The sequence below is a fragment of the Phaethon aethereus genome, assembly GCF_964289735.1.
Source record: "Phaethon aethereus genome assembly, chromosome: 26".
NCBI classification, from domain to species: Eukaryota; Metazoa; Chordata; class Aves; order Phaethontiformes; family Phaethontidae; genus Phaethon; species Phaethon aethereus.
Window position 1 is genome coordinate 568652 of NC_138602.1, and position 67626 is coordinate 636277.

At 57.2% G+C, this 67626-nt stretch overlaps 8 protein-coding genes across 8 annotated transcripts in view; 5 read left to right on the forward strand and 3 right to left on the reverse strand.

The window, feature by feature from the left end:
• Positions 1 to 15501: 15501 nt before the first annotated feature.
• On the forward strand, positions 15502 to 20918 carry KANK3 (KN motif and ankyrin repeat domains 3; the record flags this gene model as incomplete). The annotated part of the gene is made up of 10 exons (XM_082011052.1): positions 15502 to 15538; positions 15825 to 17540; positions 17776 to 17875; positions 18021 to 18230; positions 18752 to 18839; positions 19211 to 19430; positions 19770 to 19912; positions 20229 to 20429; positions 20516 to 20614; positions 20871 to 20918. 10 exons carry the CDS (start codon positions 15502 to 15504, stop codon positions 20916 to 20918), a joined length of 2862 nt encoding a protein of 953 aa, XP_081867178.1.
• A 3251-nt stretch (positions 20919 to 24169) lies between these two features.
• RPS28 (ribosomal protein S28) lies at positions 24170 to 24744 on the reverse strand. The gene is made up of 4 exons (XM_082011108.1): positions 24703 to 24744; positions 24573 to 24620; positions 24379 to 24505; positions 24170 to 24289 (listed from the first exon to the last, which is right to left on the reverse strand). The coding sequence occupies exons 1-3, from the start codon at positions 24739 to 24741 to the stop codon at positions 24383 to 24385; spliced, it is 210 nt and encodes a 69-aa protein (XP_081867234.1). The 5' UTR covers positions 24742 to 24744; the 3' UTR covers positions 24170 to 24289; positions 24379 to 24382.
• A 131-nt stretch (positions 24745 to 24875) lies between these two features.
• NDUFA7 (NADH:ubiquinone oxidoreductase subunit A7) lies at positions 24876 to 25769 on the forward strand (the record flags this gene model as incomplete). The annotated part of the gene is made up of 4 exons (XM_082011124.1): positions 24876 to 24926; positions 25094 to 25143; positions 25235 to 25384; positions 25673 to 25769. The coding sequence occupies 4 exons, from the start codon at positions 24876 to 24878 to the stop codon at positions 25767 to 25769; spliced, it is 348 nt and encodes a 115-aa protein (XP_081867250.1).
• A 1093-nt stretch (positions 25770 to 26862) lies between these two features.
• Positions 26863 to 28959, forward strand: CD320 (CD320 molecule; the record flags this gene model as incomplete). The annotated part of the gene is made up of 4 exons (XM_082010875.1): positions 26863 to 26932; positions 27168 to 27377; positions 28390 to 28467; positions 28814 to 28959. 4 exons carry the CDS (start codon positions 26863 to 26865, stop codon positions 28957 to 28959), a joined length of 504 nt encoding a protein of 167 aa, XP_081867001.1.
• A 4427-nt stretch (positions 28960 to 33386) lies between these two features.
• Positions 33387 to 36430, forward strand: LOC309413662 (potassium voltage-gated channel subfamily V member 2-like; the record flags this gene model as incomplete). The annotated part of the gene is made up of 2 exons (XM_082010854.1): positions 33387 to 34637; positions 36034 to 36430. 2 exons carry the CDS (start codon positions 33387 to 33389, stop codon positions 36304 to 36306), a joined length of 1524 nt encoding a protein of 507 aa, XP_081866980.1. The 3' UTR covers positions 36307 to 36430.
• A 3275-nt stretch (positions 36431 to 39705) lies between these two features.
• On the reverse strand, positions 39706 to 42294 carry LOC309413757 (bone morphogenetic protein 2-like; the record flags this gene model as incomplete). The annotated part of the gene is made up of 5 exons (XM_082010957.1): positions 41935 to 42294; positions 41681 to 41817; positions 41194 to 41316; positions 40495 to 40693; positions 39706 to 40100 (listed from the first exon to the last, which is right to left on the reverse strand). The coding sequence occupies exons 1-5, from the start codon at positions 42194 to 42196 to the stop codon at positions 39706 to 39708; spliced, it is 1116 nt and encodes a 371-aa protein (XP_081867083.1). The 5' UTR covers positions 42197 to 42294.
• Positions 42295 to 54129: 11835 nt separating this feature from the next.
• Positions 54130 to 56875, reverse strand: LOC309413682 (DNA polymerase epsilon subunit 4-like; the record flags this gene model as incomplete). The annotated part of the gene is made up of 3 exons (XM_082010877.1): positions 54130 to 54952; positions 55253 to 55337; positions 56654 to 56875. The coding sequence occupies 3 exons, from the start codon at positions 56873 to 56875 to the stop codon at positions 54867 to 54869; spliced, it is 393 nt and encodes a 130-aa protein (XP_081867003.1). The 3' UTR covers positions 54130 to 54866.
• A 10342-nt stretch (positions 56876 to 67217) lies between these two features.
• The window catches only part of LOC309413802 (excitatory amino acid transporter 5-like), a gene marked incomplete at its 3' end in the record, with an annotated part of 15697 nt that continues 15288 nt past the window's right edge, over positions 67218 to 67626 (forward strand). Inside the window, exon 1 of the mRNA XM_082011012.1 lies at positions 67218 to 67626. This exon is cut by the window's right edge and continues 50 nt beyond it. Within this exon, the coding sequence (XP_081867138.1) occupies positions 67494 to 67626 (133 nt within the window). The 5' untranslated portion in view covers positions 67218 to 67493.

Consider the following 67626-nt stretch of genomic DNA (forward strand, 5'->3'; position numbering starts at 1 on the left):
CAGCTCACACCAGGACTCCAGGGATGCACCAGAGGTGGAAAATGCACCTGGTTCTTGGCAACACGTTAATGTAAAGTCCAAGGAGGACAATGTGAAAATGAAGTGTGATCTCCCGAGAAACAGTCCCGACTGCCCAGAAGCTGCATCTGCCCATGCAGGGTCCTGGGGCTCGGGGGCTGCGCAGGGGGACGGTGCTCCCTGCACAGCGCAGCCACCTCTGGCCCAGGGGAAGAGCAGGACGCTGCCGAGGTTTTGCAAGCACAAGGCACCAGAGCGTTGTTGTACGTACCTGGCAAACCAAAGGCAAGTACCACCATCAACACCAGTACCAGCTCCCCATACCCAGTACAAGGACCAACACCAAATGCTTATCCCCAGTACCAAGATCAAGACTTTGGATCAATCCTCAGTACCAACCCTCAGTACCAGTACCGATACCCAATGCTGACCCCCAGCATCAAAGCACTGATGCCCAACACCATCCCCAGCACAAATACCCCATACCAGTACCAGTGCATGAGGCACCAGTGTTCCAGCTGTCAGTCCACAAAAAAAGTTTAGGGTTTGACCCATTCCCATGCAGAGTCTCCCAGGTCCTCATCCCTGATGAAGGAAAAGGAATAAATAAAATCCATAATGCAGGGAAAGGGGCTGGGGGTGGGCACAAGCCCCCTGATCACCTGGGGCTGGGCTGGACTGAGGCGTCCTCCCACATGGGTACTGTTAGCAAAGAGCCATGAGAACTGCTACCCCCGAAACACCCTGAGCACCCCGGGACCAGCCGTGTCCTCCCACGCCTGTGCTGGCCGCCTGGCCAGGGTCTCCGGAGGAGACAAGCTCACGCGATAACCCTTCTTCCAGGCACTTGTGCGGTTGCCTTCAGAGCTTTATGAATATTGCACCAAGGCCATTCCTTTCATCTTCGCTCCCTTCCAGGGAGCCCCAAACCTTCTGCACATTCGTTTCCACCTCACTATTCCTCTTAATTATTTAAACTCGCCTTCCCGAAAGTGGAGCCCTTCCATTATCACTCCTTCCTCTGCAGCACATGTGGAATTTGGTGACTTGCAAATCCACTTCATTTCTGTGTGTTTGCACGGAGCGGCAGGTTTCCATGTGCTCCCCTCCCCACTCCCCTCCTGCCTGACCATGGGCCACGTTTGCAGAGGCCTTGGCCACAAAAACCTCAAAGCCAAAGCAGAGCATCGGTGTTTTTTACTGGGGTCCTGGATGCTGCGGTGTTTCCCAACATGACTTTGGTTATTGCCATCACTCTTCTTGCCCGCCGCTCCTCCCCCAAAGCCACGCACGGGCCTGGCTGCCCCTGCGCCATGGCTGTACCGACGCAGTTCACAAGCAGCACGTAAGACTGAAAAAATCCCTTGCTGCTCCATTGCCAGCACTCATCAAAGCTAAAAATACCTGCAAGGGCTCCCTGCGGGGTAGATCCCATCCATGCCCCTCAAATGAGACATCCCCAATTAATTGCCTTTTAACTAGAAGGTAGGAGTGCTGAGCCCAGCTCCCCAGAAGTTAAGGCCTGGAGGCTTGAAAAGCTGTTGGAGAAACGCAGTTTTCAGTAGCATAGATACATAATAATACCCTCTCCGTCTGCTTCTGAAAGGCAGCAGCTGCGTTTGAGCATCCCCAGGCATGCCCTTCCACCGGCACAGCTCCCCAGGACACCCCTGTGCTGCCGGGATCCAGCCACAGCTGAAAAGGGAGGGATTTGGTGGAGCTCTCAGAGATGCTGGTGGGACGTGGGAGCTGTGGGAGGGAGTGACTCAACTGAGTTTGATGCACTTCGATCTTCTCCTGGCATGCCTGAACCTGCCAGATGCTCGACAGCCGGGGCTTTGCAGCTGGGTGCATTGGCCCTGCCCTTGCACTGTGCCGTGGCTGGGCGAGTGGCCTGGCCGGGCCGTTTGCTGGAGCAAGACACCCTCAGTCAATGCTATTTCTTCCCATCCTCCTGCTATTCATGGGTTATTCTCTGGTTATCTCATACCCCGCTAATGGTCTCTTCATTTGGCTCATCTTCTCTGAGGCTACTGTGGGAGGGTTGGGGTCTCCTCAGCCCACTGTAGGGGATGGGGGGGTTGAGGAGGTGCAGTGTGTGCGGTGAGACCAGCCACCTCCACTAGCAGTGCATTATTCCTGATGCTATTATTCATTCATGCATTTACTGGCACACAGCTGCAGGCTGGAAATGGGGTGGGAACTCTGAGGGGAGGCCAGCATGGAGGGGCTGCCAGAGGCCTCAGCCTCCGACACCAACAGCGTTATCACCGGAGCAGAGAGACCACGCTCTGAGCAGCTCCTGGCTTCACACCCCCCAAAATACTCCAACAAGGGCACACGCGACACCTCCAGGGTTGCGGCAGGAATATCCACCAGTCCCGGGGTGGACACCACTAAGTGCCCCTGCAGCACCGCTGATCTGTGGCCCAGTGACACCAGCCCCGCAGGAGGTCCGTCCCTTCCCAGCCTCCTCGCTCTCTTGGAAGCTGGTCCACAGCAGCAGAACCCCCCGCACGTTGCATCCGGGCCTGGCTCTCACCTCCATGCGTCACTCCCTGAATTAATCATCAGCCTTGCTCTGCACCAGGCTCCTTACTTAAAGAGATTTTTATGCATTAAAAATTAACAGCACTAAATGATTGATGTCCAGGCATGCCCGCACCCCGTGCTCTGCAGCAGAGCTCAGACAGCTCCAGCTTTGCCTTCCCTGAGGGCTGCCACGTGTCCTTGTCCCCAGGCATCCGCTCCACTGCTTTGGGCATTACCTGGGGGAGAAAACCAGCATGGCAGTAGCCCCCCCCAAAAGTGACCCTTAGCCTATGTAGAGCTGCCGTTCATCTGCTGGAGATGTTTTAGGTGGTGGAGCATCCCTAGGGCCCTGGGATGAGCCCGTCATGGCAGTCACCCCCGGGGAAGGGATGCTCTGCCCCTGCGCAGACATGGGGGGCTCTTCACCGGCCCCACACATGCACAGCAAAAGGCGTGGTGCAGAGCAGCGTTGCAGGCTCTGGAGTGGGAGATGCAATCTGGGACCTTCTGCTTCCCTCTCCCTCATGTCTCCATCTCTCCGTGTCACTCCGTGCTGTGGCCAGGCATTTGGGAGCAGCCATTGAGGGACTGCGTAGGTCAGGGTGGGAGACAAAAAGCTTCTTTGCGCTGACCTAGGCTGCGTGGCCTCTTGTCCCTCCTGTCACCGTCCCACCAGCCGCGAAGAGGTCTTGCCGTCACCTCCTGGCACGGCCTGGCTGCCTCCTGCCCCCGCTCACCCGCTGCCAGCACCCACCCCACGCACCCAGCACACACCTCCAGCACCCACCCCACGCACCCCCTTCAGCCCCCTCGCCCCCCGCCGCCCCCGGCTCCCGCAGACCGGCGCGGCGGTTCCCGGGGAGGCATCGCCCCCTCCCGGCCGCCCCGGCCCGGTGCTGCGGGCAGCAGCCGCCCCCCCGCAGCCGAGAAGGAGCGAGGGGGACGCGGGGGGCGGAAGGGGGCGGCTGGGGACGCGGCTTCGGGATTGCACCGCCCGAGCTGCGAGCGCGGGGTCACCGCTACCTGGTCACCCCGTTACCCGGTCACCCCGTCACCTCATCACCCGGTCACCCCGTCACCCTGTCACCGCATCACGGCCGCTCCCGCTGGCTTCTGCAACCTTCTCCCAAAGGTCCCTCAGCCCCAGCCCCAGGGGTTCATGCTGGGCAGGACCCCGATGCGCTGCCCACCTCCCCAGCAAGCCTGACAGCTCCTCCCACAGACCCCCAACCCCAGCTCCACCGCGGTGCCTGCTCCCTCCCCCAGCTCCCCCCGCCACCACCTCCGCTCCCCTCTGATCTGGGCCCAGGCGCAGTGAAACGTGGGGCTCAGGGCCCTCCAGGGCTCAGAGCGGGGCTGGACAGTCTGTGCCAGCCGCAGCTCCAGCGCTCAGCAAGGCTTTTGCTCCCCATCTCCTGGAAGCCACGGCAATTCGCGGGACCCGTTCTCAGCTTCGTGCTCCCTACCCAACTTGTTTGGCTTTGACGCGGGTCCGCACCCAAAGGCTGTGTTGCAGCCCCCAAACACACATTAATCGTTAACAAATGTCCCTAATTTCAGGTGTTTACCCTTGCTGGCTGACAGCAACACTGGCTGTCCCATGCTCAGGGGGAGACGTGTCTGGAGGGCACCCATGGGTGCTTCTCCACCCTAGAGCTGTGACGGGAGGGCCAGAGCAGCACCCCTGCCACCCGCAGTGCTCAGCCCGACACCCAATAGCACTGCGGGTGCTCCCCTGCCCCACGTGCTGTGGCTGCAGGACCGGGCCACACTGTCCCTCTTGTCCTGCTCCTTGAGGGAGGAGGGACGCAGGTTCTGCATGCCCGGCTGCTCCCTGTTTTCCCTTGGAGCTGTCCCTGTCCACATGGTACAGGTAGGCTTGGGCCAGCAAGTTAGGAGGCTCTGACTTTACCATGCATCATCTGCAGAAAAACCTCCTGTAGACTGGGCACCTTCTAGCTCCTCTCCACTCGCCAGCAAAGAAAAAAACATCTGGGTGAGAGCAGCGGGGCCATCTCCTTTGCCACCGTAGCCAGGATGCCCGGGGCTCCCCTGATGGACTTGGCCAGGAGGGAGCTCTTGGAGCTACTGGCAATGGTGCAATACTTGGGGAGCCTGTTTCTGTCCAGCGAGTGGGGTGGGAAGTTCCCAGTGGACATTCAAAAGCAGAAAGTAACAGCCAGGAGCAGGGTTCAGGCTCCAAACCAGCCCATGGAGGGGAAGGAGTGGGAAAGCTCATCTCCTTGGCCCTGCTCCACTGTCGACGACTCAATAGCTCGATTGTATGCTGGGACCAGATGCGCTGCTTCGGGCGGTGGCACAGAAAGGCTTTTCTGCTGCCTTTCAATGGCAGATCTATGCCGTTCCTGCCAGGAAGGTCCCATGGCACCACCCTGGCCCTTGCCAGATCCCCGGCGGCTGGGAACCTGCCGGCTGCGGGGCGCCGGGTGGAGAAGGGCGCTCTGTGTGCCGAGACACACGCTGTCTTTCTCGGCTTTGCTGGAAATGTCAAAACAGAGTTGGATGCTGCCAGCTGGAGGGCTCTGCAGCAGGGGTCGGGGCAGAAGGTGGCTGGAAATAACTCCCCATGGAGAGACTGAGAGGGTGGTTTGCTGGCGGCTGTGGTGGGGAAGAAGGGCATCTGCTGGGCAAGGCATTCCCCCTTTGCCCTAAGGACTCAGCTGGCATCTTTGCTGGGTGCTAGAGGCCAGAGAGTCCAGAAGAAGGTGGTATTTTGGGGCTGGTTTGTCCCCCTGGTGCACACCCATCCCAGTCCTGCTCTGCAGGGTGAAGGGACAAGCTGGAAATGGGTGGGTGAAGCTGAGCCCATATCACCCACCAGCTGCTGGGGACATCCATGTCCCCGCACAGGCCAGCGTCCTCCCCTCTTACCGAGAGCCAGGGATCTCAGAGCTGTGCCGGGGCTGCTGCTCCCGTGCAAGAACATTTCCTACAGGGACGGGTTGGCAGCCTGGAGTCCATCCCACCGGTGGAACAACCCTGAGGTTGCATGAATTCATGGGAGCAGATGTCCCTCCTAACTGTCTCCTTGCCAGAGTGCCCCTATTTGGAGAGAATCAGTGTGGGCACTTGTTTTCAAAACACATTTTGCAGCCCGAGGGCTACAGATGGACATAGGGATACAGCTCAGAGGTCCCAAAAGAAAAATGCCCATTTTTAAGCAGTGCTGACTTTAAGCCAAGGTCACAACTTTTCAAGGCACCCGAGGCTGCAAACGCTCTGTGCGCAGCATCACCCAGGTACCTGGAAAGTCCCAGACCCAGGAGCATCCCACCGGCAGCTCCCACCGACCGTTGGGGAGTGTTTATGGCCATGTAACGGCAGGAAGCTGCCGGCCGGTGGGGCAGGTCCCCCCCCGGCTGCTGGCAGGGCTGGCCTCTGGCCAAAGCAAAACCCAGCTGCGGAAAGCCCACACGGCATTTTCCTCAGCCCTGATAAGGCTGACCTGCAAATGCAGCCACAAAAAAAAACCCCGTCCCAGCCTTCCCTGGGCTGGTTGGGTGCTGCGCCAAGCGCGCGAAATATTGCCTGAGATAAAAGCCTGCACCTGCCGTGCCGCACGGGCACAAAATGTCACTGCGGCCGGCTAGATCAGAGGGGACACGGGAGAGGGGATGGGGGTAAAGGGCACCTTGCACCTGAGCGAGGGCTGGTCTTGCAGGGCCATGCTGGGGATGAGAGGGCACCCAGGGTCACACACATCAGGGGGATGTAGGACAGGGTGGCGTGGAGCAGGAGATCCCCAGGGAGCGGGTGACATTGCAGGTGTTCTGTATTTCATGCAGCTGCCACAGCACAGCCCTAAATCAAGTCCAAGGGAGTCCCCAGGAGGTGATGGGGTGGTGGGAGATGGCAAGGGGGGAGGCTGTTTGCAAGGGGTCTGTGGGGTGGCTGTCCTGCTGTTGGGGTATGGCTTCCCCCCAATGGCTTCAACCTCTGGCATCAGCCCCTTCTCCGCCAGCCCTGCCAGGTCTGAGCCCAGCGCGGGCATCTGGTAGCCCCTCAAGGACCCTTGCCTAGGTCCTGCAGGCCCACGCACAGCTGGAGAGCTGGTGAAGCTGCTCCTGCTCTGCTCTTGGGTCTTTTGTTTTGCTGCAGCATCCCAGGGAGGAAGGATCTGAGCAGAGAGGCAACGAGAGGAAACGAGCTTCCTGCCTGCTCCCAAACCTGCAGGCAGAAAACAAGGACATCCTGCCTCCGCCGGGCTGGGCAGGGACAGCCGAGCCTGCCGGGAGGGAAGCGCACTTGGCTGGTTTATTTGTGCAGCGCGGAGGCATTCACACCGCTTTCCTGTGGGGACTGCGCCAGGCAAAGCCCTGGCCAGTCCTTGACCGTGGGTCTCACACCGTGCCTGGCCTGGCCAGCCCCTTCGCAAGGCCACGGAGGGGGCGATGGAGCCGGGAGCTGGGCTCGAGCGGGGATGGTGGAGCTGGAGTAAGCGGAGATGAACTCAGGCAGGCAGGAAACGGCTGGAACACACCCCACCGGCTGCTTTTCCAGGTGTACCCTGAGCACGCACAGCGTCTCCCAGCCATGGGCCACCACCAGCCAGCCCTGGACACCCAGGGCTTTGGGAGCCCGCTGCTCTGGAGAGGACCGAGATGCTCAGGGCTTTGGAAGCCTGTTGCCCATGGAGGGAACCAGGGTGCCCGAGGGTTTGGGATCCCACTGCCCTGGGGAGCAAACGGAGTCATCCAGAGCTGTAGCGAGTGGGACGGCTCATGCTGCAGCACACAGGGCTGCAGCCATTCTCCGCTGGCATCTCCAGCAGCGTTTCTCAGACTCTCCGCGTCCAAGGGCCACCTGAATGAGGCAGGATGACACCAAAAGCTTGCTTGCAGCCAGCTGAAAGCCTGGCCAAGCTTTGTGTGTTTTCTCATGTGCCGACACCACTTGATTTCTGTGCTGAGTGTGGAGGGACATGGACGCAGCCTGTTCTGTCAGTCTGCAGCCACTTCCAGCTCCGGGGGCTCTGTTCCCTGGCACACTGCAGAGAAGCACCCTGCCACGCTGCCTCATGTCACAACGCATGCACACACGTACTCCCTTTCCAACTGCCCTGATGGGGAAACTGAGGCACAATCACATGCACAGTCCCCGTTGGAGCTGGCAGAGAACAAAGGGTTGGGATTCACAGGGAAAGCCATTTTCTGAGACCATCTTCTGGACAAAAAAAAAAGCTTTTTAATGTTTCTGATGGATTGAAAACTCATCAGGTCCCGGAGCTTTTTCTGCAGTCGGATGCTCTTGGGAGGGTCAGTGCTAGTTTCCCTGGCCAGCGTGAAGTCCAGGACCGGGGACAGCTGTGCCCTGCCACGATGCCATGAAAGTCCACAGAGTCCCAGACAGATGAACGACGATATTCCAGCACCAGAAAACCATTGTTTTTTGGCAAAAGTGCCTCTACAACAGAAACAAAAGCCTGGCTAGCCCTCCTCACCACTCCATGCAGGATGATGAGAGAGATGCTGAATACAAGAGCTCAGTCCCAGGCTGTAGCAATCACCAATCCTTACCTGTACCCTTACTGGGACTAAGTATCCGGGAGTCCTTCACCCACGCAGGCACCTTACCTGAATATCTGCAACCTCACGGCGGCACCTTTACTAACTCGAAGCTCGGCACACGCGCAGGTGCAGCAGGAAAGCCAGCAGGCGCTGCCATTTGCCTCCAAGCCAGGGTTCGGCTGCGGCTGCCGGGCGCTGCCGGCCCAGGCAGGCGGGTGCCGCAGCTCGGACCGGTCCTGAGTTGGCGTCCCTGGCCCGAGGTGAAGCCACCGCACCCGCCGACAGCCGAGACTTGGGAAGCACTTTTCTCCATGCCGCCTCCCACATGCAGCTGTGACTTACATGGGGTTAAAACACCGACTGGCTCTTGTGACTTCTCTGGCCACACCTTCGTATTTGAGCTTTGCAGAGGTTCTGCAGAAAACCATGAATGTTAGAAATAAGGGCTGTCCCTTGGGTTTAATTCTTCTCAGTCACCAGAGCTTAAAGCCAGAGGAGTCTGATCAGCGCGTGGAACAGCTCAACACCTCTTGTTCAAAGGCTGCTGTTGAGTTTTCAGCCTGGAAATATCTCTGAGCTGCCACAGTTCTGTGCTCCAACACCAAATTTAGGCAGCCCCGGGACTGTATTTCCTCAGCGGCACTGGGTGGTTTGAGGCCCCCCCACCGTTCCACAGCTCTGTCCCGGTGCCGGGGTGGCAGCAGTTGCGTGGACAAGGTCTGGCACCTGCAGAGCTAGGGTGACATCACTTTCCCAAGCTCATTTTTCTTCAAATCCTCCATTACAGGGTTTTTTTCCTACCTTTGCAAGGAGGAAACAAGAATTGCTGTTTGACGATGGGTGACATTTTTGTCAGATGTCCAAGAGTGGGAGCGAGGGGCCTGGATGTGGGCTCTTTCTGGAGCTCTGAGCCGGGACGCAGGGCACAAGTTCTGCGGTGCAGTCAGCGAGTGGACACCAGTGGGACTTCACTCATCGCACCAGACTTTACCTTTCCAGATCTGGATGGAGAAGGCAAGCCACACGGCTACAGAAGACCCAGCCAATTTCTTTGCCAAGCAGCCAGTGAATTGACAAGAGCGGTGCTATTCTAGACCTGCTTTGGAGGCAGAACGAGGGCATGAAATCAGCAAGTTCATTACCACAGGATGCCAGAGAGGCCAAGTATGTAAATGGGTTGGAGAGTGATGAGGTCTGTCGGTGGAGGTAGATCCATTAGGGCTGTCAAGGTACTTCCATCCAAATGCAAACCCTTTCTCATGAAGTCCCCAAACCGCCAGCCTGCAGCTGGGAGGGATGCTGGGAAGCACATCTTGTTTCTCCTTCTCTTCTCGTGAGTAGCATTCAAGGAAAAATAACTGTGGGGTTCAGCAGCTGAAAAGGAAAGAAAAAGAAGCAAAAATCCTTTCTGAAGGTTTCGGTGTTGAAAGGGGTTGGAGCAGTTAGTGAGGGCAAGCTTTAAAGTGTGAAACTGCCTGGGGTCCCTGCAGGATGGAGGACGGCCCAGACCTTGGCGGCTGAGTGACCGGCGCGCGAAGCAGGCAGGCGGGGAAGAAAGCTGGCAAGAAAAGGAGACAAACAGCCTGCTGCTGGGACAAGGGAGGGCTGCCAAAAACGCAGCGGGGCCAGGCCCAGGGAGCCCAGCCAGGCGAGCGGCACAGGGCTCCTGGCCATGGGTGGGACGAGGGCAGGCGGCGTGCGAGCCTGCGGGGGCCAGGCAGGTGGGGGCTGGCTGTGCTGGGGGGAGGTCAGTGGGGCAGGGAGCTGCACCCCAGCCACCCGCAGGCCCCTGGTCAGCAGGAGTGTTGAGCTCGGGGCAGGGGATACCCCAACGCGGGGGTGACATGGGCAGGTGATCCCCCTTTCTCCAGGGTGACCATCCCTGAGGTGAGCAGCGTAGGGACGTCGCCATCCCCAGGGTGATGGGCGTTGGGGCGCACCATCGCCAGGGGTAACCAGGACAGGGGATCCCCCATTCCTAGGGTTAACCAGGGCGGGGGACACCTCCCTTCCTGGGCTCGCTGGGACAAGGGACACCCCTTCCCCAAGGTAACCAGGACAGGGGACCCCCGGAGTGTCCAGGGCAGGGGACACCCTCCTTCCTGGGCTCACCAGGACACACCTTCCCCCCAGGTGACCGGGACAGGGCGATACTCCACCCCGGGGGGCCACAGGGGCAGGGACCCCCCGTGCTCCGAGGAGAGGTGGAGGTAGGACGTCCGTGCCAGGGGTGAGCGGGGATCCCGCCGGGGACGAGCGGCCCGGGGGCGGTGCCCGGCCCGGCCGGGGCCCGGGGGCGATCCCCGCCCGCCCCCGCCCCGCCCCGGCCCGCTCCCGCCCGGCCGCGCTGCCGGCCCGCCCTCGGCCCGGGGCTGCGGCGGGCAGCGCTGCCCGGCGCCGCGGAGCAGCCCAGAGCCGCCGGGCCCGGGACGGCGGCCCCGCGCTGGGGCCCGGCTGCAGCCCAGACGCCCGGCGGGCAAGGTGAGGGGCGGCGGGGACCGGACGGGACGGCGGGGTCCGGCCGGCAGCGGCGGCTCCGGCGGCTCCGGCTCCGGGAGCGGCTCGGCGGCGGCGGGGCGGGGGCTCGTGCCGCCGGCGGCGCCCCGCAGGGCCCCTGGAACCGCCGCCGCCCGGGGCCCGTCGAGGGGCCGCTCCGGAGCCCCTGCGGCCGCGCCGGGACCGTGGGGCGGCTCCGGCATCCCCCGCCTCGGGGGCTCCGCCCGGTCGGCGCCGGGAGCGGGAGTGGGGCTTCTGCCCGCACCCAAGACGTGCCGGTACCGGTGTCTCCTGGGCTGGGGGCGGGCGCCCCGACGTGCGGGGGCGTGCAGGGTGCTGAGGGCACCTTGGGGTGCTGGGAGTGCTGTGGGGTTCCCCGAGGTTCTGGGGACCCGCAAAGTTTTGAGTGCTGCAGGCTCCCCGGGGTACTGGGGACCTATACAGGGTTGGGGGTGCTGGGGACCCTGCAGGGCTGGGGGTGTGGCAGGGCACCCTAGGCTGCTGCAGGCCCCTCTGGGGGGGGGCCTCTACAGGCGGAGTGCTCCCTGCATGCACATGGGGAACCCGCCATGGGGCTGGGCCCAGTGCTGTGTGTGTAGCCTGACTGTGCCTGTGCACCCTGGGTGTAAATTTAACCATTTCATCCCCAAGCACCTCCTCGCCGCAGGGCGATGCCAGGCCATCGGGGCTTACTGCTGACCCTCTGTGTTGTCACCAGCCCCAAGAGGGTCGGGGAGGTGTTGGTGGAGAGTGCCGGTGGGCAGCTGTGGCGAGGGTGCAGGACAAGTGGTAGATGTTTCCTAGTAGAGATATAGGAGCCCTGTAGAGCTGTAGGTGTGACGGGGCACGTAGAGCTGATCCCCATGTGAGTACATCTACACATGGACCATGCGCCTGTTGTCCAGGTGTGGTGTGAGCTCAAGGAGGTCCCTGAGGTGCTGGAGCGGGTGCACAGCCCGAGCAGCCTCCGCGGCCTCCCGACCAACCAGGCTGACGATGACGACAACTCCAGAAATAACAGCCCAACCCTGAAATTAGGCTGTTGAGAAGATCGAAGCATTTCCCTTTCCCTCCCTGGGTCAGTGCCGGCGCACCCACCCGCACAGGATCTGGCTACTCTGGGAGCAGCCCCAGCCTGGACCGTATGGCCAAGGTGGCCTGGGCGAGTGGGCACAGGGGCAGCGGATGGCACAGAGCATGGGCCATCCCTTATGGCCCTGGGTCGGGGCATGGGGCCAGGATGGATGGCCGGGGAGGTGTGATGAGCCTCAGATACCTCCTGTCCACACCCAGCCTGCAGCACCGGCGGGTGACACTGCAGGTGATGGCCACGCATGATGGCTGGCTCCATGTGTGCCGAATCCCGGCAGGTCACTGGCAGCAGAGGAAGCTGTGTGCTTGCTCAGTGGTTTCCCTTTAACTTTGGAACAGCCTCAGCCCCGAGCTTCGGGGCTTATCGCCTGTGTGCAGCTTTGAGGGAAGCGTGCCTGGCTGAGATAAATCAAAGTCGTGCTGGCCAGGGCTGCTCTGGACTCTGTTCTTCTCACATTCCTCATGACCTCAGTATTTTGGCTCAGGAGGAGAGTCGGGGAGAGCCCCGGCCACGCCGGTGGAGTTGCTCAGGCTGCACAGTGGTGCGTGGCCGAGCTGGGGCGAGGGCTGCCCCATTTGGACCCCTGGCAAGGGAGACAGCCCAAAGGAGTCCAGAGCTTTAAAAACAAATCCCTCAGGATCCCCTGACAGCCCGGGGTCTTGGGGATCCAGAGTGGGGATCAACACATGGACCAGGAGGCTAGGGGTCCCAGGGGGCTGCCTGGGCATGGGGCATGGGTACCGGATGGTACCTGAGCTGTGCTGAGGTGCCCAGGCTGCCCCATCCCTGACGTGACTTTTTATTGTAATTGAGCAGAGTGGCTCCAGTTTTGGCCCCCAGTTTCCTGTGTTATCAGTGGGGCTGCGAGAGCGGGAAACAGAGGTGTGATCCCAGGGCAAAGCGTAGCCCTGCCTCCCTGGGGACGATTGGGTCCCTGCGCATCCTCCTCCTCTTGCTGCCGAGCCTCCCCAGCGGTGCTTTGCTTTGTACCATCTTGCTTTTCTGTGGAAACACTGGGACTAGAAACAATGCTTTCATTTCTTCTGAAGGAAGCTAGGATCGTGTGGGGTCCCCTGCCTCGGGCACCCAGAGGTCCCTGTGCCCAGCAGCACCCAGCCCCGGTGCCCAGGGGAGTGGTCAAAAGTGCTGAAAATCAGCCTTTGGCACCAAAGTGGCCAGCACGGTTTTCCCCTCTGGGACTTCAGCCCAGGTGGAGAGCGACTTCTCTTTGAACCAGTGCTGTGGTGATGGTGGCCGGCTGGGGACAAGGCTGGCTTTGTGTGGCTGGGCCCCAGCAGGTGCCGGCAGTGGCTGGGCCGTGGCCTGGGGACTTAACCCTCCCACCGCTGCTGCGTGCCAGGGCCGTCAGCCTCCATTGCTCATCCCCGCCAGCTCAAATCCTGCCTGCCACTCGCCTCGCTGCCCAGCCCACCGGCAGCCCAGGGGCCGTTCGCACGTCACGGGTAGCCTGGGGCGGGGTTTGCACATGACAGGGTCCCCAGGAGGGTTTGGACATCGTGAGGTCCCCAAGGCAGTTGGCATGTGCTTGGGAGCCTGCAGGTCCCATCACCTGGCCCGGCCCTTTGTTTTGGAGCTGGGTGAAGGAAGAAGCTTCTGCCCTGGGTCCAGGCCATCCTGTTGAACCAAAAGTAATGGGGGCCAAGAGCTGCAGGGGAGCTGCAGGAGGATCTCCCCTGGCTTTGAGGATAGGCAGCGCAGCCACGTGGTTGACAGCAGCTGCCGGCCTCGGCTGGAGGGGCAGGGCGAGGTGGCAGCAGGGACGAGCGGTGCATCCCTGGTCAGCGGAGGGGACAGCGGGGCAGCGCTGGCGGAAAGGGCACCCTTGCCGCAAGCAGGAGGAGCAGTGTGAGAGACCTCCCGGCAGGGTCCTGGCGGAGGCGGCTTTTCCTGGCACAGCCCCAGGCAGGACAATACCCAGCCGGGCGGCCGGCGGAAGGGAGCTGCCGGCCGCTTCCCCCGAGGAAACACACCCGCTGGCTCTGGCTCCTGTTGCTCTCCCTCTTCCTCCCGTTTGATTTACGGCATGTGTGGAGCCCGGCGGTAAGTTCGTCCTGGCCCTGGCGCTGGTTAATTACCTGCAGCGAGGGCCGTACGGAGGAGGAAGTCAGCCGCTTCCCGGGGCGGGAGGGATTAGAGGTGGGGGACGTGTGGGCCCTTTTATGCACGAATCCGGCAGCACAGGAATGGTGGGGTGCCAGCATGGAGCCGGGATGTTCCCAAGGAAGGTGGAAGGGGTGCCTGCACAAAGCTGGGATGATCCCAAGGGAGATGGAAGTTGGGATGTGCATTGGCTGTGGATGGGCTGGGAGATGAGCGGGAAAGCCCTGGGATCCAGCCTGGTGATTGATGGGAAGTGTCTCATCCCTGCCTGGTTGGACTCAACCCCTCGACCCCGTGCGCTGGGGCCGGTGCTGGGAGGCTGCCACGTCGCCGGGGTGCCCAGCCTGAGCCTGGCCTGCCGCTGCCTGTGCCACGGCTGCTCCTCTGGCTTCTGGCAGTCGCGGGGCCAGGGCGAGCTGGCAACCGCAGTGGCACGGCTGGGGCTGGGGAGCAGCAGGCAGCATCACCGCAGGCAGCGGGTGCGAGCCAGGGGCCAGTGCATCGTCCCAGGCTGGGCCGTGTGACGGGGGCGGCCACAGCATCTCTGCTAAAAAAGTCTGGATCCTCTGGCTATCACGAGCAGGGGATTTGGGGATGGATGCGGGTGTTTCTCCACAGCCAAGGCCAGAGCCTGCTCCCTTCTCTGGGCAGTGCTGACCCTGGCGTCCCATAGGGCTGCATCTGAGCTGCCTTTCCTCTGCGGCACACTTTCTCTCCTGCTTTCTTCTGAAAATAGCCCAGTGCCAAATGCTTTGCCACTGACAGCTGCACAGCCCCACGGCCACCCACGCTCTGTGGGCAGGGCCACCGTGTCCCCACCACACGGGGACCCCGCGCGCAGCAGCAGTGGGTGCTCCTGGGGTACTGTTTGCCCCCATCCCACTCCCACCAGGAGCGCTTCCCACCTGGGCCCTGGCACACAGATGCTGCCAGATGTTGCGGCAGGTCCCAGCTGAATGCTCACAGCCGGCGGCCCAGCTTACCTGTGGACCACAGTGGCATCCCGCTGGCTCTCCTCCAGCGCGCCCGTGCCTGGCTCCTGGGAAAACCAGGCTCCCATTTCATTCCCCCGCCGCCTCCTGCCATGCCTTATCCCACATCGTCGACAGGGAAAAGCAGCCAGGTCCTGCCTGGGGGTTGCTGGCCCGTGGGACACCCCCGAGGCAGCACTGGGCAGCACAGGGCACCCCGGTCTTGCTCAGCCTGGGTGGACAGACGTCACACCCGGTGACCGACGCGTGCTGGCAGCTGCCTGCGGTCGCGTGGCGTTGCAAAAGCATCAATTCCCTTTCTCCGAAGCAAACTTCTCCACTGAGAATCGCACCCATAAAAGCTGCAGCCTTTTTTTTTCCAGCCCGCTCCCCCAGTGCAGCCGAGCTCTGACTCATGACTCTGCGCGCTCAGAGCTGGCAGCACGACGGCCGCCGCGGTCCCAGCCCGGGCTGCGAAGCATTCCTTAAATGTACAAACAATCCCCAGCCCTGCAGGCAGCTCCGCGGCCGGCAGCCGGCTCGAGCTTCAGCCCCGTGGCACCAGGGCTGGGGGGGGCCCGGCAGGTGGCAGGGGGTGGCCGAGGGGTGCTCCCCGGGTGGGGGGCAGCAGTGTGTGGCTGCATGGGGCTCACTGGCCCCCGATTTGCAGGGTTTTGCTGGACGTGGCCTGGTTGTTGTTGCAGGTTGATGGTCCCCTGGTCAGCGGCATCCCGGGGAGAAGATGGCTCAGCCTGCACCCCTTAACCAGAACCTGCCAGGTAAAGGGACCAGGGTCGTCACCGGGCAGGGACAGCAGAAGGAGCGTGAGGGGAGTGACAGGGCTGAACTGTCCTGTGCCATCCTGGGGGATTTCTTCACCCCAGCACCCAGCCCTGTGGTACCCGATGGCACTCAGGGTGCCAGGTCAGGCCATCTGCCAGGCCCACTGCCAGCAGCATCACGGCAGGGAGCGGGGCTGCAGGCTGCAAATCCCAGTAAACCCAGTTGGAAAAGCCTTCCTGCCTCCACCAGGTCCCTGCCTAACCATCCCTGCTCCTCTTGCAGATCTCGGGGGCCCGTTCTTGTATCGGGACCAGGACGATGGGGAGAAGAGCTCGTATTCAGTGGAAACCCCCTACGGCTTCCTCCTGGACCTGGATTTCCTGAAATACGTCAATGACATCGAAAGCGGCCAAACACTCAAGAAAGTGCCGCTGCCTCGCAGGGCAAAAGGGGCCCGGCAGCCACCCAGCGCTCTGCGCAGCCCCAGCAGCCATGCCAGCGCCTGGACCTCCACCGAGTCCCTCGCCTCCACAGCCAGCGAGGAGGGCAGGACCGCACTGCTCCTGTCCCCACACGGTCGGGCGCCCCGGGAGCCCCCAAGCAACCCAACCTCCCACCCCACCTCGCCGCCTCCACCCGTGCGCCTGCTCCCACCGCCCACCCGCAAGTGCCTCGTGCGAAACCTGCGGGTGGAGAAGACCTTGCTGGAGACGAGCAGGAGGCTGGAGCAGGAGCAGGGCCACTTGCAGGATATCAGTGGTCCCTCCCGCGGCGGCCCGCTGGGTACCCTGAGTCAGCCACCCCCCTGGGTGCCGGTGGGCACCGAGGGCCCGGCAGGCTGGGGTCGGGCGAGCCCTGGCAGCTCGGGGCGCAGCACGCCGGCAGCAGGGCTCAGCGCTGCTCCGCTGCAGCACGTGCGGGAGCAGATGGCTGCAGCCCTGCGGCAGCTCCGGGACCTGGAGGAGCAGGTGAAAACCATCCCCCTCCTGGAGACGCAGATCTGCGAGCTGAAGCGGGAGAAGGCGAAGCTGATGGAGAAGCTGTCAGCAGAGCCTGGCAAGGCTTTCGGCCACCCCCCTGGCTCCGAGGTGGGGGTGGGGGGCGAGGAGCCACCCCGAGTGGGGATGGAGAGCGAAGCGGAGCTGGCAAAGGGGCGAGCGAGCAAGATCGCAGAGCTGAGGAAGCTGACGGAGAAGCTGGCCGTGCCGGAGCGGGGTGGCAGGGCTTGGCCAGGCAGGAGCCCCAAGGCCACCGAAAGGCCGTGCCGCTCCGTGGCGGTGGGTGAGGACCGGGCCATGACCGATGCTGTCTTCTACTACCGGTCGCAGCAGGAGGGCGGTGGCGTGCCGGACAGCAGGGCGAGGGAGCGCAGGGATGTGGCCGTCTGGGTGCTGGAGTCCTCGCTGGGGCTGGCCAGTGAGGCGGAGCGGGAGCTGGAGCTGCTGCAGCAGACGGTGGCCCACCAGAAGGAGGTGATCGCCCTGATGGAGGGGCACCTGCAGGAGGCCACGCGGGAGCTGGAGGAGCTGCGGCAGGAGGTGTGCGCCCGCCGGCCCTGCAGGCAGGCAGACAAGGAGGTGATGGCCAAGCCGCAGGTGGCCGAGATGCTGGTGGAGGCGGCGGTGGTGACACAGAGCCGGGCAGCTGGCGACCCCCCGGAGACGGCAGAGGCAGGCGTGGAGTGCTGCCCGCCGACCACCTGCATCGGGGTGGGCTGCCACCCTGACAGGCAGGACATGGCGGTTGGCCCCGATTCGGCTGCCGAGTGCAAAGACAAGGGCAGCCAGACTGACGTGGGCAGCCCTGTCCTGGCAGGCGAGGAGACGGAGCCCGGCACGCGCGATGCCCCAGGCAGCCCCTCAGCACAGGGCACAGGAGCAATGCAGGGCATGTGCCAGGGCAGCCCAGCCCCCGCGGCAGCCACGCCAGGGACGACTCACGGCGGCCGGGACCCGTCCCCAGCACTGGATGGCGGAGCTGCTCCGAGCCCTGCGGCCAGTGAGTCAGTGCCAGGGATGACACCAGGTTGGGATGTTCCTGCGGAAAGGGAGAGGCTGGCCCTGTTGGGAACAGTGCCTGCAGGGCCAATGCTACCTGTGTCACAGCAGCTGCCTGTACTCTGCCCACGTCCTTCCCGTGCCCACCCTGGTGTCTGGCGGGTTTGGGGTGCCCGGGCAGCCCCACGGGGAGGTTCCTGCTCACTGACCCCTGACACCCATCTCTCTGCCTGCAGGAGCCCTGAAGTCCATCATGAAGAAGCGGGACGGTCCCCCCCGGAGCGAGGCCGAGGGCAGCAAGAAGAGCCTGCAGTTTGTGGGCGTGCTGAACGGGGAGTATGTGCCGAGGGTCTCCTGCCACACGCCTGGGCCAGCCCCGGCCTCTGGCGTCCCCATCCTGGGCTGGGGGCAGGGGCAGCGGCGATCCTGGAGGGGACCAGCTGGGTGCCATGTTGCCACTGAGCATCTTCCCTCTGTGTAGGTACGAGAGCACATCCAGCGAGGAGGAGGAGGAGGAGGAGGAGGAGGGAGACAGCTCCTCTGAGAAGGCTTCGGCTGACAGCTCTGACAGCGAGGAGCAGGGGGACACTGAAACCTCGGACGAGGACACAGGGGAAGGCGAGCACGAGCCAGGATGGGAGCGTGAGGGGGCTGGCATGACCCTGCCGGAGCCCCCTGAGGTGAAGGAGAAGTAAGTGCCGATGGGGAAGGCTCCCTCGCCCCACACAGCTGGGAGCCACAGGCTGGCACTGGCCTTGCTGACCCGTGGCATCTGCCTGGGTTTTGGTGCAGCCAATGGGAAAAACACATTCAGCTCCTGCAGAAACCATTTGGCAAGAAAAAATCTTTCCAGCTTCTTTAGTCTGCTAAGGAAAGGGTGAGACCGAGGCCCCAGATGCCTCTTTGCTGGAGAAGATAGTTTGGAGAGGGAGAAAAAAACCCCACAGCCCTTAATGGCATATTTCAACAAAAGGAAAAAAATTGGCCTAAAAATGGGTAAATCACGCCTGAGCATGCCTGTATAAGGCTTGGCGCAGCAGGGGTTTGCAGAGGCTGAAGCTGCGACGTTGCGCCATGGGGAGCTCGTGGAGACTCGCAGACATCGGGGAGAGGAGCAAAACCGCAGCGGGGGGACTCGGGGTGCCCCTTGCCAGCATGGTTTTGGTGGAGTGACGCAGCCCTGGACCGCAGACACCCTTGTGCTCTCCCCAGGTTCGAGCTGAGCCCCAGGATGCGGGAGGCCTGCCTCATCGTCAAGACCCACCTGGGCCACCCCAGTGCCACCAAGAGCAAAGAGGTGGTGAGTGGGGTGCTGCGGGTGGGACGGCTCGCCTGGCCCCTGCCGTGGTCCCCCCTGGGTCCGGCCCTCCCAAAGGATGGGCCAGCAAAGCCCAGCTTAGCGCCTTCCCCCAAAACACAGCCCTTTGCTCCAGGCTTTGTCCCATGCACCCCAAAACCTGTGTGGCCTCAGCTCAGGCCGTCCCAGCGTGGTTTTGGGTTTCAGAGTCCTGCCTTCACCCAGTCCCCTCTGGAGCAGGATTTCTGCTCCCCGCTGGGGCCAGCAGCAGCGGGTGGGTGCAGGGGGTGCCGGGGTGGGGGGGCTGTGCGGGGCCATGCAGAGGCTCACGGGGAGCCACAGCCTCCCAGCTCAGCACCACTCGCCGCCCCCAGCTCGCCAGCAGCAGCCTGGTCCTGCAGGAGTGGTTCCGTCTGTCCAGCCAGAAGCTGTCCGTCCCCGACACGGTTGCCAACCACCTCCTGGCCTTTGCCGAGGTCTCACCGGCTCTCTTGGCCCACGTGGTGAACCTGGCAGATGGGAATGGCAACACGGCCCTGCACTATAGCGTCTCCCACTCCAACTTCCACATCGTGCGGCTGCTGCTGGACACAGGTCAGTGTCCCCCACCTCCAGAAACAGCCCCTGGTGCCACCATCCCACTCTGTACCCTGGGTCACATCCTGGCCGTGCCAGGTATGGGGGGAGGGCACTGGCAGCAGAGGAGCAGGGAGAGCTGCCCTGGGCTGTGCCTGTGCATGGGTGTGGGGGTTCGGGCAGCCACCCCAGCCCTTCGGGAGCCCAGATCTGACGGGGGGGATGCGTCAGCAGGTCTGTGCCCGTGGAACAGCTCGCAGCGCCCTGGGCAGGGCAGGAGTCTGGCACGTGGCTCAATCTGTGCCTCCCACCAGCCCCACAGCACCCTGAGCCCCCCCGCTCTGCCCATCCCCACAGGGGTCTGTAATGTGGACCACCAGAACAAAGCTGGCTACACAGCTCTCATGCTGGCTGCGCTGGCAGCCGTCGAGCAGGAAGATGACATGAATGTGGTCAGGAGGCTTTTCAGCATGGGCAATGTCAACGCCAAGGCCAGCCAGGTAGGTGTGGGCTGGGGACCACCACATTCTGACCCTCTCCCCCCACCAGCAGCCAGGGCCACAATTGGCTCCTCCGAGGGCGGAACTGTGGCTCCAAAACCTGGAGGGGCCAGTACATGGGGAGGGCATCACATTAGGAGGTCCTTCTGCCTGGCATCAGGGCTCTCAGGTCTTGCCCACACCTCACCTCAAGCCAGGGAGATGCTCAGAGTCCGTGCGGGCACTGGGGACGGCAGTGGTCCCTCCCCAGGGCAGCGGGAAGAGCGGGCGGCACAGCCAGGACGGGAGCAGCCTGGCAGCATCCCTTGCCTCGCAGGCTGGCCAGACAGCGCTGATGCTGGCCGTCAGCCACGGTCGGCAGGAGATGGTGGAAGCCCTGCTTGCCTGCGGAGCTGACGTGAACCTGCAGGACGAGGAGGGCTCAACCGCACTGATGTGCGCCTGTGAGCACGGCCGCATGGAGACGGTGAAGCTGCTGCTGGCTCAGCCCACCTGCGACATCTCCATCGTGGACAGCGTAAGCCTCTGCCACCGGGGCCTGGGCACACGCGCTTGCCCTGCGTCCCATCCCCATGCCTCTTCACAGCTGCTCTCCCTTTTTAGGATGGTAACAATGCAGTCGCCATTGCATTGGAGGCTGGCCACAGCAACATCGCTGTGCTCCTCTACGCCCACCTCAACGGCACGAAGGCACAGCTGCCTGTGAGTACCGCAGCCCGCCCAGCTCCTGCCACCTGCCCTGTCCCACACAAGGGCCACGGAGGTGGCACTGTGCCACCGGCTCAGCTGCACGGTGGGCAGGTGGCCCCGTGGGAGGGGACAGGGCTGTGACACAGCGGAGCATTGCAGGTGCCACATGCTCAGTGCATCCTCAGTAGCAGGGAACCAGCCTGGCTGGCCCTGACCAGGAGTCACTGGAACAGCCTGGTGACAATTCATGACTGTGCTCTTTCTGCAGCAGGGGCCATCACAACCAGCCACAAAGAGCCCTGGGAGCCCAAATTAGAGTGACCTTCGGATCCAGCCAGCGGCCAGTCGTGCCAGCCAGCCACCAGCAGCACTAGGCTGTAATTTATGTCCCCTCTCCTGCCACTCCTTTGTGTGCTGAATCGCTCTCTGTGGCTGCAGATGTTTTAATTCTCCTGTCACCAGAGCAGGAGCCATCCCTGGGCCTCACTTGCCAGTCTCCACTGCTGGAAGTGGCCCACACATGGCCACCTCGCTCCACCAAGTGATAGAGGAGCCAAGCATCAAGTGACCTTGGGATGGGAAACACAGCAAGCAGAAGCCGGCCCCATCCCATCTGCTCCCCACCGCTGGAGCTGCACCACCTCAGAGCCTTCTGCAAGTCACTAACACACTGGGACAGCAGAAATGGCACCTGGTTTCTGCTCTCAGCAGCTCCAGGAAGGCAGTGGAGCCGGTGACGGGGAGCAGGGCTGCAGGAGGGCAAGCGTTGGCTTCTGGACCCTGCTGCACTGCATGGTGCCAGCGGGGAAGCAGTGCTCAGCAGGGAGGTTCTGCACCGCAAGGGGAGGGGACACAAGCCAGCTGGTTAGCGCTGCCTCAGACACAGGCTGGGAGCACTTCCAGACTGAAATACTTGCCCTTCTTTTGTGGCATTTCCCTTCCTGGCTGAAATCTGAATTTTTTTCTAGCACACACACACAAAGCAAAAAAATTATATTGCTTATTCAAAGGATGGAGTTCAGCATGACTTGGTGATTTAATTTACTCAATGTGAGCAAAACTTCCAGGCCCCTGGGGCTGTGACCAAGCTGACAGAAGGGGGCCACGCCATGAATGCAGTTAGGGACTGAGACTGCCCAGCAGATACCCCAGACAGGGAGCAGGGACCTTCTCCCAAGGAAAAGACAGCAATTACCTCCTAAGCATTTCCCATTTTAAACAGTCTCACAGCCACTGACTGTGAAGGCAACCAGAGCCCACAACCAAGTCCCTCTCTGCCTACTTTCCTGCCCAAAAGGGAGGACAGCAGCTGAGGATAGCTCCAGGAAAGAGATCAGCAAGAAGAGCTCAGAGAGCCTAGGGCCCATGGAGGTAGACACGTATGTCGGAGGATGTGTGTGCATCTGTGCAAGTCTGCGTGCGCCAGGCGGGGTGGGAACAGACAAGGTAAGGACTAAGGACCGGGAGGAAGATGAAAGAGGCTTTTGCACTCAGCTCCGCTCTCTGAAGCCTTTACAAAGGTAACGCGTGTTGCAGCCCCCATTTCTGCTCCTTGGCCCAGCTTCCCCCACCATCACTCTTGCCCCACACAGGCCTGGTCTGAGCCATACTGTAAGCTGGGAAATGCTCCTCAAGAAACTTACTCTGGGCAACATGCTGCTGTCCTCACAGTGGGCCCGTTTCAGCTTTGCACTGAAGTTAACATACGATGCTCACAGCCACTCTCTAGTACCCTGCTCTGTATGTATTCTGTAATCACTGCTTTGGTTTCACAGGTTTGTTTACTGATATTTTAATACTGATGTTTATTTTTAAGATAAATAAAATTTAAAATAAAATAATTATTTTGAAACATTACAGTGACCATCAGCAGTCTCCTGCCTCTTTGCCTGGCTCAAGCTAAAACCCCCAGAACAGCTTCAGCCAAGGGACAGCCTGGCACAGCCTTCGCCCCAAGCAGTTGCCCGCATGTTTCAGTTCACTCCCTGCAAGTTTATGAACTAGCTACATCCATTAGTCTGGTTTTCTTCCAGCTGAACCATCCCAGCCAGGAACTGGGCTTGGGTACTGTGGCATCTTCTGGACTGTTTCATTCGCAGGACCAAGGAGGACCCTTTGCTACCCCTGGTTCACCCTGGTGCTCCGATACCAAGCTGCATGATTAAAGGGTAATCATCAGACTCGAGTGGGAATGCAAAGTCACCTCCCTCCTCACATGGCCAAGGGCTGTGCTGACCCCACAGGGATATTCGGGAAGGGCTGCAGCTGCTCTGAGCCACCCCCGCTACAAGTTTACCTCTGTCTGGCCACCAATTCACAGCTGATGCCTCCTGCCTTGGTCATTTAGCACAGTCAGGGCTGGCAGCCGCCAGACCAAATGCTCTTTGGTCATTGCTAAAGCTGTGCAGGGAACAAACACCAGCCAGAGAGTAAACTCCAAGGTGGACTTCTTGCACTCAAAGCTCCTTCCTAAGAGCTCTGCTGCATCACACAAATCAGGGGAGTGCAGACTCACCCAATACTCTGAAACTGAACCACCACCAAGGAAGAATGAAGAACTAGATCAAGCAACAGCATGAGCACATACTGACAAGGGCTTTCTCTAGAGCACAAAATCCACCTCAGGCTGCCCATGGGCTGACAAATAACATCCACAGGAGGGAAAAAACCCACACACACACCAGCCCTAACAGAAATCCTCACTATCTGCCTAAATTCGGTGATTTGAACACCTATTCCAGAAGTGCTCTCCTCAGCTTTAGGATATTCAAACCCTCAATCCCACCTGCCATGAAAGTGCCTTAATCGAGTGCAGGACATTGAAGGCTGAAGAACGCTCCCACCAGAGACCACAAGGAGCCATCAGGAGCTGCAGACCCGACTTGGTTCAAACACACCACAAACCAGTATCACTCTATTACCAGATGGAAAATACTAGTACTTAAAACCAGCCCTTGAACCGTGACAGTTTTCAGACTCATTCTTAATCTGTTCAGCTTTACTTTTACTTTATATAATGGCCTAAAACAATAAATCTTCTAGCTGATCGTGTGGTGGAAGGGAAAGCTAAGGAAGAAGGTAAGTAAGATTGATTTACTAACTCCTCTAAGGGGATACAAGCAGTCATTCTCTCTGGGTGACTGCCAGGAAAGACAGCAGATAGGTGTATTTATAGCAGCATTTACAGAACAGCTTACTGAGGACAGAAAGACAGAAGCAGCAGGCTGTTGCTTTGCAAGATAGTACAAAGCTTGAATTTCAACTTGTAAAATTCTACAGAAGTCCAGTAGGTTTAGCAGTGCTGCTTTACCAGTTACATATAGAAAAACACTTACTGGAAAGGTCAGGATTAAGGTTGCTGTAATCAAAACATGATTATTTTTGTTGCAACAGGTTAACAAAAATGCAAGCGGACACTAGTATTACAATGAAAGCATTACACAGCCTCAGTAATAAGCAGGGTGTGCTTTCGTCCTCTGCTGAGCCCAGCAACAAAAGGCAGGTGCATAAGTACCCAGAAGAACCAGAGCACACATGTATTCAGTAAGCGAGACCTAGGCAAGGGACTACTGGAAAAACCCTTTATTGTGGTAACGCAAGTGCCACATTCCTCTCCATCCGTGACCCGTGTCCAGCCCAGCAGCTGCCAGCTGGCCGCTCCGAGGGAACTCCATAAGGCCTCATCACCTGAAAGAAAACACCGGAGGCCACACCGGTTTAGATGACGGCGCCGTGGCTCCACAAGCTCCACAAGCGCGGGGAGGCTCCGGGCTCACCGGCTCAGCGCAGCCGCCGGGCCTCGCGCTCCGACTCCAGCAGGGTGAGGACGTCGCCCTCGCGCACCGGCCCCTTCACGTTGCGGATGATGGAGCGGCTCGTGTCGTCCATGAACTCCACACGCACCTGCGCGGCGAGACGGCGTCAGCCCGGCCCGGCGGCACCGCTCCCCGCCCAGGTCCGGCCCACTCACCTGCGTGCACTGCCCCTGGGAACCGGTCCGGCCCAGCACCTTGGTCACCTGTGGGGACAGAACAGGGGGTCAGCGCACGACCCCAGGCCCACCCCCCCCAGTCCGACTCCCCCCGGCCCGGCACCCCCACCCTGGCCAGCTTGATAGGCTGCACGCGGCTCGTGTCCATGGCGGCTCCGCGGCGCGAGAAAGGGGCGGTGCTACTCCCGCGCAGCTTTATATAGCGCCACCTCTCGCGAGACCCGGCATGCACCGCGCGTTCCCGGCAACCCCCGCGCCTCGCTGCCCTTCACAGCGGCCAAGATGGCGACGGCCACCCGCCTCATCCAGCGCTTCCGCAACTTCTTGGCGGGGGTAAGGGCGGCCCTGGCCCACAGTACCACCGACAGTACCGGGCGCTGTGGCCGCTGCGGGCTGCTCCCCTGCACCAGCGGCTTCGCGGAGCCTCCGGCGCAGGGTAGTGGCCCGCGGGGGTGCGTAGCGCCCGGCATCATATGAGACGCTTTCGCCTTGCCTTGCAGCGGGACCTCCAGGCCAAGCTGCCGCTGCGCTACACGGAGATCTCCAAGAGGTGCTGGCGGGACGGGCTGGCCTGTGGGTTTCGGCGCGAGCGCCGAGGCTCGCCGGCTGCGACTGACGTTCTGGAACCGTTCTTTGTCTAGAACCCAGCCGCCGCCTCAGCTCCCTGTGGGTCCCAGTCACAAACTCGCCAACAACTATTACTGCAGCCGGGACGGACGCCGAGAGTCTCTCCCGCCCATCGTGGTCGCGGCAGCACAGAAAACCCTTGCTGCGGGGGCTCAAGCTGGCAGGTAGGTCTGACCTGGTCAGTCCCACAGCTCTGCTGTTGTCGCTATTTGAGCTGAGCAGGTTTAAGCCTCGTTTGACTTATGCCAGAAATGCAGAACTCTTATAATAAGCAGTATTATATTTCCCAGGTTGGTAGGAGAATGCTGAACTAATTCTTTGTGTCAGTATTGTGTCTTGAATAAGTGAGGTGTCTGGAAGTTAACCAAACCTCTAAGCACTAATAAAACCTGTTCTCATTAAATTCAAGTCTGTTTTTCATGGTGTTGGTAAAGCCTCTTCTTCTATCCCAGTTCAGGCTCTGCAGTGACAACAGCTGAGAAAAAACCGGTGACACCAGGACCAGTACTTAAGAAGTGGGAAATTTCAAAAGACCAGCCCTATTTATGAAAAATAAATATGATGAGGGTGGATGTGCAGGTCACAAAGCAATGGGGAAGCCTGCAGTGGATTTTGCTACAGCAGGAACTTGTCCTAGTGCTGCCGATGCGTGACTAATGAGTATGTTTAAAGTTGTGGTTATTGCCCTTCTTCCCATTTCATCTGTTTTATTTGATTTGTCCAAATTACTATTCTTTACTACTGTTTCTTGAGGGAATAGCAACAATGGGATGTACATTTGAGCTTAGGCTCAGTGGATTTGTAAGCTAACTGTAAGCTACTTCAAGGGGAGACCCAAAAATACACCTGAGATACGACTTAAGGACAGAGCCGAATAAAACACACCCTAGCCAAAAAGGACCTGATGTTCTAGTATCTGATTTTGCGGTAAGAGACATGAATGAAGTAGCCTGCGGCGCTCTTCCCACAAGCGCCCGTTACCGTGGTCAGCCCGCCACACGGCAGCTACGTGCTGAGCTGAGCACCATGGTCCAGTCCCTCCCCAATGACAACTGGTCACGCTGCGGTGACCTGGCAATTGCAGTGAGCTGCACTGGTTACTCCTCGGTGAACTGCTAGAGGGCCCGCCTGTTCCCCTGGAGCTGCTGGAGGACGTGGGAGGAGTGCCCGCAGTTCCACGGAACCTCTGCGCGGTCAGCTGCCTGCCGGCCGCGGTGTTACCCCACCGCCTGGAGGGGAAAGCTGGAAAAGTCACAGAGCAATGCAGGCGCGGCTGCGGCGGCCGAGGCCCAAGCGAGCTGGGAGCTCGCTCTCGGCGAACCACGCTACTGGAGCGGGGTCGCGGCTGCCCTCCCGCGAAGCCCGAGTGAGGCGGCGGTGACGTGGCCTGTCGGCTGCGGGGAGCGCGTGCTGCCCGCGGAGCTCCGCACGCGCGAGGCCGCCGCGATGGCTCCCCCGCCCCCAGCAGAGACTCCCTCGGGCGGGCGCGAGGGGAGGGCGGGGCGCAGGCGCGTGCCCTTGAGGAGGCCCCGCCCTAGCGGGCAGGCCATTGGTAGAGGTCATAGCCGTGCGCATGCGCCCTGCCAGCGCGCGGACGGCTTTATAGAGGCGCGGCGCGTGCTGGGGGGTGGGGGGCTGCGGCATGGCGCGGCTGCTCCCGGGGCTGCTGCTCGCGCTGCTGCTCGCGCTCCCGCCGCCTCCGCCAGGGAACGGTGAGTGGGAGGGCGGGGCCGGGGGCGCGCGCGGCCGCACCGTTTCTCGATCGTGCCTATTGGCTCTCCTGCGCACGCCTTTCGCTCTCATTGGCTGGCGCTCTCGTACGCCTTGCGCGCGGGCTCCCCTCAGCCAGGGGCGCGGGGAGGTCCCGGCGGGCAGCGGCCCGGGGCGAGGGGGATCCCGCGCCTCCCCCGCGCCTCCTCACCCCCTGTCCCTCTCTGTCCCCGCCAGCGTCCCTGGCCGGCTGTCCCCTGGGCCAGTTCCAGTGCGAGCCCGGGGCCATCTGCTTCCCCTGGGAGTGGCGCTGCGATGGGCACCCCGACTGTGAGGACGAGGGGGACGAGCGGGACTGCGGGACGGCGACCCCGACGGACCCGGGTCCTGACGGCGCTTGGGTGACCCCGTCGCGGATCTCGGCGGTGCTGCCCACCGGCAGTGCAGGTGTGGGAGCGCGGCCGGCGGCACGGTCCCTTCCACCGGCCGGGAGTGCGGGGAGCGGCGGGCTGAGCCTGCGGGAGGCGGCGCCGGAGCCCCGGCTGGCGGCGGCCGTGCTCAGGGGGTGACAGAGGGGCTCCAGCCTTTCACCTCTGCCGTTTCTAGCCTCTCTGAGCCGTGTTCACCACAACTTGCCTTGGGCACAGGAAGCACTGTAGGGTTAGCCCCACCGTAAGCTTCCTCCTGGGGAGACGGTGTTTAAAGACGGTGTTAGCTCCCTCGGGAAGTGCCTTTGAAGGACCTTCTTCCAGAACTTCCATTCTGGCTGCTTCCTTCCAACACGTCAGTGGCGTTGCAGTCTCTGTCCACCCTTCTGAGCTCCTCTGGTCTCTGAGGAATGGGCAAGCTGAAGGGAAAAGGATGGGGGAAGCACTTCTGGGCTGTGCAAGCAGGATCAGAGCAGCGGATGCCAGTAGCTGTCAAGCTGAAGGGTGTGTCTGCATCCCCAGGACTGTTTGTGTCTGCTGCTCTGCTCTGAGATGCTCTGGAGCTTCCTTTGTCACAGATCTGTTGGCTGGCTGAGGTGCTTGAAAGCGTGGTTCCAGCTTCCCTATCCCAGGGGTTTCTGTGGCATCTGGGAGCTGAAGCACTGTGGATGTGGAGGGGTCGATTACTGCAGGTGTGAGAGACTGTATTTGGATTTGATGCCTGCACCAGTTCAGTTGCTAGGTGGGGAGATGAGCTGTGTTTTGGTTGTTCCATGAACAGAGGTTAGGTTGCTGCAGCTACAGCTGGGAAATTTCCCAGCTTGCTTTATTATGCATTTCCAGTTGGATTTTTTTTCCACTGATGTAGTCTAATCACAGTAATGACAGATAAGGTTTTGCTTAAATTGGAAAAGGCCTGTTGGCACTCTTGAGGTGAACTAGGAACCCAGCCAAGTTTGGACTGGAGATTGCTTTGAATGCTGACCACAAGATGAGTTGGAAGCCTGATGGACTTCTTGCTTTCATTGCAGAGGCTTCAACTACACCTGTGCCTGGAGGCTCTGTGCCATCACGGAGTCAAGGCCACACATGGACCTTGATTATTGCAGGTATGTGAGACTCGGAGTGCTGCAGGTGGTCTTGGTCCTGGCTTGGGCTATAAATTGAGTATCCTGATGGGAGTTAATTCCAGACCTGTATCAGTAGCCGCTTTTGCTGGGCGGGGAGGCCTTACACTACAGCTTCATCTTTCCTCTGGCTTGGGCGTACTATGTCCTTGGAAAGGCCATTCCATGCGTTCTGGCACTAACTCACTTTCTCTGTCTCTGTCCCTTGTCCTTGAGGGAAGCTGCTGACCTCTAGCTGTTGGCTAATGCTGTTGAGAAGCAGAGCCCAGTACTGATGTCCAGACCAGGTGCAGTGAGTGGTTCTCTGCTTGTGCACTCTCCTCTCCAGTGCTCCTGAGCATGCTGGTAGCTGTGGGTTCTGTTGCTGTGTGGGCCCTGTCCAAAGCAAAAAGCAGATCTGACATCTTCAGCCTTGAAAAAGCATCTAGGGAACAGCTGATGCCTGACAAGTGCCAGACGGGCTCATTTCCCTGAAGGGTAAGTTTCTTGCATCCCAAGTGCCCTGTATGCATGAGGGGGAAATGCGTTCTTGCCCTGTGTTTCTAGCCTCTACAGCTTTCCCCTCTGGAAATAGCTTTTCCCAGCTGTTCCTGCTGTTGGTCAGCCACATGCTTGGGGTTTCAGTCTACCCTGGAGCAGCAGAACTCTCCCCTTACCTTACTTTCTCACAGTCTGGCATGAAGGCTCTTGCTTGACTGCAGGGATAGTTGCATAGTCTAACGTGAGAAGATGCTGACTACTTTTGATAGTGAAGTGCTGGTCTCTGTCCCTCCTCTGCTGCCAAGGACACTGAGCACTCATGCTAAGATACTAATCTTCTGGTGTGGATTGTTTTCCTCCACATTGCACAAACTGAAGTCAAATCAGGTTTTTGCCCAAAGGACTGTCAATAACCATATGCTTTTCTGTTCTTGTAACAGGTGATAACATGGGACTAGCCTGGTCTCTTTCCAGCTCACCACAGAGGCTGACTGAATTGGACACAAGCTCTCAAATCTGGGTTATTACACTGGAATAACAAGAGGATGCTCCCCTTGGAAATGGGTCTTAGTTTGTGGGACTACTTTGGCACTGGAAATAGCACAGGACTTTCCCTGGTGCTGTGAAATCACCCCTCACAAAGGTGGTAGAAATTTCTTCATTGTTCTTGCCTCCAGGGGTTATTGATGCTGATTCTCACTGGTGTGGCCTTGGACCCAAAGATTTTATTCTCCATTAAATGACAGGTGCTAGGTGCTATTCAACTGTTTTCTTCCACTTCGAGCCAAGAGACTTTTTTCACCTGCCCCATTCTTCCCCCTGTATTTTGTCACGGAATAGGGACTTTCTCATCTGTTTCAGTAGAAGCTCACTGACTCCACGCAGATCAGACACATACTCCATGTTTGTGCTAGTATTTCGATGCTGCTCAATCCAATGTACAGGAAGCTTTTACTGACAGGTCAGCCACAGGGGTGGAGGTTGAAAAGTTTCCTGTCTGCTCTGGCTTTGTTGCGCTGCCACCCTGAGTTAGCATGGGGCAAGCAGCTTCTTGGCACACTCCCTTCCAGAAAGGATGTCTGCCCTTTGCAGAACTGCACTTTCCACCACAGTGCTGAACTCTGGATGTTGCTTCTCTAACACTGTTTAAAGGTGTACCCATTAAAACTGTTTTGACATGAGTGCTGTCCCTTGGGTCCGTACTAGGACCAACGCTATTAATATCTTCATCAGTGGTGTGTATAGTGGGATCAAGTGCACCCTCAGCAAGTTTGTGGATGGCAACATGCTGAGTGGTGCAGTTGATTCTCTTGAGGGAGGGAATGACATCCAGAGGGACCTTCAGACTAGATGAGTGGGCCCATGTGAACATCACGAAGTTCAATAAGGTCAAGTGCAAGGTCCTGCACCTTGGTCAGGGCAATCCCTGGAGAAGAGAAGGCTCCAGGTAGACCTTATTGTGTCTTTTCAATATATAAAAGAGGCTTGTAAGAAAGATGGAGAGGCTTTTTACCAAGGCCTGTAGTGACAGGACAAGGGGCAATGGCTATAAACTGAAAGAGGGTAGATTTAGATTGGACATAAGGAAGAAATGTTTTATGATAAGAGTGGTGAGGCACAGGACAGGTTGCCCAGAGATGTTGTGGATGTCCCATCCCTGGAAGTATTCAAGGCCAGGTTGGATAGGGCTTTGAGCAACCTGATCCTTGTGAAAGATGTTCCTGCCCAAGGCAGGGGGGTTGGACTAGATCCCTTCCAACCCAAACCATTCTGTGTTTCTATGATGTTTTGAGCATTTGGCCTTTTTTTTTTTTTCTTTCTGCTTGAAATAACTTATGTATTGGATCAAACACTATCTGTGTGTCAAGGCATGTGTAGCTCTTTCCGAACAGCTCAGTGCTGTACACTTTTCAGAAGAACTGGCAGTGGGGGGAGGAGAATACTGACCAATGCCTTTAGTTCAGTGTTGACCATGTACTCCTTGGACAAGTGTTCACTAACTGCACAAAAGATAGAAAACTGCTGCCTTGGCTACTGATCTCTGTGCCTTAAAGCTGAGAACTTGGCTTGCCAAGCGGACAATGGTCATCAGCCCTAGAGCAGGAGCGTGCCACTCCTGGATAGTGTGTGTGCCACTGTACCCCACAGGAGAAACTTCTATATGTGATATAGAGTACTGGGTTATCCAGTGCTGCTATTCTTAGTACCAAGAGGTCATTTGCAAGGGTGCACACAACCTTGCTTCTGTTTCCATAGGGACAAGTGGAGATAGCTGTTGGTGAATGACACAGGAGATTAAAGCACTTGAAACTAATGAGTTCTGTATTTTTTGTTTTTCTTGGATTTGTGCATTTGCTTGAATTCTGTAGTTGGGAGACCAGGGACTGCATCACCTTTGGATTGTCATGTCCTGGGAAAGCGGACTTGTGGTGGGTGGGCTGGCATGGGCAGACAGGGAAAGCAAGTGCTGGGACTGAAGTGCCTGCCCAGGACTGAAGTGACTCCAGCACACATCAGCTGAAATAGAAAAAATGAAATACAGGGAGCAGAGCGAATGGAGCGGGTGGAGACAAGAGAAACAGCTGGCACTGGCACCAGGGGTGCTACTGCAGAATAGATGCCAAGTGAAAAACTTAGCTAAGAATAAGGTGAAAAACTTAAGACCACATGAGTTTGTTCCCTTGTCATTAGAGCAAGTGAAAGGAGTTGGGTGCCCAGCAGAGCGGAAAGGTGCTTCATGAATCCCAGCAGGACACGGCTGAGCTAGGGCTGACAGAAGTGCTTGTGCTGTCAGGGCCACGTGGCAGAGGTCAGCTGCCACCAGCCTGTCCCAGATCATCCTTGATCATTGGATATTAGGAAAAATTTCTTCACCGAGAGGGTGGTCAGTCATTGGAACGGGCTGCCCAGGGAGGTGGTGGAGTCGCCATCTCTGGAAGTGTTCAAAAAATGTGTGGATGTGGCGCTTCAGGACATGGTTTAGGGGACATGATGGCGCTGGATTAATGGTTGGACTTGATGATCTTGAAGGTCCTTTCCAACCTAGTGATTCTGTGATCCTCTTAGCTCGAGCTGCTGCACTGAGATGTGCTGTTGTGTTAGTGGGGCAGAGCTCCTTTCCCTGTGCGATGGGGAGCAAGGATAGTGGGTAAACTCAGCAGTCGCAGCCTCTTTCCACTGCAAGGTCATGCAGGTTTTACTTACTGGTCCCTGAGCTGAGTGCTTCAGTGTTGAAAGAAACACATTTTTATGGATCTTGTGCCAAAGCTTGGGGCTGTGTTTGTGATAGCAATTTCCCTTCCTCTGTCTGGTGCCAGCAGCAATTTTGTTGTCCTATTCCCCAGGCTCGGAGACTTCAATTGTAGTGAAGCCTGAGCTGCTTTTCCGCCTAGGAGCAGCTTTGTGCTCTAGGTGTCTGTATTTGATTAGATCAGTTCATGGAAATTAATGTGATGTTTTACATGCTGAGGTAGGGTTGTGTTCCAGGGTAAGACCTCAAAGATCGTCCCATTTAAATTTTGATTCCCCTTTTACTTGCACATCCAAAGGATTCTTTCCTCCTCTTCAGTTCCTATAGTTGGGGGGAACTTTTCGTGCATACTTGCATTTCCAGCGTCCCATTCCACATTCCTGCCCTTGCTTGTGGGACTAATGGGGCTGGAGGCCAGCATGATGAGCAGGTGGCACAGGGCAGCAGTGCAGGAGCAACCTGACGCACTGGGGATCCGCTCGGGCACCGCGTGGGGGGTGAGATGGTTCCTTAACCTCTTCCCCTGTAAATCTGTGCTGTGGGGCTTTGAGGGATGAGCTGGGAGGTACCAACTGTTTCCCTTCTCTGGGCTATGACAGCTGATGGAGCAGGGGCAGCTGCATTAGCACTCATGTGCTTAACGAACGACTGGTGCCAAGAGCAGCATCTGTCGTGGGGGTACAAAGCCGATACAAATCCTGCATTTCTGCGCCTGGCAAAGGAGGTATTTCAGGGTTAAATCAAGGCAAGTTCATGCTCTCTTTTCAACTTGCTATCCTGGATGCACTTCTTGGAAGCAGGATAGCGTGTGACAAACACAAACTGCTAAAGAACAGAATATGGAAAAAGAGCAGTGCAGAGCTGGAAATAGTTCCTTACATAAAGGGCTAGTGCTGCAATCTCATTATTGTCTTAAGGAGCGGACACTTAGCTGCCTCCAACTCCTATGATGCAAACCGCAATCTGATAAGCAATCGGCTTTGGGAACCTGGCAGGTGCCACGTGGCACCACGACGGGGCCAGTGCCCCTGGGGCAGCAGCTCACCACTGCTCCTCTGAGCCCACGGCACTTGTCCCAGTCAGCGTGTGGTGGGTGGGAGCGTTCCCGTGATGCCGGAGCTGCTGCCCCACGGCCCGTAGTGGGAATCACTGTTTCCGAGGGTCAGGCACAATGAAGCAGCTGGGGACGAGGTGCGCGAGTCTCTCCGCCAGCCTGAAGATAGGGGATCGCCAGGGCTGCTGCCAGACGCCGGAGGAGGAGGACGTCCACATCCCATTTGCACAGGACAGCCTGGTGAAGCAATGGAGCTCCATGCAGAACGTGACGGATGGAAACCATGAGAAAAGCAAGACTCCCAACCAAAGGAACAAATACTTGCTCAACATTAACGTGGGCGGCAAATTGTTCCAGATAGCTTACAAGGCAGTGGCCCGGTATCCCATCACCAGGCTTGGGAAGCTGGCCCTTTACACAGATCCTATGAAGAAGCTGCAGCTCTGCGATGACTACTCAGTGCAGAAGAATGAGTACTTCTTTGACAGAGATCCTTTGATTTTCCATTACATTTTCCACTTCTACTGCAGCGGTGTCCTGTGGATAATGGATGAGATGTGCCCCAGTAACTTTGTGGAGGAAATCGAGTACTGGGGAATCCATCTGAAATACTCCCAGCGCTGCTGCCGGATCCTGTTTGAGGAAAAGCAAGATGAACTCAGCGAGTACCTGAAAATACAGAAGGAGCTGGAGGCAGAATTGGAGCCCCTGGACTCAGCAGAGCAGTTTGAGGGCAAATTTATGGGACGGTTTCGGAAGATGATCTGGAACCTCATTGAGAACCCGTACTCTTCTGTCCCAGCCAAGATCATTGCTGTCATGTCAAGCTTCTTTGTGCTTATCTCCATTGTGGGCATGACACTGAGCACAGTGGAGGAGATGAAACACAAGACAGGGAAGATGTGGATGGAGCAGCTGGAGATGATCTGTGCCATCTTCTTCACCTCCGAATACCTCATGCGGCTCATATCCTCCTCCAGCTTCAGGAACTTTTTGCGGGCAGCGTTTAATGCTATAGACCTGGTGGCCATCCTGCCCTTCTACATCCAGATCCTTTTTGAACATTTGGACGAAGGGGATATGCTTTACCATGAGGAACTGCACAAGGTTGAGAATGTGAGCAAGCTGGGAAAAGTCCTCAAGCTCATCAAGCTCATGAGGATCTTCCGCATTCTCAAGCTGGCGCGCCACTCCACCGGCCTCCGGGCCTTCGGCTTCACCATGCGCCAGTGCTACCAGCAGGTTTGCTGCCTCCTCCTCTTCATTGCCATGGGGGTCTTCACCTTCTCTGCTCTCATGCACTCTGTGGAACATGATGTCCCAGGCACCAACTTCACCAGTATCCCCTATGCATGGTGGTGGGCTGCGGTAAGGTGTGAGCACCTTCTTCCAGAGAGGGGTGCGGTGGGGCTTCCGTGGGTAGGGGCTGCCTTGGTGCTCAAGGGATTCACCACTGCTGCTGGCCAGGAGGCAGAAAAACGTCCAGTCTTCCCACCAGCTCAGTAATGGTGGGAAACCCAGAGCCCTGCACGCTCTGAGAAAAGAAATCAGAGATTTGGACTAACCTCAGAGGCTCAAAAGCCAGTGCTGGGGTGGGATGGTGGGACAGGGCTGGTGGCCTGGGAACCTCCAGGCCTGGGTTAGTGACAAGGGGGGTGTAACTCAGCCCGGGCTTTATTTGTCATGAGACCCAAGTGTTGCGGTTTAGATGTGTGGGCTTGGGGATGTGGTTCAGACCCTGTGGGCATGGGGACAGCTGCCCAGGACAGCCTGAGAGCTTGTGCAGCGTTGCAGCCCGGTTGGGCTCGGGAGGAGTGAGGGGGGTCAGAGCTTGTGGGGCTGAGCCAGGGGACCCAGGGCGGCTTGCGGGAGCCAAGGAAACACGGTCACACCGTGCCTCAGCCCCTGTCCTGAGAGGGGACACAGACTGGGGTGTGCTACAGCCGGGGACAGGATCTTTGTTTGCTGCCTTGCTTGTGCTGGGAGCTGGCAGCTCTGCTGAGCCGAGTGCTATAATAAACCTGGGATTACCTCTGAGATGAGGAGCAGCTAAAGCACTGAGGTTTAGCCAGGGGTTACAAGAGCATTTTGATTTATGGATGAAATGATCCCATAGATCAGTTATTCTCTTATAATCCCCCTTGGCCACCACAGGCTGCCTGCTTCAAATTCACCCCTCCTCGAGGAAGTGCAAAATCACTTAGCAAAATCACCAGATTTGAGTATTTAAACGTCACAGGCTGCTCCCGTCCCTGGTCAGCACGGCTCCACGCAAAGCTCAAACCTCTGTGCCTCAGCTCTCACCCTGTCCCCATAGTCCCGCTCCCCTGTCATCCAAACGCGGTTCCTCCGGGTGCGTTCCTGGGCAGTGCCGCCGTTCCCCTCGGAGGGAGGCTCTGGGAAGCTGCTTTCCTGCGGGACCGGGCCGGTTACCGCCCGGAAGCACCGCGGCCGCCGCTCCGCGGGGGCAGGAAGCGCCAGCAGACAGTCTGGCTGCTGGGGGAGGTTCAGCTCCGTGATGTCCCGCTGCTTCCGACGAGACATGTGAAGGGGAGGAGGGAGGCTTACCGCTGGTCCCTGCTGTCGGGGCCTCATCCAGCCCTTTCTTTGGGCTCTCCGAGCCTGCTGGGCGCCGCCCGGGGCGCTCGGCCCTGGCGCCGCAGGCTGCTGCAGCAGGGGCAGGGGGAGGTGGGTCCCAGCACCAGCAGGCAGGGTCTGCTGGGCTTGTCCACGTAGGATTTCATCCTTTCCCTTCCTCGCCCAGGTCAGCCTCTCTACTGTGGGCTACGGAGACACTGTGCCCGACACGGTGCTTGGCAGGATGGTGGCATTTGCCTGCATCTCCTTTGGCATCATCCTCAACGGCATGCCCATCTCCATCCTCTACAACAAGTTTTCTGACTACTATGCCAAGCTGAAGGCCCACGAGAACGAGACCAGCCACTCGCTCAAGCTCTCCAGGAGGATCCGCTTGAAGGAGCGAGTCCTGCGGAAGCTGTCGGAGTGCTGCAGAGCTGACCCCCACTGTCACCACTGACCACTGACCCCGCCACCGTGAAGTGTCCTGCCCTCCAGCCTGGCTGTCCCTCCAGCAGGTTCTGTCCCCCGGGGGGGCTTCACAACTCAGGCAGCAAGCAGCAAGTCACGGCAGCGTCTGGGGATGGCTGCTGTTGTACCTGTGCCGCTGCTGGCTCGGGCTGTTTGGAGGGATGAAACATGCCCGTGACTGTGTTGTGACCTTCCTCAATATTGTGTGCTGGAGCCTGCTGTCCTGCGGAGCGGTCGGTAAAGGACCAGCTAAAAAGCGTGCTGCCCGGCCAAGGCAGCATGTGTGTGTGTCGCGGTCTGGGGCGTGGGGCAGTGAGAGGTGGGATGCATGGGGCTGAACTCTGTCACCCGCTCTGCTCCTGGGTTGAGTGGGACACATGCAGACTCCCCTCCCCAGTCACGGGACCCCATGACTCCTTCCCTGCCGAGCAGACCTTCAGCCCAGGCTGAGTCCACGCGATGGGGATTTGGGTGAAGGCCCACAGAAAAGACTGCAGCCGCGCGTCCTTCCAGCTAAACCCACTTTCCTTCCCGCTGCCCTGGGAGCCTGGGGGCACAGTCCTGGCTTGTGGTACTGCTGCAACGGGAACTGCGGGCACTCTGGGGTGCAGAGCGGGCAGCCAGAGCATCCCCAGGAACAGGCATTTAATAAACCAGGCCAAAACCATTCATTGACTTAGATTATTGGGCAGCCACTTCATGTAATTCAGTAAACTGCGCACAATTTGGGGGTGGGGATGGAACGTCTCCCCAGGGCTCACAGCCATCTCTCCTGTCCATCAGTGGGAGCTCTTGTGGAACAAGAGGCTGTCTGCATGTTGGTTTTGGGATGAGGTGTCTGGGCCTGGGTGCGTAGGAAGAGGAGCTGGGGCATCTGCGTGTGCTCAGGACGCACGGGTTGGCTCTGCCCTGTCTTCACACCCCGGGGGGGTGGAGGGCACATTTGTGGGGCATGGGGGAAGGATTTACCCTCCAGTGTGTGACTGTATCTGGTCAGTGGGCTCCCGGGGGGATTCACCCTTCCCTTGGGTGGGATTGGGAGAGGGACCCCAAGCTGCAGGGCGGCCGGTGGTGGGGAAGAGCTGACAGCTGTGCATGCTGCTTTTGGGTGAGTGGTGGGAGGAAACTGGTACCTGCCAGGTGTTGCGTTAAGAGGCAGAGCAATTTGGCAGAAACTAATCTCCGTTGCGTTCCAGTCGATCCTCAGATACCAGAGGCACTGGGGGCGGCTGAGCTTAGGTTCTGAGTGATGCCCAAAGTCAGTGTTAGTAGTCCGGTCGCGCCCCTCTGGACTATCACAGGTCCGGATGCACTACTAACATCACACGACCTGCTCAGCCAGTCACCTCCTGAACTCACACGGCCGCACTCAGAGGTACGGTCGCGTTCAGGGACAACACACACACGGCTGAGTCAATCAATAGTGCGATTTATTGAAGCGACAGACGCACAAGTTCTTTGGATCGCTGGTGATAAATTCACTGTCTGCAAAGCATGTGCAATTAATTACGGTGGGTTACACATGTGTGGGATGATGAAACAACTCTATAGAGCTTCCTAAAGTTCCCGGGGATTCACTCGGGATAGCCGAGTGTTCGAATCTTACCAAAAGGCGTCCCACTGCGGGGGGGGAAGAGAGGGTCAGCCCGTCAGCGGATCCTAAAAGTCAGGAGTGATGGTGTCTTCCCTGACATCCAGCTCTTTTCACACTATTTTATAGTGTTTTACTTTGCAGGTGGAGCTTGAGTGACTCTAGTCATACATACCTTTATCAGGATTGGTTCAAAATTCTCTCGCTTCGCGTTTAAAGGTCCAGACTAGGAAAAATTCAGTGCGCATGCTCATTGAGGAGGGGTCGCACCTTGGGAGGTGGGTAACTTTTGAGAGGGGTGTGCGTTTCAGTATTATAATGATATTATAATAAGCAAAGTTCACTCCAAGTACAGCATTTCATCAAAGTTGACAGGTCACTGACCCAGGGCATCGCATGTGCAGCTTATTAATGTACACACTGTGTACCTTTAAATTCCCTTGTTCACGGAGTGTGGCCGTGACGTCTCCACTCCGCTCCACCCTCCATGCAATTTCTCCCAGGGTCAAGCACACCAAGTTCCCCTGATGTTGCCAACATCTGGGGTTGCCCAGGGAATTGCCGCGGTACAGACTCGTTGTACATTAGCTACGTTTCACCCTGTCTCAATGCTGGTTTTAGAGTGTAAATTTCTAAATTGCCCCTCAGCAATTGCTCCACACCAGGCCAGGGTGGGATTTGGTCACCTTGCAAGCTGGGCTTGGAGGTGAAGAGCTGCTGGGGGATCCTGATGTCAGCCTGGGACCATAGTTAAGCTGCTGCTGTTGGAAACTGTTGGAAAGAGGCTGGAGAGACTGAGCCTTCTGGCAGGGGCAGCCATGCTCCTGCTGAGTCCTGGACCACAGGGGACAAGGGGGCTGTGCCAGCGGGTGCGGGACAGGGCTATGGCCCCCAGCACCCACACCCGCTCCCTGCCACCCACATCAACACCCGCCTTCTGTACACCTGCCAGCACCAACCCAGCCCCACTACACTGGTCATCTCTGTTTTCTACCCCATTTCTCTTCCACGAGGAACCCTTCTTCTGGGCACAGCATAGACTCCTCTGGCCGTCTTCACCAAGAGCCGTCCTTCCCCACCACCCTGCCCTGGCAGCATCACCTCCGGGATCATCTACATCCCTCCTCACCCCCAGACCCTGTCACTGCATCCTCCCACGCGCCCCCATCGTCTGCTCGGGGATCCCTGCCCCCCATTGTGGGCTGGCTGATGGATCCTGGGATCATTCAGCTTCCAAGGAATGGGGCTCAGCAACTGAACCTCTCCCCCGCCCCGGGACTGCTGCTGCTGAATCTGCATCTCTCTGCTTCCACCGCCGGCCTGCAGCAGTCCCACAGGCAGCCCCTCGGAGAACAGCGCGTTTAATAGTTCCTCTGGATTCATTTTACAAGTTATAACAATGCAGAAATGTACAGACATTTACAGGACACTGTACAGGCAGTTTCTGTCATATATTAGTGCTCTTGCTATATACATATAGTACAGCCTATGGGAAGCCTCTGCATGGGCAAGGAAACCTGCACCCCCGCGCAGGGCACTCCAAAATGGAGCTGTTGCCCCAGGGCTATGAGTCGCACGGCCTCATTCAGGTCGCTTTAATCAGAGCTCAGCCCTGAGCCTTCCTGGGCACTATCGGGGGGTGATGCCACCCGGGACAGAGCTGGGCAACCCCTTGCTTTGCTCACCCTGGTCTCTTTTGGTGGGTTTTGTGGGACAGAGATCCCTGCAGAGATGCTCCGGAGGGAGTGGGAGCAGCCTCTGCCCTGGCAGCATTTCCACCTTCCTGTTCTTCCTGCCTCAGTGGCAGCCGCAGCTCCCGGCCACCATGTCATCGTACTGTTTGAGCACAACGTTCTCGTCATCGTCAAAGTAGAGGAGGTTGATGGAGTAGAGCTTGTCAGGCACGCAGCAAGGGCTGCTGACACCCTCGCTCAGCTTGAGGGCGTTGATGATGGACTGCACGGTGGCATGGTTCGTCGGTCGCATGTTCTCGCCCAGCGGGAAGGGGCAGGAGCCCTTGCAGTGGTAGGCATTGTACCCTCGCGGGGAGATGATCCAGCCAGACCAGCCGATCTCCTCGAAGTCCACAGACAAGGGATGCCTCTGGCAGGGCTGGAGCCGGTCCAGCGAGCGCGTGCTGCGTGGCCCAGTCAGTTTGGGCACCGGCATCTTGGGAGCCCGAGGCTGTAAATCTGCCAGAAATGAAGACCCAATGCCATTAGCCATCGCACGAGCCTGGGGGGAGGGAGGACGCAGCGCAGCCCCCCTGGCTGCCCCTCCCTGCAGGCTTTGTCTGCAGCCGTCCGGTGTAGCGAGCCCTTTGGCCGCAGCCTGTCACCAGCCCACGCAGAGCCACCAGGAGGTGACAACCTCACAGTCCCATGGCCACGCTCATCAGGACAAGCGGGGCCCCGATTTACATCTGCACCCCTGTGCAGACTAAGCCAGCAAAGGAGATGGCCTCTCCCTCTGGCTGGAGAAAGAGCTTTGGATATGAAGAAGCCCATGCGCAGGGAGCACGCCGGTGCCCCGCGGGCAGGGGGATGGCAGCGCTGAGGGAGCCGTGCTGGGGCATGTGGGACCCACCTGGGAAGCCAGCCATGGGCACGGACACTCCCCGGCGCCCATCGTCTGTGAACAGGACCAACATGGGCTTCTTGCTCTCGTGGTGGTCCCTGCTGGATGCGAACTGCAGCAGCGGGGGGTCGAGCGGGCTCCCGTCCGGGCTCTGGACTGTCACCAGCAAACCCTGGTTGCTGCTTTCGTCTTGGGTCCACTCACGAACCTGGGGAACAAAACTGGTGTCACTGCGGTGCTGCAGGCCAGGACAGGCGCCGTGGCGGTGTCCCCACGGCAGGTGCCAGGCCAGCAGACCCGGCGCCCTGTCAGCAGCACAGCAGCATGAACCGGGACCCCCGCAGCCAACGCTCCGACCCCCAGCCCCGGGCACTGCCCTGGCAGCCGTGGGAAGGGGCTGTGCTGCTCCAGGACTGCGGCACAGGGGACGTTGCGGTGGCAGCTGGCACTGGCATTACCTGCGGAGCGGTGGGACTGGTCTGGGGCAGGACGGAGCAGCCCCCCCGGGGTTCTTGGCAGGGCTCGTAGCCCCCTCCCAGAGCCTGTATCCCCCCCACATTGCTGCAGAGAGTACAGATAGCAAATTGCATCGGAGCCCAAAAGGGCCGCTGGCAGCAAAACAGGTTAAAAAAAGCTCTGGCACGCAAAGCCCCGGGGATCCCTCTGTGCCATCCAAACCAGGGGAAAAGCAAGGGGATGAGCACTCACAGCCGGCGTGATGGCAAAGACCTCCCAGCCCGAGCCCTGCAACGAGACAAGCCTGGCTGCCAGCAGCTTCTTCCCTCCGGGGGCGTCCAGCTCGCTCTTCTCCAGCACTTGGTAGATGCTGACCTGGGGAAGGCAGCAAAGGGTGGTTACCACCATCCTGCCCGAGGGGAAAGACCCCGGACACAGGAACTGGGGAAAAAAAAGGTGGGAGATGGGAGACTTGTCAGCTTGATTTGTCACAACCTGCAGGTGCCCTGGCTGGTGCATGCACAAACCAGAACGATATTTAAGAAACCACCGTGGTTAAATCACATCGTGATTCTCTGTGCAATGCGGTGACACTTCAATCATATGAATTTCACAGAGCAGAGCCGAGCTCCCGCTGCAGGCGAATGACCACAGCACGCCCGTGGCATCTGCAGACACAGGCTGGGGCACATCCCAATCCCTGTTCTGTCCCCATCCCTGTCCCCATCCCCCTCCTCACCTGGCAGAAGTGGTGCCTTTTGGGTCCGTCGGTGGCCCTCGGCCAGAGGCGGAAGAGGTGCAACTCTGCTGTCAGTATCTTCTCGTTCTTAGCCACGCTGGAGAGGACAAAGAGGAACCGCATCTTCTCGCCATGAGCTGCAGCGAAGGACAGGTTGGGAAGCGGAGCCGAACTGGGGGCAGCACCTCTGCCAGCTGCGCTTGGCCCCTTCCCGCAGACCCATCCCCTGCACCACGGGGACCCCGCACCCTTACTTTTATCCAAGAAGCTCCGGACTGTGTTGCCTTCCAGGATGTCGGGGTTCTTGGTGACACCATCTGCGTTGGCAACGGTGTTGAATAGATCCACCATGTACTGGGGCGGCTGCTTGAAGTGAGCGGGGGGCGGCGGAGGGTCTTCCATGCCAAAGACTTCCAGGAGCCTCTTCAGCGCCTCAGCCCGCCGGCTCGCCGCGCTGGCTGGACTCGGGCACGCCGGCTTGGCCAGGGCCAGCAGCAGCAGGACCGTCCCCAGCATGGCTCTGCTGCCCCTGCGCCAGCTCGACTCCTGCTGCCTCCCCAGCGCTGCATTTATAACTCACTGGAAAGATGGATTGGAGTCAAATATGCACATGAGCAATCAGGAGGGCAAAGAGAGCTAACGGCCGTGCTAACAAGGTGCGAAGCTGGGCTTCTGGGCGCCCTGCACCAATTAGCCCCAGTACACAAGCGGGAGGGGAGGACGGCTCACCCACGCACTCCCCGGGTCTGGTGGGGGACACGGGGGTCTGGAGCCACGCAGCCCCTCGGCAAGGCCCTGGCTGGGCTGGGTTTGCTCTCCATAGGAGACTAACTGGTTTTTAATGATGGCAGTAAATGGGACGAACAGGGGAACCTTTGCGTGGAGGAATGCAGCCGCTCGCTGGACAAGCATCCCCTTCCCACCCCTGTCCTGCTGCAGCAGCTCGTGCTGCCCAGTGCCATGGCCACTGCCGGGAGCGAGGAGCACCGGGGGGGCTCGGTGTCACGCCGGTGTCCCCGTCCCATGTCCCTATCAAGGCTGCAGGGCGGGGTGCCTGGGGACCCTTCACGCAGCAGGGGCGGCCCAGGCTGCGCATCCCCCGGCGCTCCCCAGTGCAACGTCCGCGCAAAGGAGCCCGGCGAGACAAGCCCACGGTGCAAGGCGGGTTTCCAGCCCTGGGGGCTGCAGCCGCCTTGCGCAGCGCTGCTGGACTCTAGGCTGTGACAATAACCCGGCAGCAGGAGGAACCAAACCAAAATTAACCTCTTTTTTTTTTTTTTTTTTTTAAATAGCCAATTGGCTTCCTGGGGATTAAAAGGCATTTGCTGCTAATTCCTGAATGCTTGATATTAGTGAAATAGCACGAGAACCCTATGGATTCCAGATGACAGGATAAAAGCCAATTCTTTTGCTCTTACTCCCCAGTCACAGGGAAACTGGGTTGGTGAAGGTGGTCATGTTGGCACAGTACACTTAGACTTTACATTTGCTGTTTGTTTCAATGCCATCTGACTGAACGGAAAGAATTACCATTATACAATACCCGCCAGGGCATAAGACAAAAAGATTGGGATTAGAAAAACCTGTTAGATCTTCTAGAGAACAAGGAAATCCCCTGTGAATGAGGCCTGCAGGTACGCACTCTGCGAGCAGCATGGCACGGAGAGGGGAAGGTGCAGGAGCGGAGACGGCACCATCCAGCTCTCCGTCCGCCGGCAGGGACCGAGCAGCTCTCCCCAGCTCCACAGGCGCCTGGCTGAAGCGCTGGAGGCCAACGCCAAAGGAGGCAAGCCGAAAGCTACTTGCCCAGTTGGTGTCTATAATTTATTCTAGCCCAATGCTTGGCGGGTGAAAGGGCTGTTAATTATCCAGAATAGACGCAGAGGCAATGACAGGTTTGAGTTAATCGATAGAGGAAACTATCCGTATCCTCTGGATCCTTTCCTTCCTCTTCCCGGCTCACCAGCCGCAGCAGCACGTCCCGCAGGATAACGCCGGTTGACCTGGGGCTGCCTGGAGAGGGGACATCTCTGTCCCAACATGCCTACCTACCTGTTTCCCTCTCCTCCCCGACTCCTGCTCCACATTTTGTAAATGGGAGCAGCCGGGTCCACATAACCCACAGCCCGTGCCAGACAGCTGCATCCCTCCACGTGCGCCACATCCTCCTGGGATGCTTGGGGAGACTGAGGGGCCGGGGAGCTGCACAGTGGAGCTCCAAGGAGCTGCGAATTGCCCATGATGTTTATTTTACAAGCTGCAAAACATTTTCTGGAGGGTTCATTTATACAAGCGCTGTTTAAAATCGCTTTCATTCAAAAAATAGCCTTCTCTCATTTACATATACTACAGACAGTCTGGCGGGGGTCTTGCAGGAGCCCCACCTGCAGCTCCCTGGCCCTGCTACCCCCTGCACTTGCACTGCCGGATGGCAACGATGGTGCGAACGCGGTCCCGGCGGCTCCTGAACGCCAGTAGGTCGTACCGGTGCGGGGCGCAGCGGCTGGAGGCAGCTTCTGCCCAAAACAGACATTTCTCTCCGCCTTGTGACTCCCTGCAGTTAGAGACAAACCCAGTAGGTTCCCTGGCCCCCCACGCCCCGGGGCCCTGCGTTTCATCACCTGGAAATAGGGCAGATGCCCCGGACATGATGGGGTGGGGAGAAGGGAGGCAGCTTTCTCCGGGAGGCAAAAATTCCTTACTCCTGGTGTAACGCAGTGAACTCTCTCCTCCCTCTCTGCCTGTGCAAAGCAGGGATTATTTCTTTTTTTCTGGTCTGATTTGCTTCCCTTGGCATTTGCCACATTTTTGTGTCTGCAAGTGACACAAAGTGCTGCCCCCCTGGCCTGAAACAACTGTCTGGACCAACCCTGCCCCAGAGCATCCCCCTCCTCCTCCTCCTCCCACCCAGTGGCACGGCGACCAGGAATGGCACATCCCAGGACGGAGAAAGCCACTGTCAGGACCCTCTTCCCATCTGCGTCTGCTATCACCAGGGGCCACAAGCTCTGTAACCAGCTGCCCAACAGGCAACATTGCCGGCAGGTTATTCTTCATCCCGTGAAGCGGCGGAGCAGCGTTCTGCCGTAGCACCGCTGCAAATGCTGCCCTGCTCCAGCTTTGTCCCTGCGCAGCGAGACACAGCCCAGAGGGTGAGCTGTGGGTGCTGCTCAGCGTCTGCTCCTGCAGGACGCTCCCAGGTCCTGCCCCGGGACCCGCAGATGCGTCACTGGGGAACAGCTCAGACCTGCCCCTGAACGTCTGCGGATGTGCCCAGGAGCGAGAGCGGCCGGATCCTGGCAGCTGTGCTTACCTAAGCGAGCAGGGATCCCCCGAGGAGCAGCTGCCCAAGCACCTTCCCACATCAATTTCCTGCAAAGATTTGCAAAACAAAGGCATGAAATTCCCCTGCAGCACCTTGCTTCGGACGCCCCGGGGGACCGGACTGGCCGCCATCACTGCGCCCTCCGCCCGCCCTCCATGGTCAGGCTGGACGTGCAGCCCTGAGAAAGGGCAGCAGCCAGGCAAAGCTTGTAAGCAGAAGTACTTTGGGAGCATGTCAGTGTTTTTTGAGTTAGAGGTCCCTGTGCACAAAAGCTACGCTGAAGTAGAGTCTCCACTGAACTGAGCTTAAGACATAGCCAATGATTAAATAATTTAAAAAATAAATATCTCACTGCTCCCTTAATTATTTTTTAAAGAATTTCTCACCCCAAAGAAAAGACCATTTGTTACTTTATGGTACTGATGCGTACACAAATTAGTGGCAGTAAAACACGTCTTATAGCATAAGATAATATAAATGTGAGATTTTTACCACTATGGTTTGTGGCCAGGGTGTGCTTAGCTCTACCAGGGTGAAGCTGCCCATGTCAGAGCATCCACCCCGCTGTTCAAACCCCACCTGTGGGCCCAGCTGAGCCCACCACAGAGCAGGCCAAGCCACGGGAAACCAACCTTGAGCCGCTCCTCCCTCTGTCCTGCAGAGCTGTGCACAATTTCATAGTAATATTCCACCTGGGAAACGCGATAGCATTTTTCCTTCATTTCGCAGTTCTCCAGCGTCCGAACCACCTCCCCGCCTTGTGGGTTTTTGACTGGAGCGGTGTTGAACTTTGTGGGCACACAGAAAAGTCCATCTGCAAGGAAATAAGGAGGAAATTTAATCTGGGGCTGCATCTGAGGCCACTTATGGCTGCAGCATCTTCACCACGGCTCTGCCGTGCGGCACAGACACAGCATCAGGCTCCGGCATCCAGCAACCGGTGTGAGAAGTGCTGTTTTCTGTGTGAGGGACCCCAGCGGAGAGTTTGGGGCTCACTCCTGCACTGGCACGGGGCCTCAGCCATAGGTTTTGTTCCTCCATCTTCGTTTCAGACCACGGGGCAAAGAGAGGTTATTCCTGGGTGCCAACCGCAAATCCTGCACCTGACCCCGTGAAAGCCCCATCTCTGGGGAGGCAGCCTGAGCTATTACCTTTGAGAAAAAAGGTCTTTGAACATAAAATATTCATGGCAGTGCTTTTTGCAGAGACATGCTCTCACATCAGGGAGCTGGGGAATATTATTCAACATTTACTCATCAGCATTTCTCTCTGGATTTGCCAGAGGGCTGTACCCTGCACAGGCGTCTCAGATGCTGGAGCTAGTGTCACCAGCTATCCTGGAGATACATTCCCCCGGCCACCCTCAAAGGCTTTGCTTTGGACTGGGCTCGTAGTTCTCCAAGCAGATGAGCTGGCCGGGGCTGGGGCGATGGAGGCAGCATCTCCCCACATCAGCACAAGTTACTACAGCTGCCCTGCCTGCGTCGTGAGATGGAGGAAGGCTGGTGCAAGGGAGGAAAGGGAAGGCAGGCGACGGCCTTGGTTCTAGGGGTGCAGGACTGAGTCCTGCTTCGCCTTTTCTTTCCCTATTCAAGCTTTAACTCAGTGAAAAATTCCCAGGGGGAAAAAAAAAGTTACATTCAGATTTGACATACCTAGCCTGATGGTTAAGGAAGCATGCAGAGAGCAGGGGGAAGGGGAGCCTTGGGTGGACATGTCAAAAGGCCACCAGGCTTTTGTCACCTCCAGGCCAGGACACGCCGCTTCCGTGGCAGGTCCCAGCTGGCCCAGGCAGCGGCTCAGCAGCTCGAGAGGAGAGACAGAGGCTCCTCCAGCAAAACTCATGTCCTGTTGGAAGGAAACTGCCCTGCCTGGTTCAGTTTGAACGTATGTTCTGCATAGAAAGAAACAGTTTATCTGCTAAACATCCCAGCTTTTCTCTCCCTCATCAAGTAAATTAGGATTAAAAGCCTCCATTGCTAGAGGAAGGGAAACCATGAGCTAGAGGGAGGGAAGAAGGATGGCTCAGTTGATGGCTAAGTCTTTGGCTCTAAGGTTTTGGCTCGAAATAAGACCTAGTCTTACCCTGTACCAGCGCTTGGGTGCAGGTTCTTCAGGGTTTGTGTTTTGTTCCCGGCTTTACAGTAGCTGTGAGGGTTTCCTGCCCCTTCCCAGCTTCATCAGCTGCTGGAGGAGGTTTCTTTACTCCAGGATAGGGCTGTGTTTTCAGGGAAGGGAAAAGCGCTTCCCAAAAGCAAATTTCTCTGGGATGCCTTAAAAGGGGGACACAAGATGACAACCGATTTATGGAAGCCAGTATTTCTGGGTGAGATTTTAACATCCTTCTCCAGGCACTCCCTGCTCGCCGCCCCGCTCCTCCGGCGTTGCCAGTCTTCAACATGACACTGAAAGTGTCAGCCTGACTTTATGGGGGAAAATCCAGAAGGAAAGTGCCGAGACCGGCCCTAGGGCAGAGGCAAAGCTGGGGGCGAGTCCACATTTCCCAGCCCTGGGCCATTACCGCGGACTGAGCCGCAGCCAGTTACCCTGGGGACAAGAGCATCGCCCAGCACCTTCCAGTCACACGTCTGGGGGGTAAATGCTGATTCTCCCAGCTCTGGAAAGAAGCACTTCAGGCCGCCTAACGTTCCTTTCCACTTGCTGTGCCTTGCAGAGGGACTAGACAAGCCGCGGGGCTGCGGAGCACCGGCGCCCGTGCGCGGAGCCTCCTCCAGCCCTGGGGCTCGTGTTCCCGGCCGCCGCGGCCGCTCTGGCTCAGGCCCCTTCGCTGCTTTTCAAGCTCACAGCAGGACTCGCGTGGCTCTCTGTCCCTCTCTAGCGGCTGTTGCACAGCCGTGTCACAGGAGCCGCCAGGAACGTTTGAACAGGATGGTTTTAGATGCAGAAATGCCAATAAAGTGACATCAACAAATTCCAGGAGAACTGATTTTATCAAGCAGTTGTGGAAAATCACTTCAACACGACTTTCCATCCTGATAAAAACAGATCAGTTCATCTTCACCGACGTGACTCTCGGGTTATTTTATGTGTGAACTCACTCACAAGACAGCACACCAGTTCAGGACAAATCTGATCAGCTTTATCCCAGTGGAAGGTTTTGATCTCTCTGGAATTATTTAGTTTGGAGTTTCCATTTCTGAGTGATTTCTGAAACATCAGTGTAGCTCACTGGTGCTGAGATGAAAGGGCATTTCAGACCGTCGGAAAGGAAACACCATTTTTTAGTGGTTGCTAAGGTGTCTGTTTTCAGGAGAACTTCTATCAGCAGGTTGTTTTTCTTGCTTTGGAGGGGGAAGGTTGGATCAGAGACTCCCGAGGTCCCTCACAGCCTGGGTTACTCTGATTCTATGACCTCTAGTTAGAGGACATGTCACTGTAAGACGAGGTGGTTGTATTTCCATCCTCACACCATGCACAGGGGCAGAGAATTACCATTTCACCTGCAGACCTGTGCTGTAAGGGCCCAGCAGCAGTCGGGAAAAGAAAACCCAACCCTGACAGTATGAAGTACAATCCCATCCCCACCTAAGGCAAAGAGGGTTTGCGTAGCAGACCGGAGCATTGTTAGTTCTGAGCGCTGACGTTGGTGCTGGTCACACAGAAGGGCTTGTCTCCATATTCCTGCAGGGAGGCGAGCTCTCCATCGTTCCCATACCTGCACTGTAGGCCAGGTCAGCGCATTTCCCCACATCAAGCGTGACCTCCCAGGGAGAGTCTGGAAAGAGGGTTTTCAGAGCTGGGAGACGGAGACATTCCTCGGGGCACATGCTGCAGTGACAGCTGTCAACCACCTCCACCTTCCGAATGCCTTCGAAGAGCAGGAGCCACTCCACGTGCACACGGGCGGGCTCACAGCAGGAACCTGCAGGGCAGGAACGTGGGGCTGGCGGCCGCAGCGGCGAGTCGGGGCGCCGGACCAGCAGCTGCACAGAACAGGGCAAGCGGCATATACACTGGTAAAAACAGGCCATGGAGAACAACTTCCAGCATCAGCTCCCGAATAAAAACCTCTTCTGACCTAGAACTGACTCAGCTTTTACTCCTTTCTCCCTGCATGGCAGCACTGTGTTGCTGTGGTGCTGCTCTTCCCAGTGACACACTGATATCAGAACTGTTCATTCCCCCAAACCATGCTACAATCAGCTGAACTGCATCGGCTAAAGCAGTCCTCATTTCACCCCAGGCTCCTGGTCTGGAGCGTCAGCGTGATGACAGCTCTGGGGAACGAACGTGGACCTGCCTGCCTGGAAGATGCTGCACCAGCAGTGCCACAGTGCAGAGCTCGTTTCCATTCCCTCTCCAGGGTTAGTTATCCTGGTGGAGATGGGACTTTAGGCAACGTCAGCTCTCCTGGGATAAGGAGAGCGTCGCAGCCTGTGCATAGCTGTGTCCCCAAATGCACAGGCTGCTTCTAGTCCTTCCTAGGAGTGACACATGGCATGTGATACGGGAATGACATAAGCACCTCAAAGGCCAGATATTCGTCATGAAATCATGGGTCCTGCCAGTTTTGCTCAACCAAGCAGAACAAGGCCTCCAAGCCCTCTACAGCCGCTCTCACGTGCAGCGGATGTGGCTGAGTAACAACTCAGACAACGGTCTCAGGGCTGGGCTGGGGGAGGACAGAAATACGCTCAGATCCTGCCCAGAGCAGCGGGGTAGGTGCTGTGACAGCCCTTCAGCTGAGCCCCTCCTCTGCCACGAGGTATCCAGCATTGCGGGAGAGTTCCCATTTGTCTAGCCTGCATATTCCACTGCTGGCCGGCTAAGGGAGGACAAGAGGCAATGCAGAAGCCAAGAACAGGTATTTTAAAACGTGTATAAAATCACAGCCCCAGGCACCAGTGTAAGACCTTCACCCAGACCCAACTGCTCCCGCCACGGGGACGACACAAAACCACTTTTCTCACCTTCTTGCTTCTAAGAAAATCAAGCATGGAGGAGTGTCTGGAGAGCCCCGGGAGGCCAGGGTGGGGGGAGCCGATCCGATGGGACAGGCAGCTGGACCAGCACTTTCCAACATCCACGCTGACAGGACTGCCAGAGACATCTGTGAAACACAAGATTGGCGAAAGGATTACTCCTCACTATTTGCGTGATGCTGGGGAGGCCCAAGCTCAAACCAGGGCCAAGTATAATACAAACACTGGACAAAAAGACATGGTCCACCCCTGGAAGTCTGCCTGGGAGAGAGAGAGTCCTTCAGCCTGAGCACCTGCAGAAATCCCAGAGAGAAAGCCCTTTTCTAGCGCTGCAGACGGATCTACTGTGTCTGCAGACCAGAAGTAAAACATTTTATAATAGACTGGTAAGTGCACTACAGAATAAAAAGAATGCAATTAAAAAATCACCGGGAAACAGTAGGTTTTACATGCTTTAGCGGGCTCATGAAGGATGGGGTGAGCATAGGTTAACACATTGATTAGCAAAGGGAAAATGAGAATGCTCATCTCTTGCTGAACTCCAGACCTTGAATGAACTGAGCAAGCCTGAACACCCAGTAGATTCAGGGCAGAAAGAGAAACTCAGCTCCCCTTGCCTGCAGCCCAATGAACCTGCTCATGGAGCTGCTTGAGCTGAAAATATATCTGACCCCTGCCTGCCAAATCCCAATTTCACAGCTGCCCAAATCTGTTGCATTGCCACATTAGCATTACAAGAGGACAGGAAGGTGGGAATGGGTGTGGGAATGGGTGAGACATAGGACCATGGCATCCAGGTTTAGATCAGTTTACTCTGCTGTATTTTGAGTTTGTAAAATATCAGGGGTTATTGGCTAATGGCTGTTCCTTCTGGAAATCCTTCTAAAATGAGTTATTTTTCCCCAATAGTGCGGTCCATACTCAAAGGGTTGGTTGATGTAAATACTCATTTCATCACAGAATAGGGAAGAAAACTGGCCTTAAAAGTGCCCACTGAGCAGTTCAACACCACTATAATTCGTTTGCTTTAACCTGCTGGAGTTGCAGACCTAGTGTGTGCTGCAAAAATTCTGCACTTGTTTTAAAACCGACCTTCAGCGTCAGTGCGAGAGACAGCCACCATCACCGTGCTGCACGACACCAGGAAATACGTAGGGACATTTTAAACTCACGTTTAGGTTATAGCTGTTACTAGCTGCCTTGGGATTTCTTTGCCCAGGGAAGCCAGCAAGCAGTAAGGCAGGTAGCCATTTGCAGTGTGTTAGCCATTCCCCGGTGGTGATCCCTGCGGATGCTCCTCACCCACAGCAAGGACACAGACAGCTGGTCGCTTTGCAAAGGACACTTCTTCAGCTGAAGACACTGTTAACCCCTGCTCTCCCATCCCCACAGCAATACAGGCCATGTTTATTATTTTTATCACTATCTATTACTATTTTCATCATTATTTACTCTTCTAAAGTTGTTTCCTCTGGAGATGACAAGCTGCTTGTGACAGTTTTTAATCTGGATATGGTCATTTATAACTCCTACTGTTCACATAAGAACCTGATATTTTGCGAACACTAAAGGCTGAATTTGTACAAGTGCTGCTCTCATGCACTGAAAAAACCCCTAAGAAACCTCAGACTTTTGGCCATACAGTTTAACGCCGTTTTCACATAGCTGTGCTGAAACCAGCTGAAGCTCATTTTACGTAGCCTTACAGCCGCTGCAAGGGGAACTGAGAATAAAGCTACTCCTGAAGGCCACAGACTTTTTTTCTGGTGAATAAATGGAGTTATTTCCTACTTCCTCTGCACAGTAAAGTCAGGACACCTTGCTGTCTTGCTGACAGCCCTTCCAGTGTTAATCCTGGGAACCAAAAGTCGGCAGTGGTCCTGAACTGACGCAGTACCAGAGGCAAACACAGAATTCAACCACATTGCAGTACACTGGCACAGAAAATGAAGCCTCTTTTATGCAGATGAACAGAGCTGGGGGCCAGGCTACTCATCAGTTCCTATTCTACAAAACGTGCTTTAAGCATCGGATTATCCGGGCAATGAGTCCCCAGCATATTTCTGTCCTTAATCCCCTGAAGGAAAAGTCACTAGGATAATTTTAACAAAAGGAAACCTCAGGGGGATGATGGGCAGGACATGAGTGGGGTTGCTTAAAGGATCTAGGTTTCTTGCGGGCGAAGGGGGAACTCACCATGCCCGATGTGGAGGAAATGGCTCTGCCTCCTGCAGCAGCCCCTCTCTGCAAAGAGCTTCCCTTGCTCGTCCTCTCTGCCGATGGCTCCGGCACCTGCAGGCACAAACCACCGAGCCCAGCATTACGCCGGTTATAATTCACCACCTTTCCTGCTTGAGCTGGCAGGAGGCCCTGAGCGCCGAGCACAAGTCTCCAGCCACCCGCCGTCCTGAGCCAAATGGCTTCAGCCTGAGGAAGAGATTTAGAGCGGTTATAGATGGTCGTGATCCATTTGACTTCTCAGACCTGTCCAGTTGGGCTAAACACCGTACCTGATTAATTACCCCAAGAAAAGGCTGTGTTTAGAGGTGTTTTATCTTAGGACATCAGTCCCCTGCTCTCTCTTACTTCCACGTTACTGCAATGCGAGCTTCCGTGAGAGGAGTCCTCAGCACAAAGCAGCTCACGGCACTAAGCTCCCCAGATTGCTGCACAGCAGCTTCCGCCGAGACAAACCCCAAATTATTTGCCGAGTGCTGACAATCCTCCAGGCTGCTCAGAGTGAAGCATCATAGAAAACATACATTCTGCCCATACAGAAGCATCAGGTATGAAGGAAGGCCACACACAGCCTCACACCACACACCCACACAAGCCCCTTTTCTCTCCTATGCAAGAGGCCAAAGCAACACCAAAGACAATGAGAAGGAAAAAGGAACTTACTGGCAAAGATGGAAGCATGCAGGAGCCCTGCAAAGAAGACTACAGCTAGTGGGTCCTGCATACTGCACCTTGGGAAACACAAAAAGGTCTCCGGTATCTCCGATACTTATACCAGGCCCTCCCTCAGCAGGCGAGAAGGTGAACAGCTCAGAGACAAATGGGTTTGCATATCGCCAGCAAATACCTCCAGACTGTGATCTGAGCAAACACCTAAGCAGGCTGGGCAGTGATGGCATCTCTCCCACAACATGTCTACAGGGATCAGGCTTGGAGCAAACTTCAAAGTGTTTCTTGAGAGCAACTGGTTTTGCTCCCAGTGTGGAAAAGCTCCCTTGGGGGTCTTTGTTCTTACCACCACTTTCAAACTAATTAAGTTTGTGGTGACTTGGAGTCAATTTCAAGTCCCCTCATTTGAAAGGAACGTGCATCCTTCATCCTCACTCATCCACATTCAATGGCTTTTTTATCTAGGGACAAGCCTCTTTTGTCCCTCCACAACACCAACACTGAGACAAAGCTGGCTCTTTGATAAAGATGGCAACACCCTAGGACTCGGCCACATCAGGAATGACAGACAGCATGTTCCCCACAACTACACCGAGAGGCCTACAGCTCTGGTTTTGCCTCTTTTCAGTGTGACTGAGCCCTGGAGCCACAAGGACGCATCTTTCTATTTTGTTAAATACATGCAGGAAAGTACTAGTCTCCCAAGTCCTGGAAACAGCAGAGGCACAGATGGTGCTTGTGTGCGGTAAGGGGCTCTCAGACACACCGGTCGAGGGCAGCAGTATGTCCTGAACGCTTGCTGCATGCGGCTCCTAACTGCAGAAGTCAGGATCTCTGCACCGGCTTGGCCAAGAGCACGTGGCAGGGAACAGATCCAGTTTCCAGGGAAATTTTTTTTTGCTGGATTCAGGAAAGAGAGCGCACAAGAGAACAGTGATGGCAGCGTAATGCATCTGACACTACGCTGGCATTCAAAATAGGGTTTTGGGGGGTGTTGGGTTTGCATGGTTTTTTTTGCTACAATTACTTACAGGTGCAGCAATCAGAAATTTATGGAAGCTGTATACCCCTAGGAACAAGCCAAGTCTCCCTGGAGCTCATACATAGCTCCTAGAGGACAGCTGGGCTTCACTGGGATAGAAGCCTTGAGGAAACAATAGCAAAACCAAAATGCTATTAGAAGGCATCCTTTCCACACTATGCCATTTACCACCGTGCTAAAGGAACACTATCCCCTTCATCCCAGCAGCACAGGGAAGAAATCAGGACAGCTGTTCAACAACAAAAAAATTTAATTGTGTTTGGCCAAGAAACAAACATATACAAAGAAAAATACATTTCCATGTAAAAAATTTCACCATGCCTGGGCATCTGAGCCGAGCCACTCTCCATTCACATCTTTGTGCTGCTGCAGAGTACCTGGAGAGGCAGGGACCGCTACTCCGAGCAACTGCCGTGCAACCTGGCCAAAGCCAGAGAGCAGTCTGCACTGTGGCGGCAGGGCACAGTTAAGTGACATACGAAGTATTTATGAAAAAATATGCATTTTAAATAAAGAACTTAAAACAACTTAAACTTTATACAAAAAATTATGGTTGCCACTTCAGTGTCTTGATTCTAGGAACTATTTTTGAACTCTCAACATCGTTTTTTCCGCCATTTGTCCATCTCTGTGCTCTGTTTCTCCAGAGAGCTCCGTCTCTGGCCGGCTCAGTCCAAAGTACCTAAAAATAAAAAAAAAATTATACTATCAGAAATCAGAAATGCAGTTATGTGAACAAATGTAACTTGTTTACAAACTGCCAAAGGAACATGCAGTAACTTTTTAAAGTTGAAGCAAATCACACACAAAACCAAATCTAGCTAAAAAGTATTGTACATGTCTCAGGGTCTGCTTGATTTGTGTTTCACCTCTCAGAGAGGGGCATAACAAGTTACACTATTAATTATTAAAGATGTGGAAACAGAGGGATCTGCAAATGATTAAGTTCTTTCTTTCCCAAGAAGGAGACTACACAAAATATTGAAACCAACTGAAACCAAGTAGAAACTCACCTTCCAAAAAAGCAAATTCATCAATAGCTTCAATGGCATTATCTGCAAAGCAAATTTAAAACAATTAATATAGATAAACCGACTCCATATTTGCATCTGCTTCAAATAGCAGTATTTGAATTTACATCACAGTACAGCAACCAATTTCAAAGAGGTTTACTTGTTTTGGAGCTGGTGTGTGAAATTATTAGCGTAATATTTGGTAGAAGAGAAGTTTTTCTCTCCCATCTTCAGAGCAAGAAAGAGAGGCACCTATGACTGCTTCATCACACCAAGACAGGTGGAAAAATCCTCAATCCTAGCAACCCTTTGTTAAGGATAGCACAGAATATGCTCTCGTACCCAGGTCTTTTCTCTGCAGAGTTTTCCTTTTTCCTTGCTGAGCATACACGTAAGCATCTTTGGCTATGGTTTCAACAAACAACTCCTGCAAAGGAAAAACAAGACAGTTGCACACAGGGGATGAGAGAGGGAAGAGAATATCCTGAGGAAAGGTCCTACAAGACTTCAGGAAGAAACCATAATCTCCATCTTAAAATTTCCCCTTTCCAATAAATAGCTCTGCAAATAACAAATGAAACTGTTGGACAGTGATGCACATGAGAAGTAACAAAGAAGCAGAGAGTGTATTGGATAGAGATGGTTCCTCTGAACGCATCTGGGAGACCAGCTGCACACCATCTGCTCCCAGGGCACCTTCTGAAGGAGAAAAGGTGTCCTGCGCTCAGAGGATGAAGTGGGTTGAGCACAATGGTCCTCGCGTGCCACCCAGCAGATACCTCAGTTGCGGGAAGGTGGTGCCCAGCGGCAGGCCTAGGAGTTACTGCAGGGAGACACCGAAAGGGAGAGACCGGAGCCTACACACGATGGTCTCACACGATGCCAAAGCCATCCCACCAAACACACCTCGCCCATGCAAAGGGACAATTTCCAAAGGAGGAAAACCCCTCTGTGTTACACATTGCTCTGATCTGCACATCGCAAAGCCTCAACGTGCAATCGGGGGGAGCTGGAAACCCACCCAAGCGGGCACACAGCTGCCTGGCGGATGCAAAGCCCCGGCGCTTCCCTGCTGCAGGCTGGCGCAGAGCACCCGCGGAAGGGGCCCTGCCGAGAGCAGGCTTCCACAGGCACGTTCGCATCGTGGAGACAGTGGCAACATCAGGGTGTTTCTTCCCGCTGCCAGGCAGGCTTCGGCAGGATCCCTGACGAAGGGAGACGCGTTGCCGCTGCGGGCACCACAGACGGCTTTCCCCACGCTTCCCCAGCTTTCTGCCGGCAATACCACTCAATGCAGGGCCGAGCGGTAGCAAACCCGGCACCTGCCCCACCGCCGAGATGCTTCCAGGTGGATCGGCGGGCGGCAGGGCAAGGGCAGGGGCTACCGTCCCGCTTCCCACCGGGAGAGCTGGGGACGGATGCCCAGATACCCTCACTGCCTGCGGCGGCTCAGCCTGCTGACCGGACAAGGCACCGGTTGGGAGAGCTGCGAGAAGAAACCCCCAAGCCCTGCAGAAAAAGACTTAGAAAAAGCCAAGGCAGCGGCTCCTCGCCCCACAGATGCCGAGCGCAGCGCCAGGGGCTGCGGCTCCCACGGCCTGGCGCGGCCCAGCCGGCTCCCTCAGCCCGGCCCCGGCCCAGCAGCGCGGGGTGGGCGGCCTCCCAGCCACGGCAGCCGCCTCAGGGCCGCTTCGCAGGCCGCCGGACCTCCCGCGCCAACCGGGTGCCGTCGCCGCCCCTCACCGTGGCCCGCGCCAGGACGAAGACGGCCTCCTGGCTGGCCAGGCTGACGTCCGGGTCCGCCTTCACCAGCGCCTTCACCCGCGCCAGCGGCAGCCGGGCCAGGCGGGCCGGGCACGGCGGTCCCGCGCCCGCCACCTCCTCCCCGGGCCCCGCTGCCTCCGCGCCCGCCACCGGCACCGCCACCGGCACGGGCACAGGCACGGCCCCCGCCGCCGCCGCCATCCCGCGCCCAGGGCCGCGCCTGCGCGGGGCCGCCCGGCGGAGCGGGGCCGCCACGGGGGGCCGGGCGGAGGCGGGCGCGGCCCTGCGGAGCCGCCGTGCCGGGAGCGGGGCGCAGCTGCCTGTGCCTGCCCAGCGCGGGCCTTGAGCTCTTCGCCACCCCCGCCACCCCCAAACCTGGCCCTTGAGCTTCCCGTCACCCTCACCCCCCCCAAACACTGCCCTTCCGCCCCCCCAGCACGCGCCCTGAGCTCCCCATCATCCCTGCCTCCTCAAGGGTGGCCTTTGGGGCTGCCCCGTCACCCTTTGTCCCCCAAAGATGGCTTTTTGGCCTCCCTCTGCTCCCAAACAGGGCTCTGTCCTCCCCACGGCAGTGGCACTGGAGCAGTGGGGCAGTAATGGGGACACTCTCTCTGAGGAGGTGGCTGTCACTGCCAGCCACCTGCCCTGTGCACCCGTGTTGGCTCTACGTTGGTCCCGTGTGGGATCTCCCAACACCCCCCTCTCTGTCCCACCTCCAGCTGGTAGGACCAAACCCTCTGGTGCCCCCCTTGGGCAACCCCCCCCCCCCCGACTTGGGACCCCTTGGCATTGCCACCCTCGGCCAGGAGGTGCCCGTCCCAGCCTTCCCCACATCCTCGATGCACTGTCTTATCCTCAACTCCGTCTACAGGCAGGAGCCACTGCCGGCACTGCTGGTGGGACACCTTCCCAAAGGCTGGAGGGACGTGCCACCCCGGGGCAGTGGCCCGGTGGCTCGCCAGAGCCTCCCTGCCACGGGGCTTGACTCAACCTCGCAGACCTTTCCTGCCTCTGAGGCAAAAAACGGTGAAACCAGGACATTTTAACACAGACATGGCCCAACTCAGCGCCACGCCGTGCAGAGCGCTTCGCCTGCTCCCCGGCGGAGCTCAGCTCTTCAATAGAGCAAACATCCCCCGATTTTGGATACGCTGGAAAGCCATAGCCCTTGCCCCAACCCTCCTTCGCTCCTGCAGAGCTTGGCTGTGCAGGGCCGTGCTGGTTTTGCCGTGTGACCCCCGCGAATCGCCTCCACCCTCCGCAGGACCTGACCTGCAGTGGGTTCACATCAGCCACCGTCAGACGAAAATGTAAGTCCTTGTGGCGGCCTGTCCCTCACATCCTGGAGTCACTCTCTGAACCCCAGGCTCTTTTCTGGATGAGACTGTCTTACGGGCAGCACGGCTTGTGGGCTCCAAGCTTCCCAACAGCAGCGGAGTCCAAGCTAGTGGTGCAAGAGCTCCTCCTCCTCCTCCTGGTGCTGTTTCATAGTCAGGCTACAGCGACTTCCTGGCGTTGCACACAGCTTCTCACTAACCATTCGGAAAGAGCTTCTGGTTTCAGAGGAGGGAGACTTCGGAGGGTCTTGCCTTGCACAAATCCTTCTGCTTCGATGTGGCCTTTAGAAAGGAGGTGAGCATGCAGGAAAGCATCTGCTGATAGAAAATGGTGAGTAAGAACCGGACCTGGGCTGTGCTGGACCTTGGGATGGGGTGTTGGGAGCGGAGCCGTGTTTCCTGCTTGGAAAGGCTTTGACAGTGTCCTTGTGATGGGCTGGATCCTGCTGAGACCCTCGCTCCTCCTGGAAGACAAAGTCCTCTGGTTGAAGCTGAGCTGGTCAGAGCTTCAAAGGTCTCTGACCAGTTCCTGGGCTGAGTGTGAGATTTGCTGGGTGACGTTGGGCTGGGTATAAAATCTGTGGAAGAGGAGGAGGCCACACTCTACTGCTGAGTCCAGGAGAGCACCCACCAATGCAATATGTATTGAAAAAGCTAGAATTGATCACCGTGACAGCAGTGCTGTATCCCACAGGTACACCTGGGAGCTCTGTGCAAGTCTCAGCTCATGGAATGGCTCCAAAACTGATGGTTACAAACCTCAAATCATTCAGGTGCCAAACATCCCAGTGATGTGTTTGGGAATCTGGAAAAAGTTGCTTTTTTTCATTAGTTTGTGTGAAAACCGCACTGCCTCATGTGCAAGAAACAGCAAATTTGCACCGCTGTACCATAGGCTCCGCTCAAGAGTGCTGTATTCGCAGCATTTACCAGGGATATTGGGGTGACTGCCTGGGGATGTGACAGGAACTTGCACTTAGTTAGGTATATATACATTTGAGCACTTATATCTAAAAATATTGCACTAGCTTCTTTGCATACTAGCCCTGCTGTTGTGAAAGAAAAAAATTATGCAAGCACAAACCCAAACTGAAATCCCAGAAGGAGGAGAACTTCAAAATCGAAGACTATGGCTTGCTGAGGGCAAGCGGAGCAGCCAGCTCGGGTGCAGAGGGACACTGTGGTCCAGGAACAAGGCGGTGGGATAAAGATGGAGTAGGGCAAGCTGATCGCTTCCCTCCCATAAGGTCCATCTGAGAAGCTTAGAAAAGATGTAACCCCATCCCACCTGACCTCTGTGCCATAGCTCAAACCTGGCACTCTTCTTCCGAAAGTCATCCAGACTCCTTCTGGCAGCCTTTCTCTGGAGGCTTCAGAAAAAGGTGCTTTTTGGTTGTTCAGGAAGCTGAGGGCAGCTCTGTGTGGCGGCTGGAGAGTCCCACTTCATGTGTGCACGGTGCGAGCAGCACAGGAAACGCACTGGTCAGAAAAGTAGGGCAGATCTGCCTCTTGGCCTCTTTTTTTGCACACAAGCTTTGGCAGGAAGAGTTTCAGCAGCACTGTCCCAGGTTTTCCTCTGGGGCAGGGATGCTGACAGCTCTTTGTGGTCTCTCGCACCAACTCCTGCCTGACTGGATGATCTTAAAGGTCTTTTCCAACCTCAATGATTCTATGATTCTATGACTGCCTCAGGTTCACCATGGACTTCACAGGAGCCAGGACCAGGGCAAGACAGGTTGCTCCTATCTATCTGAGCCCTGGGCAATCTCTAGATTCAAATTCTGCCCTCAGGAGCTTTGCTACTAGTAGGGTATAAGCCTCAACCGCATCCCTCTGTTTTGATGGTCCCTGGTAGTGGACGAAGGGTGGACCAGACCAAAAGACTCCATGAAAGGCCTCCTGGATGCCCTTAAGGTGGTGGGACCTGTACCCGTTCTGATGCAGTCTAGTGTTGTTTTCTCAGACACATTCCAGGACTGCTCTGAGCAAAGACCACATTTTATGGAGGAGGCTTAGTATCAGGCCATGTTGAAGAAATACTGCATTCCCCAGGAGGCCTTTTGACTTGTTTTAACTGGAGCTTTTCTTAATGGTTGCAGACACATCTGGAGGGGAAAGAGGCTGTGGTGAGGCACCTACGGGCAAAGCTCCAAGGGAACAGGAAAGACCCTCCTGAAGCAGGCGGCTGGCCAGAGAGTCGCTCTGCAGCATCCCCTGTACCAGAGCCGGGACAGACCCCTGCGCCGGGCTCCAAGGGCGAGCCACCTCCTGAGCCCCCCCGGACCAGGAGGGTGGACTTCAGCAGGGCTTCTCCATCTCACAGTAAAGGTCAGAGTGTGAGACAGCATTCACCTCCTCATCCCATCTCTGAGACCCCGGGATGGATGGTGCAACTGAAGAAGGGGTTTCCTCAAGATACCAGCTTCCACCCAGCCCCTGCAAAGCCAGGAGGAGGAGATGCATTGAACAAGGAGGTGGGAGCCACCTCCAATCCCCGCCAGAGAAACCCAGCCCAGCAGACATGGCCACTTGCCAAAAACAGGGGTGCTCCAGTGGTTCCTGACAAATGTGCAGCTGTTGCAGCCTCTCTGGATGCTGCGGAAAGCCCCCACGGGACAGGGCACCCAGCTCTGCCTCGGAGGAAGCCTTTGCCACACGTCAAAGCACTGGGAGTGAGGCCAGCCAAGCCCAGGCGCCCTCCGGTCGTGGATCTGGAGAAGTTCAGTGTGGCTGCACGTCCTGGGATGCCTGTCTGTCCTGCCCTGAAGCCACCAAGGAGCGCTCAGCCAGGTATGGCCAGGCACTTGCAAGTCCCCCAGCGAAGGCAGCCGCTTGTTCAGGAAGGAAAATCTCCCCAGTCAGAGTCTGGAGCTCCTGCAAGATGGAAATACTGGGGGGGGCTGATGGAGAGGTGGGGGCTGATAATACTAAAGGGGCTTTTATAGGCATAGCGTACAGAAAGGAATGAGAGAGAAGGACAGTGGGTGAAGAAACGAAGGGGACTACGTGCCCTGTCCCTGGCTGGGGAGAGTTATCGGGCTCTGGGGTGCTTACAGGGGAGTAGGGTTGGAGTGAGTAACGTGAGGGATGCTGTCAAACTGGAGTGAGCCCAGTGCAGGGCACTAAGGTGGTTGGGGGCTGGAGCACATGGGGAAAGAGAGGCTGAGACCCAGGTTTGTGTGGCTGGGAGGAGAGAGAGCGAAGGGGAGATCCTCTCATTGCCCACAGCTACCTAACAGGAGGAGAAGATGGAGCTAGAATCTTCCCAAAGGTGCTCGGGACCAGAAGCGACAGTCATGAGCTGCAGTAGGGAAAATTCCAGTTAGATAGTAGGAGAAGTTTCTTTCCAGCAAGAGCAGTGCAGCCCTGTGGCAGGCACCAGGGAGATGGGTATCTCCATTCTTGGAGATACCTGTTGTTACCGTGATGAGGCCGTGAACAATCTGCTCTAGTTCTGAGGCCAGCCCTGCTCTGAGCAGGAGGTTGGATGACACTCCAGAGGTCCTTTCCAACCAGTCCACCCTTGTGTAGCTGTACGAGGAGACAAGCCTGACTGGTGGGAAGCAGAGCTGATCTCCATTCCATGGGTGAGAAACGCTTAACACACCCTTTGGCCAAGGGGCAGAGGCTCTCTGAAGCTGGCAGCACATTGCCTGCAACACCATCTGCCTCCAAGCCTGAGGGAGCCGCCGAGACTACCCAGGCACAGCCAGAGCTATGGCCACAGGGGCCATGGTGCTGGCTGGGCGTGCCCTCCTTACCGGCTGTCTATGGGACGCAGGGCTTTGTGCCTCTTGGATGCAGTGGTTCCTCGTTCAGCATGAGCCCTGCCATGCTCCACAGTGGCCTTCCAGATCTAGGCAGATTTGTTGATTTCTAACAGCTGCCACTCTGCTAATACACACTCTGGGTGATGAAATTCTTTTCACATCCTGTTTCTTCCTCAAGTCCTCTAAGTTCTTGTTCCCCACCCCATTTAAAGGATGGTTGCTTATTAACCAGGTCATGCCATAGCCGTGCGGTAGAGGCAACCGTGAGAGCAGAGCCTCTGTTCCTTTCCTTATGAGAACTGCAAAACCTAGCTGGTTTATGTTATTATTACAAGATGTTATTATTGTATTAGCACTCAGAGGCCTTTCTCAGTTCTGGCCATGCCGCTGTGCTGGGAGATCCTCACCCACTGAGACTGTCCCTGGCCCTGGGCTGAGTGGCCCTGGCAGAGGAGTGAGTGATCTGCTCTCCACAAGTCCTACAAACCAGCAGTTTTCAAGTATTTGTTTGTCTCATAGGTACTGAGGCAAGTTTGAATTACACCCCCACCCTGATTTGGTTATTTTTGTTAATTTTTAGGGCAATCTTACAATTTTTAGGGCCTGGTATATGATTGTGCATTCCTGGGTACAATAACCCAAGCAGAGCTGCGACGTTGTACTGCGGATCTTCGTGATGCTTGTCGGCTGGTCTGGGTGACGAGGCTGGTGATAGCTATGGGGCTGGTGATAAGAACAATGGGATCTTAGCAGGGATGTAGGAATGCTGGCAATCGTGCAGGGTGCAGCAGCACGTTCTCATTGATGGTGCTCCTGAGCACATGGAGATATCCAGGACTTGCCCTGACTCTGGTAAAGATCTGGAGCTTAGGCTTTTCACCACATTCAAAATACCCATTTTGGCCTCTTCCCCTCCCCTTTCATCACTGGTCCAGGGAGAAAGTAACATTAGGGACGTAAGAAGGGGAAAATATATATTAAAGCTCCCCAGTGAGCTCCCTGATGAGCTGTGCCCCGGCATGCCGGGAATGAAAGAAAATCCCCAGATGGGCTGTAGAGTAAAAACTCCTTGCTGGATCCAAATGTGCCAGTCAGTTTTATCTCCCTGCACCCCTCTGCACTAAACCTAGCCCACGGTGGCTCTCACCCTCTGAGGGGCGATGGAGTCAAGGAAAAAATGTGAAATAATCCCTTGCTGCTCCTTCCTGTTCCTCTTTTTACCATAGGTTACCTGAAACCAGGATACGTTGTGTCAGCCCCAGCACAATTCCCACCTCGGGATGCTCCGAGTGTAACAGGGTAAGGCCCGAGGCAGCGCTTTTATTCTGGGTGGTTTCCAGGCTGTCCTGGCCCAGTGGGAAGGGCACGAGAGGGAGCAACAAGGGAGTCCTTGCATTTTCCTGCCTGCTCCTGGAGCCCGGCCTGGGATGGCACCTTGTGCAGGCAGTTCCACAGCGCATAGTGCTCTCCTTCACGGGCTGCATTACCGCACACTCCGGCTGCTGCCATCGCACGCCGCTGCACGTCTCAGGCTGCTGCGCTGTGTCGCCAAGCCTTGCGAGGAGCTGCCAGCACGTGGCACAGAGCTGCTGTCCCGCTCTGCTCCCCAGCCGGGGCCAACCCACCGGCAGCCCAACCGCCTGTTGTCCTCCCTCCTCCTGGCAGCCTTGGTCCTGCCCTTGGCCCCCAGTGCCGTCACTGCAACAGGGCTTCCTAATCGCTGTCTGCCTCGTCACAGGGATGAAGATGAAATATATGATGACGTAGAGCCTGTTGGGCTGCTCAGGAGAGGCCAAGGCTTTCTGCTGCCCCCCATGTCCCGGCAGCCAGCGTATCCCAGCCCTAGAGGAGGTGGGTACAGGAGGGGCTGGGGCACTGGTTGGTGTCAGTGCTGCAGCTCAGAGACCCTCTAGGCCTCTTGGGCAGCAGCAGAGCCCGCCCTGAGCCCACTGCTCCCGTGCACAGGAGGGCAATGGGTTTTTCTGCTTCCTTGTAAATGAGCATGGGAAACCCTGAACCCCCCTGCCCCATACTCAGGGAGCAAACTCAGGGTTTGGTCCCAGGAGGATAAAGCTCTTGCTGCTGTTTCAGACTCGTGTCCTGTCTCAGTGGGTGTCTACACCTTATAGCAGCCTCACGGCAGCACCTCTCCTGGGGTTTGGTTTTACAGGTGGAGATGCTGGTCAAGCCTCTAACAGGGTTGCCGTGCTGGCAGGTGCACAGAGGTAAACAGGGGTTTTTACTCTTTCTAAGGGTCCCAGAATGGCCAAGGCTCCTTGCTGCTTTGACAAAACAGGTGGTTTAAAGGTCTTTGCTGGGCTTGTGATAGAAATGTCCATGGTGAAGAGCACAAGCAGCAGGTTGGAACCTGACCTGAGAGCCCCAGCAGCCCTGGAGGGAGGCACCTTTGGGCGCTGGGGAAGAGCTGGTGCAGGGAAATGCGATGGGGCAGCAGCCAGGGAGGGCAAAGGGGAAGGGAGACAGCAGAGTGTGGGGTCACTTGAGCTTTCCCATGACTCACAACAACTCTGCAGAGAAGCCCAGGTCTCCCGGAAGATGAAGCCAATGACGCTGAAAGAATGCAAGAAGGAAGAGAAGGCAGACAGGGAGTTTCAGAAGAAATTCAAGGTGAGCAGCAACGAGCGATTGCTTATCCCTCTAGGCTCCCTCTCACCTCCTGGGAAGGGTGCAACACAATGGCAGAGAGGAGCTGCACTCTGCAGAGACCAGCCGATACTCAGGTCACACCTGCCTTGTTCCCCACTGAAACATCCCCAGATCAGACCAAGTCCCACAGACCATTTGGCTAAAGAGGGATCTGGTTTTTCTAAGGGAGAGTGGTTGGAGCTGCCCGGCTCACGGTCCCCTGGGGTGGCTGCTGAGCTGCAGCACTGCTGTTTGTGTTTCAGTTTGAAGGAAGCATCAACGTCCTGACTCAGATGATGGTTGACCCTGCAGCAACGGAGAAAAGGGGTGGAGGGAAGAACCTGCCGCTGAGACGAGGAGAAATTCTTGATGTCATTCAGTTTACAAATCAGGAGCAAATCCTCTGCCGAAACAGCCAGAGGAGGTGTAAGTCTGTGGGGGCTGAGGCTTTGCCCTCAGCAGGGGTCACAGCACACAAAGTTTTGTGAACAAGTTTCTTTGTGCACACACACCCCAGTAGACAGCAGGAGACGTCCCCTTGCTGTTAGGCAGACCTGACATGTACCCTGGGTCTCAAACGTTCCCATTTCTCTTTGCACAAAAGTCCTGCTCTTCCTCCCACTCAGCACCAGCATTTCTGCTGTTAGCTGGGCTTGTCATCTCCCTCTGTTAAAAACCTTTGCAGTTCCCGGAGCCTCTCGGCCACCAGCCTGGCTCGTCAGGCTTTGCGGTAGGCATGGACTCCACAAGCCATGTTTGCACCAAAGGATGCTCAGGTGAAGGGGGCTGCAGATCCCTCAGGCAGAGAGATGGGGATCAAGCTCTTCCCAGCCAGCTGCCACCCAGCCTGGCAGGCTCATTCCCCGACATTGCCCAGGGCAGATTCTCCCAAGGGTCCAGCTTGGCTTCCCAGAGCCAGGCTCCTCCTTGCCCCCAGCTCTCCCTGGGGATGCGAGCTGTTGCTAAACCCTGCCTGTCCTGCGGGGCAGGTGCTGGGGCGAGACCTCATTCGTGCCCTGGCTCCCGGCACAACCTGACATGCTTTTCCTTGCTCTGTTGCAGATGGCTACGTGCCCCGGGCCGTGATGCTACACCTGTGAGTACCTCTTCCCCAGCCCCTTCCTCCCCACTCCACAAGCTGTAGCAATTGCCCAGTGAGTGCCCAGCACTGAACCAGCCCTGGCCATTGAGTGCCGGGGTCTCATCTCTGCACGGAGAGCACAAGGCTATGAGGAGGCGAATGGGGCTGCGTGGTGGACACCAGAGCCCGTAGACATGTTAGGAGAGATGGGACAGACGTGGCAGCAGGAGCTGTCCCTTGCCTCAGCATCGGGAGGCGGCGGGGACATGGGAGACCAGACTGCTCACAGCACTGCCTCTGTTTCCTTGCAGGGACACTGACATCTATGATGACGTTGAGATTTATGGTAGGTGCAGAGGGAACCGCTGCCGTAGCCCCTTCGCCAAGCACTCGGGTGCTGCTCCCTGGCATGGGCAGGCCGCAGTGATCCCCACACCAGCACCGGCACCTCCCCCTTGCCCCCTTGCTGTTTCTCCACCTTCCCTCTCTCCCCTCCCTCTCTGTGATTCCTCTCCCTCCCTCTGGGACATCTCTTCCTTTCTCTCAGTTCCCCACAGGTCCTCGTGTTCCTCTGTTCCCAATTATTTGGACTTCCCCACACCCTTTCCCTTCTCAGCTTGCTCCCTCCCCTTGCTGCCAGCCCCAGGGACCCCTTCATGTCCTTTGAAATGTTCCTGATGCCCCAGACAACTCAGGATGCCCTTTCCCAAGCAGTTGCTCACTCCCGGCATGCAAACTCCATCCCCTGGCTCGCAGACGGCTCAGAAGGTGGAGGTAAATAGGGACAACTGTATTTTAGCTGTGTGCCGATGAGCAAACCTTTTATCTAATTCTGCCTGGCAGGTTGAGTGATCCATGCTAAAGCCAAAGGCACAGGACAGCACCAACGGAGACCTCCCCAAGGGCCAAAACATGAAAAGCACTATAATGCCATGCTCCTGCTTTGGAAGGAGCTCTGCTTCCTCTGAGACAGCCTGCAAAAGCCACCGTGCCCCTGCTGAAACAGGGGCGAGGCTGTCGAGCACACTGCGGGGCTGCAAGAATCCTGTCCCACAGGGGCAGAGGGTGCAAAGAGATCCTCAGGTCAAGCCTTCTCTGTGACTTCGTTTTGTCTGTGTAAAATATGGCAATAGTTTGAGAGGGTTTCATGGTATTATTTGTGGGTGAGGGGTTTAAAATCTGGACAAGAGAGGTTTTAATTCAGAGACGTTTTAATATTGCCCCATTCCCAGAGCATCCTCAGCCTGGAAAGAGCGCCGTATCCCTAAACCCACCCACCCCGTCCTTCAGCTGCCGTCTGCATCACTCTCTGCCCCAGTGAGACTCCTGGCCTGAGCCAGAATCAAACGACATAGAAATACTGTAAAATATTGTGGGCAGCAATGATTATTGACCAGGCACCCCAGCAGCATCCCGTGTCCTTGGGGCAGCTTCCCTGTAGAGCTGGCAGGGGGGTGGATCTGTTGGGGCAGATATTCCTGTGGGTACATTCAGCGTCGTCCGTCGGTGCCTTGGGCTGACGGTCTGTGCAGATCGCCACGGGAGATTCTTCGATTAACTGGGAAACAGCCTTCCTTTGCAAGCTTGGCCCTCAGGAAGCCCAGGTAGGAAGGGGGTGTGCTCACAGCCAGAGGGAGCACAAATCCTGTGGCAGCCTCCGGTGGCTGGACCCAGCTCCTTTTGGATCAGGAACTGTGATGGGAAGGCAGTTCCGGGGCTGAATCCCTGCTCTCAGCCAGCAGCACTTGGCCCTGATCCCGGCGGGCGGCAGCACGGCAGGATGCCAAGCCCAGATTAGCCAGTTGAAGACGTCACTTTCCATTACAGGAAAGGCTCCCAAGTAGCCCTGAAGCTTTTGGTCCCAGGGATTAGCCACCGGCGTGCTCGGCTCCCAGCAAAGGGCAGGGGTCCATCGGCGCAGCGGTGCCCGGGGCGATGAGCGGGGCCGGGAGCTGCTCCGAGGGGCATCGTCTGGGTGGCTGAGGATGACCATGTGGGAGCGGGTCAGAAGAGCTTTGCTGAACTCGCTGTCCACAATCTTCCTGCACATCTGGAAGTGGGTACGGGCTTTCTGGCATAAAAATGGCCTCTTGACCCTGTCGATGCTGTCGGTTGCTA

Coding starts and splice junctions, on each gene's coding strand:
- RPS28 (XM_082011108.1), bottom strand. CDS start 24,741: ATGGACACGAGCCGCGTGCAGCCTATCAAGCTGGCCAGG. Junction 24,621..24,702: donor AGCCTATCAAGCTGGCCAGG/GTGGGGGTGCCG, acceptor CTGTCCCCACAG/GTGACCAAGGTGCTGGGCCG. Junction 24,506..24,572: donor CCCAGGGGCAGTGCACGCAG/GTGAGTGGGCCG, acceptor CTCGCCGCGCAG/GTGCGTGTGGAGTTCATGGA.